A 72,089-nucleotide genomic window follows, 5' to 3' on the forward strand; every position below is an offset into this window, starting at 1 on the left:
AGTTCACCAAAGAGATCTGGTCTGCCTTTATTTCCAACCTTATCAGGAAATGGAAAGTCATAGAATCATAGAATACCCTGAGTTGGAAGAAAGCCATTAGGATCATCCAGTCCGACCCTTAGACCTGCACAGGACATCCCAAGAGTCACACCACGTGTCTGAGAACATTGTGCAAACATTTTAACTCTGTCAGGCTTGGTGCTGTGACCACTTCTCTGGGGAGCCCATTTCAGTGCTCAACCATGCTCTGGGTAAAGAACATTTTCCTAATAGCTAACCTAAATCCCCCCTGACACAGCTTTGTGCCACTCCCAAGTCCATTTATTTCTACTCAATCTGATGTCTCTGACAACAGTGACTCACAAGTAAAGTGGCAGATTCTATGGAATTTCAGATTTGAGGAAGATGTCACAAGTTTCTGGCAGCATTGTTTGTTTGGAGTGACAGCCCTATGAGACTCTGGGGCAACCTATTGTGGCTCACTACCATTTGCAAGTGTTGGGTTTTTGGGGAGCTTTTTTTGGTTTTTTTTTGTTTGGTTGGTTGGGGGTTTTTTCTGCTTATTTATTTGGTTCTGTGTCTAAAGAGGCATAGCACAAGTTTCATGCTTCCAGGACATTAAATCATACCAAAGAGTCTTTGTCTTGCCTTTTATGTCTTTTTATTCACTTTTGTCTTTACTAACCAGGAGTGCAAATTTTTTAAGAGCCCAGAGGTTCTTATTCCAGATTTCTTTTAACCAAAAGCAATAAATGCTATTTTGTAATAAAATCATGCTAACTACAGATTGTGCTCTGACTCTGCGTTCTTTCTACTTAAGATTTCTATTCGTCATTTTCATTCTCTGCTGGCATGTTGCCTACAGATTATAGAAGGTGTGCTCATCCAAGCTATGCATATTTTGCACTGATATTCTAGGACAGAGTTTATCCACTTGGTGAATGCATACCTGGACTTCACCATTAGGGATGAACTAAACAACTCCTTTTCTGAAGAAGCATGACAAAGATGTTACTGCTTCTTAAGGTTCCATCCCTCTCTATTCTGTGTCAGCATCAGAGCTCTCAGGTTTGTATGGACTCCAGTGATTTCACACTTCTCTCCTGTTTAATCCTTTCCACAGATCCTTGCACAAGTTATTTAGTCTTGCTGGGACAGTGCTCAAATTGATATATTCTTGCACTAGGTCTGTACACCTAGCTTTGGTGTAGAAAGATTACTACTGGACTTTGAGGGCATAGCTAACAAGACAGGTACAGGCTGGCTTCGAGGAACCAGCGCATCACACTGGAACAAATTTCAGAAGCTGAAAGTATGAATTCCAGGAAAAAAGCTCTTATTCAGAGGCAGGTGTAAATAACTTCCAGAATCTGAGACATCTTTGAGATGATAATCCTGAAGCATCTGGCTGTCCTTGTCCTTAAAATAAATACCGCATACCTACTCCATCAGTGGCTGTCACAAGTGCCAGAGCACTAAGCACACTTGCCTCCCCCTGGGTTAGGCTGCCTGGACTTAGCATGCATGAAGGTAAAGGTGTCAGTGTCAAGCCTTGAATGCTTGGAGAATGCTCTACCAAGAAGCTTTATGAGACCTTTTTATCCCTGCTTTCACCCCCCAGCCCACTTTGTTCAGGGACTGCTCTTGAGCTATGGTGCAGCCTTCTCTATGGATGTTCTTTTATCTCCCTTGCAAAAACAGTTTAATAGGCAAAGCAAAGCAAGGAATTACTTCACTGCTTCCCATGGGGAGACAGATCTCTGTCACATATAATGGCTACTTGGTAAAACAAAATCTATTACTATAAATCTTCCCCCTATCTTCTTATTCCCCCAGATTTATTTGAGGAGCACAACAGCATCTGCCATGGAATATCCATTTGGTCAGTTGGAGTCAGCTGTCCCAGCTGTGTCTAATAACTACTACAAAGAAAATTAACTATACCCCAGTCCATGCCAGCACAACACCACGATTCACTGATGACTTTTTACTTGTCCTCAGAACTGCCTCATCCCTGCGCACCAGATGGATGATGACTGGACTATTGAATAATCTTGCCTGTCATCCAAGACCTACTCTCTATGCTCAGACACTGTGGGCTTGTTCCTTGATCCCTGCTCCCTCTGGTTATGGGACAGTATCTGCCCTTGCTGCTCCTTGACTAGCAGAAAGAAAAACTGTCCATGTGTACCAGAGGGGATACCTGGGTTTTGAAAGTTCATAAATCATTTATTAGCCTTTGTTGCCTTTAGTATCAACCAGTCATCTCCAGTTAGTGACAGAGACCTGTAAGATCAGGATTGCCCATTCATATAACTGAGGGCTTCATGTAGCATGGGAATGGGGATCTTCACCATTTATATACAGAAGCAGACTGTCTGAAAGTCATGCAGGTGCTACTAAGGAGTAGCATGAAAAGATAGCTTGGTAAAATGGCATCATCTGCATTCTCCATGACAAACCCAACAGAAGGTTTGTAATTCCAGGATTGCTCCATAGTGGTAAGGGATCCAAGCTTCATGCTGCCACTGCTCCTGTCCTGGAGAGTGAAACTGGGGAGGGGGGGTGTGGTGTGAGCTCACACTACAGCACAAATGCCAGTTTCTTACCAGGACCTCTAATGCAGAATTTTATTTTTTTATTATCTTGAAGCTCATTCTTTCTTGCTAAACATCACCTGTCAGGAATGACCTGGAAGGTCCCTCCCAATCCACTTATTCTATGATTCCATGACCACCTTCAGTGACTGATATCCAAACTGGAAGAGACTAATTCTTACTACAGGTTTAACACCTAGTCAGAGGACTATGGTGGAAAACTATGAGATTTTTAAAATCAATATATTACTGTCTACGTTCTAAAAATGTGTGGCTTCTAATTGTCATTCCTTATGCATAAGGAAAGTTGTTGCTTCCTCAATCCTCACACAAAAACAATCAAACACAGTCACCCTGCCACCCTGCCCCAATTCTTCAGGGAAATCTACAATTAAAGTTGTTTCTGTGAGGAGTTGGACTAGGATGAAAAAGAAGAAATGTATTTTGTAAAGATCCCTGTCACAGACTTCTCTAAAAATCTACTATTTTGGATTATAATGCATTTAATTTTTTGGAGTATGAATGTTGGCTCCATTAGCAAATAAAATAAAAATGTTATCAGCATTAAATTTAGTTCTTGGGATGTTGTGGCATCTATCACAAGTCTATTCATCCCACAACATAAAAGCCATTCCAAACTATTTTTTTTTTTTCCTCCTGAGACTGTGTAGATGTAATGAAATACTTTCTGCCATCATCAGAACCTGTTGTTCCTTTCATAGCAGGACCTGTACATTCTAAAATGGAACATCTTTAAGAAAATGTCTGTTATGGTTTGGAAGAATTACTGTGTACTGTAATTTTTTTTTTTTTTTTTTTTTTTTTTTTTTGGTGGTGTCTGCAAATTAGAGGACAATGGCTTAGAGAATGAGGATTGGGGAAACATGTTGTGGGAGCAATTGGCACAATCAGTGAAGTAGGGAGCGAACATCATAGCTGATTGTATCAAGAGCTGATGATAGACCTCAGTTCATCACATATTGTTGAAGTTTTATAATTACACCAAAATAGCATTGACTTAGGTCAGAAAATACTATTTCTTGTTCTCCTTGCACATATGTTGAATTTAATTCAAAGCATTAAAAAAATTTTTTTAAAGACTAGCAAAGACTTTGGAGAAGCCTCATAATGGTTTTAACTAGTTAACTAAGAAAACACAATTAATCAAAGTGCTATCTCAGGTAGACAAGAACTGCAGCCAGCAGGAGGACACAATGTGTTCAGTTTCCATGGAAATTTACTCAAAGGAAAAGGAAATGTAAGCACTTCGTCTATAGATAAGTTCATAAAATATTCTTTAAAACACTGTAAAACGTCTGCTATAAAAAAAACAAAACAATGAAATGCAACATAAATTTTCTATCTCTATACCTGTAAAAATGAGCAGCATAAATTTATAGAGGCAAAAGAAGCAAAGGAAGCGTTCAAAACTGTACCTGTTAATAAGTTTTCTTAGTAACAGGGCAGTCTGCTGAGTGAACCAAAGCTGTCTTTACCAAAGTCCTATTTTTAGAATGATCACTGCATTCTGCAAGCTCATCTATGACTTCAGTGTTTTAATCAAAACATTGGCCTGAAAAGAGTAAAAAATGATGATATTTATGACTATATCTACCAATATAAATGAGGGGTTTATGATGCTTTTTATTGATCATAGTTTTATACTGGTGATTGTTTTGTTTGCTTAAAAAATTCAGGAGTCCTTAGTTTGTGAGTGGAAAGAAGTGATTTTTAGTAAAGGACACAATTGCTGCTTAAACATATTAACAAAAGGGGTTTTTTATTATTTTATTGTACTCGGTGATATATACATAGGCTTGTATACAATATTCAGTGTTGTGTATTTGGATCAGAATTCAGACTGTTTATTTGGGCTTTTTTGTTGCCTGTCTGGAGTCTGAAATACCCTGAAGGAATCAGAATAAAGTCTTTTACAAACAAGGCCAGCATCAGCTCCGCTATTGGTCAGCATCATTCAGAAATATAAATATCTTCTTAGTAAATTAAACAGCATTAATCCAAATGCGAAGGCTAAATTCCATAAGCAAAAACTGTATGAGGTGATTAATAAAATTCAGTTTAATTGCAGTGAATCACAGTCCTTCTGAAGTCACCTCTGCTGCCTGCTGGCTGTACATTAAATTGCACATCTAATAGAAATCAGGCCAGTGTCTTTTCTGACATTGACATATTTTAAAGGTAAATTCTTCTCATCAATATTTTGTTTAATGAAGGACTTGTCATGAATTTTTGACCCTTTGCTCATGCATTTGTAAAGCAAACAGGTAATTCCTGGTGACCTTAAGTCCATGGTACAAGCAGTACTAGTATAAGGCTTCCTTCATTATTTCTTTCATTACTGAAGCAAAGCGATCTTTTATGCCCTATTTTCATTTCAACCTACTGATTTCCAGAAAGACTCACATGTGATAAACATCATAATTTCATCTGTAGATGTTAACTCTTACAACTTTGTCAGCTAGAGGTTTGTTTGCCTCTCATTTTCTATCATATAAAGGGTGAGTCTTTCATATGGGGCAATGCTGACATAAATCCATAGTAAATACTTAAGCCTATAATATTCTTGCAGAGATGTTGCCATTTAAGTTAGCAACACTGGAAGTACAAGGTCCTGAGATTTATGTAGTAATTATCTTTTGTTTTTAGGGTCTGATCCAGATTCCATTGAAGTTAATGCATATTTTATCATGCTAAGAGCAGTTGGCTTAAGCCTTTAGGGGTGAACTTATTAAAAATAATATTAATAATAAAAAAAAAATTAAAGTATCATCTTGTTTTTGTATTAAAGTAGTATCATATTAAGGAGTTAATTAGGCCTGATGAAGCACTATGAGTTTGGCTGTCAAATGCAAGAAGCATTTCAGAATAAGAATTCTGTTTAAAAGATACACAAGATCATTGTGCTAGGTCAAAATAAAAAGTTGAGAATTTGGCTGACTTAATTGTTTTTTACCTTTTGGAAGGCATTGGGGCTTGTGCTCAAACAGATCTCTGTCTACCTGAAAAATACTTTCATACAAACCTAGATACAAATCTATACAAATTACAGACTCACTTTGTGACTGGACCTTTTCTTTTAGTCATACAGCAATCACAATATTAAGTAGATATAATAATGAATATATCACATTGATAGCATGTGTACCACATAGCAGCCTTGTGAATCTGTGAAAGAATGGAGCATCCCTCATGCAATGACAAATAAAGCATTATATTTCATATATTTCCCAATGCTGAAATAAACTGCTGTGCAATTGCATGGCATTTTGGCAAGCAAGAAGCACAGTCCCTACAATGCTGAGGATGTCTTAGTTATGATGCTACTATTTTAGATCATCCAGAATGTGTGTGTCATTTTGTTCCTGAAATGCATCCTCTGAAGAACTAAACTGCTATTTTAATTACCTAATGCAAATTCCCCCCAATCAAAAACAAAAACAAACTAACCTCTCAGATGCAGATAATGAGAACAAATCAATAATACCATTGTAAAACAGTACTAGCTTCGGGAGACAGCTGCACAAGTAAATAGGTCCATTTGTTTTGAAATCCTTCCTGAACATCATGACTCATCTTCTGGTTCTATTTTGGGCTCTGTCGTGTGTGTGTGTGTGTGTGTGTGTGTGTGTGTGTGGCTGAGGTCACACAAGCCAGTAATCCAAGCAACTGAAGCAGTGTGTGTTGTCAGAAAGAATAGTTTATTACGTGGATTTGCTGTAAAGAAATGTCTTTTCATGCTCTGCCTGTTCATAAAAGGATATGAGCAATAATCTACCTTGTCTGCAATGACTTAAATCTTCTTACTCAGAATTGGAACAAGCTTCAAATTCCTTCTCTAGGTAACATCAAATCTAACCCTTTATTTTCAGGGAAATCAGGTAAAACCAGTTATGAGGTTTTTTGATTTCACCTGCAAAGCAGTGTGGGAGGGGGTCAGAGAAATAATATATATTTAAAATAGAAATAGATTTCTAGGTTTAGATAATAACTTTTGCTGGAATAATGCCCTCAGGAGGCTAAAAGGGTCACTTTTTATGCATTCATCCTCTAATTAGGAAAAGTCAGTACATACGCAGTTGATTAAAACATGATCATGAGTGCTTTTTCAGCTTGGGTGTTAAATTTGAGGGCGGCAAAGAGTGCAGAACAGTAATGTTCAGTGGCTGGGACATCTGCACGGAGATGTCAGGCTGGGGCTCGTTCAGGCACACGGTGAGTCATCTGTGGCTGGCACAGAGCGCTGCTCAGCAGGGTGAACAAACCCCTCTGGCCAGAGCCTCACCTGCCTGGAGAGAGCAGATGTGTCCTGTCAGAAAAGGAGGGAGAGGAGACACCCACCATTCACACAGAAAATGCTGTGTTTTCTCCAGTTTTTAAGATTTTCGTTTGCCCTTTTGAGAGCTGAGAATATTGGTGTATTTTAGTACCTCTGGATGAGATGATGATAGGCTCTTAAAGTCAGTGAGAAGAATAAAGATCCACTGGTTTCAGCAGAGTACTGTCACTGTGCACTCACTGCTTCAAAGCAATACTTGGTTTCAGATTTCACAGGTTTGGAATTCTAGGGACAGTATTGTGTTACAAACACAAAGAAAATAAAGCCTGTGAACTGTACTATGCAGTAAAAATTCTGGGGCAGTTTATGTCTGCCTCAGATCCTAACTTTCAAAGAAAACTTGGTTGGCAGTTTGGTTTGGGGGCTTTGCCGCTGCTGCTGCTTGCCTACTTCATTTTTTACTTTTTATTTTAGTATTTTTCCACAGAACTCCAAAGCCTTTCACAGTATGAAGAGCTTTTCTAGCATTTTTTTTCTAAGCATTTTCTAGCTTAACTAGGGTGGGAAATTGGTGTTTTTCAAAACATTAAAATTTCAAGATCCATTAGGGGGCTTCATCGGACTCTGACGAAAAATCATCTCTAGATTTAATTCTTCTCACCAGTGTCCTGGAAATAACATCCAATGGGAAGAAAGTCATCTTATGGCTAGAAACATCAGGCCCAGTAGTCCATCTGCTTTCTGACCTGTTAGGCTTTCTGACCATTTCATCCAGGACTTGCTGTAATGGGCATCCTGATAGTATCACAGCAAAGCTTTGAAAAAACAGAAATGATTGGCAATCAACATTAAAATAACCACTATAAGCTTTATGGTGAGCTTCAAACACAAGGGCATCTGGACACCTTGGAGTCAGCAGACAATATAGACAAAAAGTTATTTTTCAAACAGTAGCATTAAGTTCCTTATGTTTCTTTTTCTCTTACTATATATAACCAGTATACTTTATGGTGGATGGCTTTAAAACCCTGCAAGACCTTTTCAGGCTAACTAATAAAGCAAGTGAAGAAACAGTGGTTATATTTTTTCTATCCAGAGAAGAGGTGTAACCATTTCTTGATGGAAAGCTGATATTTGCAAAAGATTTATGCTCCACATAAACTCCCATCTTTGCCACATTCAAGTGAATGTATCGGTGCTGTCTTCCAATTTCTGTGTAATTTGTCTCATATATAACTGTTACAAGAGACTAATATTTTGAATAGTTCTGGTAAGAAACTTATCAAGGATTCTAAACAGACAGCAAAACCTAGTAAATTCTAATTAGAGCAACATATGTTGTTATCAAACTAGAGGTATTAAACCATGTTCATTCATCTGGAGCAAAATGACCTCAGCAGCATATCCTGCACCATTCTAAGAAGGGCAAAGTGCAAAATACCCAATTGATTATTGTTGTCTTCATTTTGTGTCTGTAGTACTAAGATTACGTGTTAATGGAGCAAGGACATTTGTCTTACATTAAGTCAGCTGGATAACTCATGTAGGAATTCATTGGCTTGTGTGTTAGCTTGCTATGATTCTCCAAATTGTAGTCTTTACAGAAAAATGACTGGCTGGTATCACTAAATCCTGCTTTAAAATAAAAAAATACAAGGAATATACTCCTTCCAAGGTACAAAAAGAAAAAAAAAATAATAAAAATTACTTTGCCTCAATTCCATGTTTACCAGGCCCAAGATGTACAGACCAACTTGTGTCTATGGCACAGATATAAAAAGCTCTAATAAGGCAAGCCAGGAGGAGCTTTTGCATTTAGTGAGGTTTTCTTTGTGTCCAGACCATGGTGCTTGCCTACATCATGGCAAAGCTCTGGCATTTTAATTAATGCAAATCATAGACAAGTTGCAACACATTGCAATGGGAAATGGAAGAATAAACTGCTGTTGGTTGTTGCCCTCTGCTATGGAAATCTGGAAGCTGCAGTACAAAGGAGTCTGCTGAATTCTATAAGAAAGTGAAAAAGTAGAGATTTTTTTCAGAAATATTGGATGTCAGTTAATAGGTTCACTTTTCTCTCAAGGGAAAGTAGCTTTTTCTTCTGTAAAGATTTCTTTTTTTTCCTCACGGTGTTCAGAACTATAAATTTCATACAAGGGACTTGGCTGGAATTTACAAATGACTATAGCCTTTTATTGTGTTTTATGCACTTGTCAAACTGGAATGGCTACTGTAACTGAAGTAATATAGTAGTCATTTTCTGTGCAATTTGATTTAGGAAAATCTAACGTCTGATGTGAACTTATTACAGGATTGAGCATTAATATTATTCCCTTCTCTTGTCTGGTTTAGTATCTCCCTTCAAACACAGGGTTCATTGACATTCTCCCAGTCATGCTCAAGGTTATTAATTATGTGATCATTGCTGCCTACCTTCAACTCACTTTTGGGGAATTTCCAGTCTCAGGCAGTTAGAGTATTTGAAAAATCCTTCAACAATTTTAAAGTTTTTCAAAAATGTATAATACTTCTTCAGCAGTATGCAGAGCTCTGTCCAAGTTTTCCATGGGCCTCCGCACCACTCTTATCCTTTCGATGTGTGACTTTTATTCCAAAACACTTAAAGCTATTTCTTGAGATGGATTTGTGCTAAAAATAAGGACGATTGAGCCCAAATGTGCCAGAACTCTATAGGTTTGATTTGCAGGGAACGTGCCTTTCTGCACTGCCAACCTCGTGATTTTAAGATGAAGTCTCCTGACATTTGCTGTTTAAGTAAATGACCTGTCTCTTGAAGACTGGTGATTGTAAGACTGTCTACTTTCATTTAGGTGAAATCTCTAGGCCTTTAACTGCATGGCAAAGTTTGAAAAGTTATTCTGAGTTCACTTTACATTTTCAGAAACAAAGACAGAAGGCTTCAAACTAAAAAGTAACTTAGGATTCAGGCCTGTTTGTGTTTTTTTCTTAATAAGACTTCTTTTTGTTTGGTGGAGTTGAGGGTTCTTTTGAGGCTCTGGATTTCTTATTTTCATTTTGGATTGTATCACATTTTCTAAACACAGATCTTTTACACTTGGCAAAAGAGAGCGTTGCCTCTACTGTCATTTTTGTCACTGTGGTCAGCGACAAAACAGAGGCAACTGCGGAAAATTTCTTTGAAGATCTCTTAGATCACTACTCCTTATTAAGTCAAGTCTGTAATTATAAGAGTTAGCATAAAATATGGATTAGTCAGCTAACCCAGGGATCTCTTTGTGAAAATCAGTGACATTAGATGTTTCAGAATCTGCATAAAATGAAAATGCATTAGGTTTTTCAGATTAGGTCTTTGCTCTTGACCAAAAATACCTTATCTATAACAATGTAAGTATTTTTATGTATAAAAAGCTAGGGTACAGGTGTCTGACAGAAAAAAAAAAAAAAAGTAAGGTGTTGGAAGGAAAGGAAAACTGAGAAAATCCTATTAGTTCTCTTCAGCAGCATCAATATCAGCTGATTTTCACAGACAAGTCAGAACCCTTGTTGCTGACACAAGGCAAAGAGGGGCTGCCATGTTGCAATAAAAGAAATTTCTGTTCCAAGGGATGTTTTAGCTGGAGATGTTTTACTACTTCACAGAAATAAAGCAGTGGGAAGTGCAAAATACCACGCTATATAAACACTCTCCAGCTATAGTAACTTGTGACAGACTGCCTGTAATAATTTTCTACAACTTCCCTCATCCTAAGCACTAAACTTTGAATGCCACAAGTAGGTGGGAGATGTCACCTGGATGGGCAAAGGGGCAGAAAGGACCCCAAACTGCTCTTAAAAGGTCAAAGAGGGAAAATTCCAAGTTTGGAGGTGAATTCCTGTACCATAGTTATAAACCAGACTGGAATTAGTATTGAAGAATGCCAGCACGTTTGACTCTGCAGGCTGACCCTTAGGGCACTTAATTGATAGAGAAAGGACTTTGTTTAAGATACATCCTCCATTGGGATATATGAATGTATTATGCCATCCCTGAATTTTAAAAATAATTATTATATGTATAAACACCAAAACAGATAAAAGTAGGTCTTCTATGTTCATATCAGTTCCTAACTTCCTTGGTTACAAGGCTGGGATATTTAATTTTTGACATAATTTTAGCCCTCTAACCATGAAGTTTTAGAATACAGCGCAGATTCTTTGGGGTTAAAATCTTACATTTGAGTTAATATTCCTCCTTTTTCAAACCATCACTGAGGCTTTATCTCCTCCAGCTCTTTGTCCCAGCTCCAGGCAGCGTGTCATGGCAAAGCTTACCTTGTATTGGCAACGAGTCCGCACTGCTAAAGGGTAGCAAGGGGATTATTCTGTTTCAACCACTGTCATTCTAAGCTTTCCCCGAATTTCCTTGCCTTCCTGCAGACTCCAGGAACAGCAGGGTTTCCCAACCTCACCAGTAGCTGGCTGCCACTTTATAATACCAAGAGGGTTTTCAAACTGTATATTCAACAAGTACAAACAGTCTCATTTCAGTGTTAAATTACTGCTAGCTGGTAGCTGGACAGTAACCAAGCCATGGCAGTGCAGGAAAGACATAGACTTAACAGTTCATGACTTTCACATTCATCTTGACAGATTTTTTTTTTTTTTTTTTTTTTTTAAACATTCATTAAGGAACTGTAAGATGCAACACAATGTAATCTAAACATTTCTTCCTCATAAAGTTCCAATCTTCACCAACAGCTCAATAACCACTCCTTTGAACTCAGCAGACTGTTTGTTGAAGTAGCAGAAGAAAATGCAGATTTTATAGCCCAACTGTAACAGTGTTTGTCATGTACTAGAAAATCACTTAGAAATGCTGATTTTTCCATAAGCCTCCTGTCTTGGAGTGCAGATGGTTTAGCATTTGCATAATGTGCAAATAAGGTGGGTCAGTAGGCTTTGTAAATCAGACCTATGTTTTTACTCCATTAAAAATCAAAATATGTTGGAGGTTTCCCTTCTTCTCATTTCATAATTATTTTCACCTTTTCATTTTGAAAGTTTTTTCCTCATATTTCCTGTGTGGTTTTCCCCTTCTCTTATCCACTTCTCTCTTTTTCATCCCCCTTTCCTGTGTAACTCCAGTTTTGATTATCTAATCAGACTTGTTCTTACAGTGGACTTAAGCTGTAATTGGAGAAAAATGGTTGCTCATTTCTCATAAATAGAAAATGGCCAGGAAGCATGCATACCACCTGTGACCAGAAAATAACTGAAATAGTAAGAAATGTAAAACTGGAGAAAGGACACTCCAGGGTGTCCTTACAGGTGGGACAAGGAAAGTTTTCTAAGGAAAATGCTCAATGCCCACTGCTAAGAAGAAAATGTTGAAACATCAATATTCAGGAAATATTGGCCATGGGAAAATAATTATTTTATGAATCAATCAATAAATCTAAAGAGCATATTGGTGGAAATGTAAAGAAGGGGGCAAGAGAGAGAATTATGTCACACTTCATGAAAAAATATCACATGTCCCTCTGGAGAGAGTCTGCATCTGGGACAACTCACCAGCACTGCACTTTCATCCTCTTTCCCCAGCCACCTTTTTCTTGCTCAGTCTGGATACAGCATTGTGCAGAAATAAGAAACCAATTGTGCTCACTATGCCAGAACAACCACTTCACCAGAAATTCAAGGGAAAATTATGAGGGAGGAAGAAGCTCAGGATAAAAAAGGAACTGATTTACAAAGGGACAAGTGGAATAGTAATATCAGCATTCCTTACTGTTAATGAACAGTGGCCAGCAGGCTGATTTAAAACAACTACTTTTTTAAAGTCACTTTTACAGCTAGAAAGGGACTGTTGTGTATGAATCTACACCTACCTTTAAAATACACAGCAAATCCTGCAACACGCATACAAAGAAGATTTGTTTCACCATTTGACCAAACAAGAGGGGCCTCTAGCAAATGGATAAAGTCCTAATATCTTTGTCTCAGCTGATCCTTTTGCCCAGCTTTGTCTCAAATGGTCCATGTGCTATAACAAGAAAATAGAATTTTTAGTGTATTATAAATACATTTTTCTTGTTTTCTCCTTTATTTTAAAAAAAAAGATCTTAGTGCACTCTGCATGAATAGATATGAAAGCTACAGAAAAACAAAATGGTTTTCCAACAGATGTCATAAATAGTAAATTCTGCAGGAAGCAGCCACTAATTCTAACACTCGAAAAAGAAAAAAATGCTACTGAAAGGTGCTGTTTTGTTTTTTTTTTTCACAAAGGCAGGTCCTTGTTACTTACAGACCTGATGCTGAATCAGTGTAAAACTTTATGAGGGATATTTTTAAAAGCTCCTGCTGGAACTGAGGAGCAAAGGTGACTAAACTAGAAAGTGTTCATAGGGACTGGAAAAGTGAACAGCATACAGAGGACCCTGCGGCAATACCAGCATTGCCTTTGTAACCCAGGAGAGACAGAGCCACTGGGGAGATCATTATGCAGGGGTTACTATTCAAAAGCTTCACAACACCTTACAAAGAGGTAGCAAAACAAAACTATGGCAGAGACAGATCTCTAGGACCTCAGCACAGTAGGCATTGCCTTAAAAATAGGTAATCCTTGCTTTCCCAATCCCCTAAGAGATCAATTATGGAATTCTTTTGAATAATAAAACATAAGTCAAATTTCAGTCTCAGCTGCTACCTTACCTTATGTTTAAATTCAGTCCTCAGAAAGCCTAGCTTATGGCAGAGGCAGTGGGGCCCAGAGGGTCAGAGAAATATATAGCTTTTAGTTTATAATTTTTATATAGTTTATACTGGCCTAACTTGACATGAATAATGTAGGTACCTTTCACAGAAATACTTTAAAAATCTTCTGGTTACAGTGAGGGTGCTGTTACTGGTTTTGGGCACATAATTTCCATCCCATCATATTTTAGATGATCTAGCTGTGCTGCTGCAGAGACACTAACCCTGGAGGGTGGTTTGGTGTGGTGGGTCCCAGGCTGGCACAGGCTCTCAGGCTACAACTCCTCTGCTCTCACTGAGAGAGCTGGTGCTCCCCACTGCCCACAGTCCCTGCTGCCCAGAGCCACCTGGCACAGGCTACACCAGCACCACATCACCCAGCCTGCAGCTCCCCTCGGAAAGGAGCATTTGCACATGAATTGCTGCTCTAGGACATGCTTTTAACTGGTGATATCTCTTTGTAGTTGATACACTTGGTCATTTTTAACCTCCCACAACAAGAAGTCCTTTTTCTGCAGGACTTCGAGATTTCTGGTTCTACCTCCAGCTTTTCCCAAATGGTTAGTGCTGGAGCATGCTGGTTGTTCATTTAACAGTGAGGCAGCACCTGAGAAATGGGATAGCACTTTCTGCATCCCTTGACACATGGAGCTTTTCCCTCACTGCCATGCCAAAATACTAACATAGCATGCATTCTCTCCTACTATTTCTGCAAGCAATATTTGAAAGCAATGTATGTAGAAAGAGCTCCTGGGCCATGAAGTAAATTTAGAGTGAGAAAGTTGCAATATGAATACACAGCTTGTTTTCCAGCACATGCCTCCTTCTTGCTGTGAAATCCCTTTGCAGAATGTCCAGGCTTGCACATAGTTGCTAGAAGGAAAATATGCACCATTGCACTCTTGGATTTTCTTTTTCTTTTTTTTAAGGGAGGGTTTGTATTAACCTCAAGAGAAGAGAGAGAACACTGTGGGTCACAAGCCCTGTGGCCCTGCAGCAGCTGGGCTGGGAGGCCAGTGTGACAGCACAGCAAGGGCTCCCTGCCCCAGCTCCATAAGCACCTGGACTCCAGCTCATGCCCAGGCACAAATCCTTCAGAGCCAGGCTGTGGGGTTTTTTTGAAACTGAAACTGAAACTTCGGCTACAAAGTTAATCACCATAAATTTCGTAAAGCTTCTCAGAAATTCCCTTGATGAAGTGTAGATGTATGTGGAGGTGTTACATTAAAAAGCAAATTGACTGTTTAGACCACCTTTATTAGTAATGCTTTACCAAAACACTGTTTGGAGATTTTGATAAATAAAACAAGTCAGATCATGCAGAATATCAGGATGGTATTCAATAGGTTAACACTCAGTTGTGAGACTATCAGAAACATCTCAGCCAGAGCTGACAGTTTTATAGCATCCTAGAAAATATACCTTTACTTTGCTCAGCAGTACTTCAGAGCCTTCATATATCAGTTGTCCCAGAAGGAAAATGGGAACATTATTGTTTTGTCTAAACAAAACAAGTCTGTTCCAATAATGTTTCTGTCCAAAATTAACTGGGCTAAAATAACATGACAGTATCAATGTGTCCTTAATATTGGTATGATGTTCATTTGTTTTTATTTGAGTCTATGTACTGACAAACATTTATGGAATGAGGAGTCCATTTGAAGTTCCATGGGTTTGGAGCCCAAAGATAAATTCAGTAATATAAAAAATGTATGTGATTTACGACCAATACTTGAAATAATAATTCAGAAGTATTGGTAAAGGTCAAATCCTTATATGTCCCCATTTCATCTTGTTTCTATGGAAAATGTCAGTATGTGTTGCTGAAGCACCAGTGTGGTATATATGGGTCCACTTGTGTGGATTGCACAGATCTTTCAAACTTATCACTGAGCAAATAATGTTTCTGGAGGTCACTGTGGTTTAAGCTCAACAGAGTGCAAGGCATTTTATTTTGCATTACAGCTAAAATCTCATAACCACCTCCATCCAAAAGAAATATGAGCTTTTAACAGCTTTGAGGCAAAACCTCATAATAATAACTTATTTTATGTAGCATTTTTCATTTCAGAATTGCACACAGCACTTTGATTCATGGAATTACTTGCAAGCAGAGAGAAATCATGATTTTGGCCTCCTGCAAAACACAGACCTGTAGTTCTACAGTGCCTTGTAACTTGGGACCACTGTAGTAACCTTGAGAAACCCCAATCAGACAGGTTATATGACACTAATTTTGAAATGAAGGAAATTGTAGTATTCAGTTAGCTGGCTGATTCTCAGAATACACAGCAAGAAGTGGCAGTACTCAAAATAAATTGAGATTAATCCAGGAATTACTTGTTTTACCAGGTGTGAAATTCTTAGCTATTTTCAGACGTGCATTTCATAGGGGAAAAACAAGCTTTGAGGACAATCTCTTCTTTAAGTCTCAAGGACTTGCGTAAACAGAACTCACTGTCTCTAACTGAAAGGTTAAAAGCAGTGATGGAAACATACTGTTAATAATTTTGGGGTTTAATTATGGTACTTGGAGTCACAAGGTTACATCCAGGAGGTCCAGTTTCTCTTCTTTAAATACCAGTAACAAGCCCAGTGGTGATGCAAACAAGTCATAAGGAGTGCTTTAAGGAGATTTTATTACATTCCTTTACCATGGAAAAAGGATGAAATTGTAATAAAAAAGAGGTAAATCAAAAGGCAGCAAAATAAATTGGAGATTTAACATTGTTCATTTTCCCATTTTCCATGTTAGTAAAGGGCACTTGCTATTGTTTTCATGATGCACACTAATAAGTAGAGCTGTGTGGATAAAGATGGAGCAATTGAAACAGAATAGGTACAAAGGGGCTATTCCTTTAAAAAATTTCTGATGGGAAGTATTAAATTATAAGGTTTCTTTTTATCTACAACAGTGGCTTTCTGACACGCATGGCAAGCTATTCGAAGTTATGATCTATGTAACACTTAACAGATCCAATTTATGGCTAAATTAAAGTTACTGGATTGTTCACTTGCTATAGGAAAAAATAATATTAACATCAACTCAAGTTGCATGTACATCTTTTAGACTTGGTTTTAGATGGTAGGGCTGACAGCTATATAAAATGTTTATTAAACCCATCTCTGCCAAATTCTTATTTTAAGACTTTATTTACAAGTTTCCATACAGTCTTTTTTAAAAGATTTGAATGAATGGGTTTTTTAGAGGATTTTTTTTTTTTGTTTTCACCTTCCTTTTGTTTGTAAAGTTTAATTTATAAAGTTGATTTTATTTATTTCATTTTAGATGTATTTACCTCATCAAATTACAGGACTTTAAATACCTGAAACCAGTGATAAGTCTAGGGCTTGTAGGGAACATCATTTAGTATAGAAAAGTCTTCACTCTTTTGGGAGAACTATTATTTCATTAATATGAACTTTTTTTCTTTAAATCAGTACCAAAATGATCCACTTAATTATGAAAGATAACTTCTCTAGAAGTGCAATATAGTCTTTCATCTATTTAGAAGTGTGAGAAATGTTCTTTATGCTTTGAGTCAGGTCCTGGGTGTTGACTGAGAGAATCCATCCTGTTAAAGGATGTCTTTCATTGTAGCACCATGTAGATAAAAGGGGTGTGCAAACAGAGTCACCTTCTTGTGTAGCTGGTTTCTCATCATTCCAGAAGAGACTTTCCCAGCTTTACTGAAAAAGCCAAGGAAGCAAAACAAAATTACCCATTTCTTCACCTTGCACACTTAGAGCCACTGGAGATCAGTGTCCTCTCTTTTATCACAGCAATATATATTGTTGCACACTCCAGCAGAGGAATTTGTTAGGATTTCACATCTGACTTGTAGAAGTAATTAATGGCTTTCTTTTTATATTAATGACATTTCTTTCATGATTCTATGCTAAGTTCAAGCTAAAGAACTCACATCATTGATTTTTAAGCACAAAGATGCTCCTGATTTCCCACTGATTCAATGATATTAGGATGCTTGGGAAATGTATTTTATTCTGACTTTTTTTTTTTTTTTTCCCCCAGAGTTTAGGTGTTCAAATTTTTCTTAGTTAGTGCTGTATTGATTTTAGCTGCTAAGTGACCTATGATTATGGGCTTATTTTCTAACACTAGAGGGGGGAATGACTTTCTCTGTATCAATTTTCTTTTTTGCTCTAATGGCTGGGAAACCATGAAAATTTGAGATAAGCTGCATCAATGAGATTTCAGGGACAAAATGTTGGCTTCAAAGCATTTGGTTTATTTTCAAGGATGAGATGCAACACAGCAACATTACTTCAAACTACTGAATTCTTTAATCTACAGGCTACATTCTTTGCTAGTACTTTCAGAAAATAACAAACATGCTAAAAACAATGAAGGCTGTACTTTCAGCACTGCAGAAATGTATGCTGGAAAATATTTACTCCAGGTAGCATGGTAAATTTTACCCTGACCACCTGGAAAAAAAAAAGAAAATAATTTGAATCATGCCTTTGTGACTTACTATGGCTATAAAATGACAAATTTAACAAATTAGAACATTGGCGAGAACAACCTCTATGCAGCTGAAGAACTGTCATTAATGTGGTGCAGAGTGCATTAAAATAACACATTGGTTTATGCAGTACCTTTGAAAATCTGACGGAAAAAATTATCTACCATAGACAACAAACCTGAAGAACACAGATGTATTTGGCCTTTTACACAAAAGCACAGGAGAATTATTATCTGGTATGCCCAAGGCTATCACTCGGCCTACAGAATACTGCAAGTGATACAGCTGGGGTTTTCATTAAAAACTCTTATCCAAGCTATTCAGCATCACACAGTGAAGGCAGGGACATCACCCAGACCTGAATCTTGTCAAATGTCTAAATGTTCCCACCTTTACTTCTCCTGCTGCTACTGGCATAATGCTGTTTCTGCCTTATAGAATTACATGACAGTTCTAGAAAATTTACTGATCAGCAGCAGGATGATAGCAAAACCTTCCTAAGGTTTCTCTCCCACTTCTGAAGTACTGGATTGCCAGATCTAATCCAGAGTACCCAGGACTTCAGTTGTAAGGAAACTCAGGCTGCAAGTGAGTCACGAAAGTGTGGAACAGGAAATATGATTCCAATTTCCCGGTCTGAATTATGACACCTCTGGCTTTGAAACCCAAAGTTTCTTCTCACCTGAATGTCCAAAGTACAAGAAAAATAGTACCAGTAGTTTTGACTAAAAAAAGCTTTCTGCAACTTGAGAAATCCTTCCTAATGAAAATTGCTGAGCTTGATACCCGAACTGTTTCATATCAAGTAATATAACTGCAGCTTGTTCTGCAGCTTCATTGTCCCTGCATAAATCTTGAATAATATAGGGTTGGGGTTTGACAGATATTTTTTTCTGTACCTTTTCTAAGGGGGTTGGGGGAGTGGTATTTGGTTTTTTTAGATTCAGGTTTTATTTTATTTTTGGTCTTATTATGCATAGGCGCTCTGGAAAAGACAGAAGGATCCCATAAATCTCTAGCTCTTGCACAAATATACTCTTCAATTCTTGTACAGAGGCCCATCTTATTGTAGAAACAAGCTGGTTTTTGTGGTCCTCAGACCTCAGCTTTGAGCTGTATTCCAGAGATTGCTGCTAGACTGCTCAGACCAGTATGGAGAACAAGTATAAACTGCCAGGAATATGTTCCTGGGGAATGCAATGTAACTTTCTGTACTGATTTCTTATCTGTGTGGGACATCCAAGTGCTAAATTACACATCTATAGCTGAGACTAACTCACCATCTCCCAGTAACATGTAACCAACTAATTGATCAGAAGGGGTAGGTAGCCACATATATCAGAAATCTTACATGAGATCAAAATGTCCATAAGGCATGAAATAGAGCTTTTAAAATTCTTTGTGTGTTCACTCCAGTTCTGGTCACAACCCACCCCATAACTGTACCATGACATGCCAGAATTGCTAAAGGAGATTCTCTGCATAGAGATTATTTGAGCTATAAAAAAGATGTAGCAAGATGTGTAACAAAGCGATCAAAGAAGATACTAAATATGAAAAATAGGCAGAGATTAGAAAACTTGCTTAAAACATGAAAGCTTCACTTAATTATTGCCTGCATTACTGAGGAACTAGTCTTGTATCTTGTGGTTGCTGGTTATGGCATCTAGGAAATCCAGCTGTGAATCCATCAAGGCATATCAGATATATGATATCTATATAAGGAATATATTCTCATGAAAGAGGAACTAAGAATGTGTAGTTGGACATCTAAGAGACAGCAGAGGTATGAGTATAGAGAGAGCAGCCCATGGGAATAATTATGTGTAACCTCTCACTCTTCAAAAATACCAGCCAATGGGCTTGCAAAAAACTCATATTGCAACCCTTGATTCTTTTTTCTTAATGTTACATCTGGAAAATCAGAAGAACAATCTGCTCTAATGTTCTTTTAAAATTATGTTACAGAAACAATTTTTCCTTTTCCCTGCCTAAACTATAGCTTGTCTTTTGAGTGAGCTGGGAAAGTACTTTCAGAAAGTCTTTTCCTAACCACTCAAATTGCCTGCTTATATAACGAGTACAGCTTTGGCAGCAAAAATTTAGTTCTCAGATTAGAGGCAAGTGAATGTTCACCCCAGAGTCTTTTTGCTCATTTTAAATAATCTAACATGCTGGTCAATTAATTTTGCAGATTCATATGTCATGAAATCATAGGATTATGGAAAAACAGGACTGGAAGGCATCTTAAAAGGTCATCAACCCCATTCCCTTGTTTTAGGGCAAGGTCAGCCAGGTGTGTGGCATTTTAAAAGTGGAGGTCTCACACCCTCAGCAGTGGGTTCTATTTCATTGGTAGGTTATTCCTAATAATGAACCCCCATGTTTTCTCCTACAAGACAAGCTCATCGAGGTGTTCTGACTACTCCTGCCTTAGTAACACATTCCAGCACACTGTATTACAATAAAATTGAGCAATGATCAGTAAGAGATGCATCAATTTTAAGATTCTGTTCTTTTTTAATACAGTTCATTTTCTTGCTCGTAGGAACACTGGTGCAAATAGAAAGCACAGAGACTGACATAATCCTTTAAATTAACTTTTTTTTAATAAAAGTACAATTGAAAAATAGATCAGGTAAAAAGTAAAGGTAGCACAATGGTTTTTTCTGGTAATTTTCAGATAATTTAAGTACTCTAATTGTATTTTTTAAGTAATAAAGCAGAATTTCAGTTTTTCAAACTAATTGTTATTGGCAATAGTCATACCTTCCCTAAAAACAGTACCTAAAAACCCAATTAGAATCACATCAAATCAAACTAGACATAATCTTTTTTGTAGTTTTTGACAGCCCCTCCTTAAAATTTTTTGCAGAGTGAAGGCTGAAAAACTAAATGAAACATACTAGTTAGACAACTAATTATTTTTATCAGGCAAAACGGCTTTTATATAATACCTGAATATTTTATCGGTGATTCTTTTTCTGAACCTGTTGTAAATGCTTCTGCAAGGTTGACAGTTTGGTATTAAAAATTAATTTTTGTTAAATAAATTATTAGAAACATGACAATTTAAGGTTGATATACAGTGCTTTATGAATACTTAATTGTCACAAATACAATCTGAGGTTAAAGAGTCAATTTACCAAAGAATTTTAAGTATGAGCACAAAAATGTTTGATTTCAGTGGAAGTTAAGCTGAACTGAATATTCTTAACACACTTGTAATTTGTTTAATACCCGTTTTTTAGTGAGGATAATAAAACATGTCATTTAGCTTGACTCACTTTGTCAAGAGCAAAGGTAAATAATTTTACTTCCTGCACCTTTCTACCATTACTATACTACTTTAGAATAAGAGGAAAAGCTGCTGAAGGGGAAGAAATCCACGATGTGTGAACTGTCAAATGTGTGATATTCAGCCTGTACATCTGGTAACTGAAGAGATAAGGAAACAGACAGTGCTGTCCTCTTGCCAGTACTCCTAGTGCAGAATAGGCAAACAATTACTTTCCCAGGCCTTAGCCTGACAGGGAAATCAAGGAGACAACTTCAAAGCACTCCTCTGATCAGGCTTCCTATCTGGACTTCAGTTTTCCAACTGTAAAATAGAGATGAACACAACTCCCTATTCTTTCAAGTGTTGGTAAAAGATGTATGAATCACATGCTCAAGAAAGTCTATATGGGTTGTCTGAAATGTTCCAAAAATGCTCAGTATGATGCCTTTTAGAAGCTTAATACTAGGTGAATATTTAACCTACCTGAAAACATTATGAAGATTTATTTTTTGGATCTTTTAGGGAAGGAGTATACCAAAAATTGAAGGATCAGAAATTAGATTTGTATTGTAATTCAACCCACTGAAGAACAGTAAATAACTTCATGGCACCAATATGATGTTATCAGAGTGGCCCAAACCACAGATTCTGATCAAGCTTTTAGCAGACTAAACACTTAAGTTGCCAAATTTTAAAAGAATACTTTCTGAAACACAATCCTTTAAAAATGTTTTAAATTTGTGATTCAAAAACAGACAGTTCAAGTCATTAGTGTATCTTGAAAATCTCAGACTTGGCTTAAGAGCAGATCACCACATTTTGATGAATCCATTCAAAGAGTTCCTTATAAACTCTCCTTCCGAAGTGTGGGATGTGATAGTTGATGTAAGCAATTTCTCCAATGTAAGTCATGGGGATAGGTTTCAGCTTAGACACAAGTTCTGGTACAGTTTAAAGATCTGAAAAATGAGTACAGAATAGAAGGGCTGGCTCAGAGTTAACCTTGTGCAATTAAATCAATACTGTAATACAGACCCCCGAGCTGAGGCAGCATCACCCTTCCTGTGCAGCCCTGCCTACTGCATGCTGCAGTGCTTTGTGTGAGTCCTGCCTTTACCATCACAGGAAACGATTTAAAAATAGAATCCAGGTGCAGTGGTTACCTTGGGTCTCGCTTTTGGAAAGGGAGAATGTTACAGACATCAGAGAAAGATCTTTTCCTTTCCTTCTAAATGCACTGGGTGAGAAAGACATCTTGTGTTAGCCATGCCAGCTGTATTTTGACACTGTACTGTAAAACTCTCATCTTTTTCAATTTTTTGGCAAGTTTAGAAGCCCAGAAATAGGGCTGTGTATTTGGTGCAGAATGCAATAGACTGCCTGTCGCCCTGAAAACTCAGCTTCTGAGCTTGCTAACATAGTTTTCTAAAGACTTTCCCAGGACAGTAACTGTAAACATAGATATGTGTACATTCTTTCTGTTACACGTCTTGTGATGGACATCTCTCATGGCCAGTGCAGTGAGAAAGTGTTATCCTGACCATCCAATCTCTGGCCGTGGTCAGAAACCTATAAATCCTGGGAGGAAAAATAAACTTTGCTCTTCTCTTCACCACACCTCGACCTGTGTCCGTGTGATCTGTTCATCTTCAGCGGCAACATCTGGTGAACCCCTACGTGTCTTGCACGTGTGTTACAGGGTACTGTCTAGCCTGTGGCTATGGATGGTTTTGGGCTTCCTCTTACGGAGGGCCTGGTTTTGGAGATATGGCGTGCAGTGCAGGATCAGAGAGGAATTGATGTTTCGTATGCTGACTTTCAGCAATTGTGTGAGTACGGGAAAACTGAGGGGTTTTTCCCTGTGGTTGAAGCGATTTTTTCTCAGTCGGCTTGGGACGCTGTAGGCGATTCCCTGATCGAGGCTCTGCTGGTCGGTTATGAGCCCCGGCTGCTCTGGCTGCTCGGGATCTGGCGAAGGTGCGGCTTTCTGAGGCCGGGTCCCGAGGTCGCCTCCCCCGGGATTGCCGGGGCCCCTGGCGGGTTGAACGGGGCCGCCGCGGGACCGGTGGGCGTGACCCCGCCTCGGCCCGTGCCCCGGCGCTGTAAGCCTGAGCCTTGCCAAAGGGCCATCGGGGACGCCGCGGACCCGGGGGGTGTAACGCCGCCTCGGCCCGTGCCCCGGCGGTGTAGGCCCGGGGCGGGGTTGGATCCCTGCCCGGGGGCTGCTGGGGACGCCGCGGACCCGGGGGGTGTAGCCCCACCTTGGCCCGCGCCCCGGCGGTGTGGGCCCGGGGCGGGGTTGGATCCCTGCCGGCAGGCTGTCCGGGGCGCCGCGGATCCCGGGGGTGTAACCCCTCCTCGACCCGCGCCCCGGCGGTGGAAGCCCGGGGCGGGGTCGCCGCCTCCGCGTGCCCTCCCGGCACAGACCGATGAGGGGGTGCCTGAACGGGGGGCGGCGCAGGCCCTGGGGGATGCCTCGGGGTCCGTCCCATGTCCGTGCTGCGGCGGGGCCGTGCCCTGCCCCGCGGTGGGGGACGGGCCGGGCCCGGGCCCCATGCCGGAGTCGTGCGGCGGGGGCACGGGTGCTGCGGGTGCTGCGGACGCGGGGCTGGGTTCTGCCGGCCCTGTGCTGCCGGATTCCCGTCCTGCGAGCCCGGGTTGTCCCCTGGCAGCGGAGCAGGACGGTGCCGCGGCTTCCCCGGCTGTGCCTTTACCGGCGCCCCGGTTCCCCCCCGCGCCGGGAGCGGGCTGTGCTGAACTGCCTCCAAACCCCCCCGCCTCAGGTTCCCAGGCATCGCCCGAGCCTGCGGCTGGAGCCAGGCCTCCCCCGCCGCCTCCTGCGGCTGTGGCAGACCAAGGTCCTGCGCTGTTTACCACTGGCTCCAGTGGTGCTGCCGCGGGACAGAAGCCGGTGGCCTTGACGGGCCAGGGGCCCCAGGCTGCTGGAGCTTCTTCAGCTGGCCTGTGGACCTTGTCCTCCTGTAAAATGACTGTGCAGCTGAGTGTATCAGGCATTCCATGTGCTTCCAAATGCTTTGGTCCAGTGGGTGAGGCCGTGAGTGCTCTTCTTGTGGAATGGTTGAACACCACTGCTCAGGGCACCATTGTTCACCTAGGGGACGTTGATTCAAATTTCCTGGGGTGCATTTCTGCCATGGGTTCCACACTCCTGCCTCCTGTTCCTATCCCTGCGGGACCTGGATTTGCTCACCTTGTGCCTTTTGAGTCTTGTGTTCGCAGAGCTGAGAACCAGCTGCGGGGAGATGGTGGCTTCGGGTTCCCTGGACCTCCCTGGGTCACTGGACTGCTGTTCTGACAGCCAGGGATCATCCTGAACGGGTCTGCACCCTGTCCATCCTTGGTGAGATGCTGTCAGGGATTAGCTTCTGTGGGTTTTGACACTGGCATGGACATCACGATTGTCTGGTTTGCTGATGGACCCTTGGACCGGATGCTGAGGCACTCAACACAAAGAAGAACTTGAGACTGACTCTTTGTTCAGCAGATTATGTTTTCCTTTCTCATGATAGACTGGTCACCCTCCGTGCACTGATGCAAGAACAGTTGGATCACAGTGATCTGGAGTTTCAACCAGTCCCTGGGACATTCCTGTTTTCTGTATCAAGAAGAAGTCTGGGAAATGGAGGTTGCTACACCTCCAGAAAGTTACTGCTATGATGGAAAGCATGGGGATGTTGCAGGCTAGCATGCCTTCACCTGCCATGCTTCCTGCTGATTGGCTAGTCCTCATTGTGGATCCGAAGGATTGTTCTTTGCAATTCCTTTGCATCCCAATGACAGACCGAAATTTGTCTTTCTGGTGCCAGCTATCAATAATGCTGAGCCCACACAGAGATATCAATGGAGATTTGCCATAAGGCATGCAAAATTTGCCGGCATTTGCCGATGATATGGGGCTCTAGCCCTCTCTGGAGTTTGCAAGCAGTTTCCTGCTGCTCGTCTCTACAACCTCCCTGAAATTATTTGAGGGTAAAAATGATTTTGGGACAAACAGTCCCACATTTGGAGGTGCAATTATTTTTTTTGCATTCAGTGCAGACACTGCATGAATGATGTCCAAATATTAATGGACTTTTACATGGTTGTGTCCTTATATGGACTGACCACGACAGAACTGTCTCCCTTGTTTGGTCTATTAAAGGGGGACTCTGATTTTAAAGTCACCTCTGACACTGACCCCAGAGGCACAGTAGATGCTGGAGGAGGTTCTGCGAGCAGTTTCTGCTCCTCAAGTTTATTACATTAATCTTTCCATTGATGTCGCTGTTTTGTTTTTTAGGTTTTTTTTTTTAGAGAGTAATGAGGCTGGATCAGCCCAATTGATGGAATTACAGGCTGCTGTCATAGCATTTCATACATTTTCCCAGGCACCTTTCAGTTTGGCCATGGATTCTGCCTCTGTGACCAAGTTGAGAGCCATCCACAAGCAGGTGTTGATGTTGGACATTTGTTTAATTTAATTTTTTTTGAGTTTTGTTGTTTTTCTGTTTTTTTTTAAAAAAAAAAAAAAAAAAATAAAAAAGTTGTTTTTTTTTTGTAATAACGAAAGGGTGAGATATCACCCTGAAATTACAGCCTTCTGATTGTATGGAGTATTGTATTTTTCTATTATTTATTATTTTGATTGTTTATAATGTTGCTAGTTTCTTTGTTCATTTTTCTTTTTTCTTTTCTTTTTATTAAACCGAAAAGGGTGAGATGTCGCCCTGAAAACTCAGCTTCTGAGCTTGCTAACATAGTTTTCTAAAGACTTTCCCAGGACAGTAACTGTAAACATAGATATGTGTACATTCTTTCTGTTACACGTCTTGTGATGGACATCTCTCATGGCCAGTGCAGTGAGAAAGTGTTATCCTGACCATCCAATCTCTGGCCGTGGTCAGAAACCTATAAATCCTGGGAGGAAAAATAAACTTTGCTCTTCTCTTCACCACACCTCGACCTGTGTCCGTGTGATCTGTTCATCTTCAGCGGCAACAACTGCCTTTTGGTTCTGGAATCCCAAAATTTTTCCAGCAGTTTTACAAATAATTCTGCAGTTTAGTTTATTGTGGTTCAGTTACTGATCAAAGAAAATTATTAGGTGGACTCAAAAGACTTTTTTGTAGATAAAACTAACAACTTAAAAAGAAAAAGAGAATAAAATGAAAACCCAAAGCCAAAAATGCATTTCCTGTTCCTTATTTTCTATTATTTTCCATTTTTGAAAGTTATTTTTCTTTAATGAATGTCTAAATTAGCTGATTTTTTTTCTGTTTAGAAAATGCAAAAAAATATTCTGATACTTCAGGAGGTTTTTATTACCCCTCATTGTTTTTTTTTCCTGAAGTCCTCCCGATTTTTAATTAATCTTATCCAAAAATTTTGAATAAATTGGAAAGAGGAAGATTTCTCTGTCAAAGAGATTTTGCTAAATAAATCCCCCATCTTAAAGATGTGTCTGTGTGTGTTCAAAGGTCTATGGAAGATGTGTGGGTGTGTATTCAGTCCAGTCTTTAGAATTATAATCAGCTTAACACCACTATTAAGCAAAAAAAATCACTGTCTAAACTGATTCCATTGTTGGCAGTCTTGCTGAGCAGCTCAAAGTCTGAATGGACTGTGGGGCTAATTAGGCATCCGGAATGGGATCAGTTCTTCTCTGTAAAGCTTTGTTCATCAGAACATGACTGGGGAGGATGATGGAAGAGGAGCTTTCTCTTTAGTCACATGAGCTTACTGTGTTATTTTCCATTTCATTTCATTAAAACATAGAGATGTATTGCATGGTAACCTGATAACTTCATTGTCATTATGAAACTATAACAAGATGATCCATGATTTTCAAGATTTGAATCAGAGTTCAGCTCTGATAAGTATGGAAATCATCATACCGATTTCCAATTTTCCCTGTCGGAATTATTTTTCTAAAGGTTACTAAAAACTAAATATAATGTATTCAAATATTTTAAATATCATTACAGAAATTTGGAGAGCTAATAAACATTTTCAATAAATATTAAGGAATCATATATTAAATCACTGCAAGTTATCACTTTTTTAAATTCCACCAATAGGTACCTTTAATATGGATTTTGAACTCTAAAATTAAGTTTCTATTTTTTCCCAGAGAGTCTCTCTTCTGTCTTTAATCTTATTAAAGAAAATTTGCCTGTTATTATAAAGATTAGTTTATTAAAACTCTTCATCTCTCTGCTTACACGTTCACTTCTGCTGCTTGAACTGCTACACTCCAGTAAGTCAATGCTGAAGTAAAATCTATTTTTCTTTATGACTGCCAAAGTGACTGGTTTTTTGTTAGAAACAAATTGCTCATTTGCAATTATATTCTAATTTATCAGAGACCATTGGTGCAACTTTTTTTTTTTATTTCTTGTGGGGATTAATACTCTGCTTGAGAAATTAATTTCAAGGGCTTCTAGGCAAATCTCATCTATTCTAAAAATGCAGCTGAAAGTTCACCAAAATTATTTAACAATTATGTGGCTTCTTCATAATCTTTTCTCAGTATGCAGCAGAAATATAAGATATTTAAGAGGATATCAGGAATGCCAAATGTTTTCTATAAAAACACTTGTCTATCACAAGAGTTCAGGAGTTTCATAATCGTAAGACAAACCCTAGAAAAGATGAAGTTGAAAAATACATTTTGTAAACTTTATACTTACCCTATGGCTTTATTTTAAGATTTGCTCTTCAGATATATTTTGCACCCTTTCCTTTGCAACCATTTGGTTCCTAAAAGAAAAAGCAAACAGATTTTCTGAACAATAAGCTTCTAGAAGCTGGGGGTTTAAAGAAGATTTAGACTGTAAGAGTTGATTACTGTGCCTTAGGGTCTCACCAGTTAATATGGAAAATTACCCTTACTACTAAGATCTGCCTGCAACCCTTTAGACTGGAGATTTAAGAGGTGAGATTTAGGTGTTTTTGATTTTTGTTAATTAAGTAACACACCACCAAGAAACTACCAGTTCTCTAAACTACTGTTTGTCTAAAAAACCACAACTACAAGTATTAAGTCACCATTGCAGGGCTACGGAAAACCCTTTCAAATCACACATATATTCTTTTCCTTTCTCCATTTACTATTATTAAGAGCTTACAGCACTTTGTATTGCTCAATTAACACTCTCTAAATGGTAAATCAGTACTCTAAGAGGTGGAATCTGGCTCAGTCATCTGACTTAGATTACTTGTGGTTTTCATTAAAAGATGAGAAAAAGATACTTGTCCAGGAGAGTAGATTTTATTGCAGATATGAGCAGTGAAAACTGTAGTGAGGCCACTTGGCTTAGTTAAAACATAAAATAATGTAATCTCCAGTTCTTAGAAAATATCTGATCTGTGTCTAAACAACTTTACAAGCCTATTTAGAATAATATACAAACAATATGTTGTCCCTTGCTTTCCATTTGAATTAGGCTGGGAAATCTTGCAGGGATCAAATAGCATGTGCAGAGTTAGGCATCCCTCAGCTGATTGTAACAGTATTTTATGATATAAAACTAAACCACTACTCAAAATCCTTAAACAAGGATATTAAAATTATGCACAACTGGACATTTCTGAAAATTGTTCTTTTTTTTCATAGTTTTTTCTCTCCATAAAAGCATGTGTTTGAAGAGAGATAGAAGTATTTTTCCCTCTCATTCAGTATTTGGCAAATGCCATCACAGAGAGTGAATTAAACACCTAAAGATGGTCAGCATCCAAGGTACAAGAAAACTCTGAAAAAGACCCAGTCTGAGGCCCAGGTGTCAAAAGCAAAAGTGGAGTCATTATTTTCTGCTCAGTCTCCACAGTGGACTTTGTTTTATCTTTCATAGGAACCATAATCTATATACTTCAGGCAGCTAAATAAACATTATATTTTTTCATTCCCATTTAAAACATATTTTTTAGCTAATTTTATAATATAGATGTAAGCGAAGTGAAAAGGATGCCAGCACTTGAAATTTATTATCTGTGAGTATTTTCAAAAGAAAGAGCTTCCAGTCAAGCAAATAGTGCCACTGAAAAATAATTAGAGTGCTTTTAGACCTTATCCAGTTTACCCTGCTCTTGGCATCCTGCTGCTGACATCAAATGGACAAATTTTACGGTTAGTTACCTACCTTGTCTCACGGATGTATTTGTCCCAGGAGAAGGTAACCATATAAAAACAGCTTGGCAAAATCATCAAGCCATTTAAAAAGTGTCTCCAGACACTTGCTGGGTTTTGAAGTAAAGTCAGAAGCCAGTTGCCACAGCACTCAAAGGGCTTCAGAGCCTGCTTCTCATTTGGATGGCAAAGAGGCTGCCTAGCTTGTTTTTGTCACTGTTGTAATTGAAGCACACTTCCAACAAGACTTTAAAAATTCTTTTAGAAGTTTATGTGTGTGTTTGTGTACGTATTATGTTACATAATTTGTATATATTTATTGCCACTTTAAAAGCTTTGGATCCAAGCCTCATTTAGTGTACTCTTCCATTAGTGATAGTGGATTAATATATACAGAAGCTGTACATCTGACCAGTCATATGAGTTTTATAGCTGTTTTATAGGCTGAAAGTTTAAGTGGAAAATTTTGAAGGTAGCCTCTGATAATTAATGAATCATCCACAGATATATGGTGCAATTCTCGAGGGGTTGTAACTCCTTCCTTACCCTTCTCACTTTGGTGCAATCACTTTCTTACCTCTGATGCAGACATGCCTGGTGAAATATTTCTTCTCTTCTACTGTCTGGACAACTGCTACCTCAAACCCTGAAATGGTGGCAGGGTGCTTACCTACAGGCAGCTCAGCTGAGGTTTTCCATTGCCATTTTCTCCAAATGACACCATGCTTATTTTAATTCAGAACGGAAAGACATCTCCAGGTCAACAATTTCTAGGTGGGACTTGGAAAGACAGACAAATCATGCTCTGGCAATGAAGGTAACCAGTCCAACTCACTGAATGAGTGGAAAACTAATTCAGGAAAACAAGGGATTGTTTTTCTTTTGGATGTAAATTTGTCAGAGAATGGCAAAGGAGGGGGAAGGTATTTATCCCTTTAAGAAGAAATTACTAATTTAGCTGGCCAGCTGGAAATCTCCTCCTTGAGTTTTAAAAAGATAAACCTATTCAAATCCCTTCAAAAGGCATTGAAGAGGAGACTGACTGTAAAAGTCAGCATCCCACACTGACAGTGTGCTCTCTGGAGATCTGTCTAATCATTGACTCTAACAGCGGGAATTTGGGGTACACAGCACCTTGGAAGGATATGACAACAGGCCATATTTATAAGAGGTACAGAAAGAGTGATATTTCTAATTTCTTAAGTGTTGTTAAGCACACTGGGTTTGCTTATAATTTCTTTTTATTTTTTCCAAATTTGCAGCTGTCTTACTATACTTATAAGTAAGTATAACTACATTGTCTAGTTTGGAGTTACATGAATGTCTGCTTTCGTTTGAATTTGACCTTGAATTGCCTTGAAACTTCATGGTAATAAAATAGCAGGAGGACATTCCTTACATAACAGTGCTGGAGCACCCTGGGTTCCTCCAGAGGATCTGTAAAGTGAGAGCACAATTCCAGCTGCATGGGCCAGTTAAAGATCTGGCACCAGACCTGTCCTAAAGAAGTTTCTTTCAGGAGAAGGTGGTGACCATGAAAACAATTCATGTTGCAGCAAGATAGTGAGATGCATGTTTGAACTCCAGATTTTCTTCAGCAGAAACTCAGAGAAGCCAGTGAAATAGACAGCTCTGGAAGCTGACCTAGTCAGATGACTGAGCCAGATTGTTATTCCTGATCATTTCTACTGCCAGTTCTGTGAGTTCGGACAAGTGAATAATGAGAGCAGACACACTGATAGTGATCAAACCAAGGAATTTGGGTCAGTCTGAATTTTCAACTGACTGCTGTCTATTAAACATCACAGCAGGAGCCAATGCAAGAAATGGCTGGTACCATGGCTAGAACATGTGATTTTCAGTTCTGTGTTCCATGTCAATCACCTTCACTTGTCCTGTACAGTCAATCATGAATATTCATGTGTAAAGTCCTTGTTTGCAAGAGAACTACGTCCATGGTTCCCATAATGCTGTTGCAGAATCAGATGGCTAATGGTATTAGCCAGTCGTGACAAAGGGACTATGGCATTATAAATTATTGGACACCTGTGACCTTTCAGAATAGATTAAAAGCATCTCTGTGCCCTTTACAGTAATTCTGTGGTTGCTTCAATGAGGTCTTGACAACTGCTTTTTGATCTGACTTTATGCAGTGCTTAGCATAACAGTACTGATTCTGCCTGTTTCTGGATCAGTTGCTACAAATAGCACAGTAATAAAATCTTTTAAATCCATTGGTCTAAATTATCTCCTGACCTTCAGCTGTGTCCTATCAGCATCAGACTACAATTCTCCACAGGCTCTTTCAATGTTTACATCAATAGCTAAGATGTGTCAGAGGCTGAAAGAGGTTTAGCTAAAACGGAAGAGTAATGAAACACAAAAATAGTGTTATAGTATTATACGTTGCCTTCAAATTAATCTTAATGAGTCTTGATGTTAATATGGCAGTGAAGTGGGGGGAATTAAAGCAGTCTGTAAACAATACAGAACCAAACAAATCAACCAAAAGCCAAAAAGAAGAACCTAATGATCAGAATAAGGGAAAAAAAGGACAGAATTCTGAAGACTGACTTTGAATGCCGTTAATTTAATTTCAGTAAGTATTTAATACTTAAAATTTTGAAACTTTCCTATGATCCTCTCCTTTATTAATTAAGCTAATTACAAATACGAGCACAGGCAAAATAATGCAAGCTAGAGTATGATTACTCTATTTTGTATTGTGCTCAAAAGTGATTGGGTTTTTTTTGAGGAGAGTACCAGCTACAGGGGAATATTTTCCAGAACTGTATATGAACCAAACAAGACTAGAAAAAGGAATCCACATTTTTCTATTATTACATTCATGCATGGAAACTATGAGGCTTTTCCACTAAATGAAACACAGGAAAGAGAAAAAGCTCCAGAATGACAAAGAATCACTCTGGTTTTCATTAGTCTGTGACTTGAGACAATGGCTGACATCAGTATTCATTTTGTTTTGACAAGCTGTTTTGCAAAATTTAGGTGGGCCATAACTAACAACAACATACAGGAACTCTCTAACTAACCTCAACATTTTTCTGCCTATTACTCTGTACTGTTTTGGCTTCCTCTTAGCCTTTGTGTAAGCACTTTTGAGCTTGTTATAACCTTAGTCATGTGCTGACAGCATTTCAGTAAGTACCTCCCACAAAAATGTTTCTTTGCACTGTGTACCAAGTGCTGCATCCTTGTGCTCAGAAAAGGGGGGAGAATGGGGGGAGAGAAAATTTAGATTTTTAAGTACTTTTTCTAAAAAAGAGGAGAAAAGTCCCTGATAATTTGTGCTATAGGGCATTTAATATAGATATATACAAAGAAATAGTGTGGAATTTGGCAGGGTAATTTGTCAGCATTTGCAAGACTACAGTCCTAAAATTGTAATGTTTGGTGACATAAAGCCATCAGAACACAAGCCACTGATTTTATACAGGTATTTTCATAGTACAGTGAAAACTATTATTGTTGCGCATAATGAAGCCATCCAAATCATCTTTAGTTTGTAAACACCTTTTACTGGGTCCCTTCTGCGTTAATTAAAAAAAAGAGAGACCTAGCAGCACTATTCTAAGCTAATGGGTATTTTTGAGGATAAAAATAATTAGATTTGAGTGGAAAAAAATGATGCAAAGCCAGTACATTATTTGGAGACTTACTTGTAGGTAGGTCCAGATTCTCATTTAGATTAAGTAGCCTGGGAGGTTATTTTCCTATAATCAATAATTGTTTGAAAGAGGTAGTCTGCTAGAAAAAGCTCATCTGAAATAACAAGTTACAAGAAAACTGTTCAATTTGGGAATGGTGAAATATGAAATAATATTTCAGTTGATAAAAAGTGGTCACAAATCTCACTGCTGCCCATTCTAGAGATGTACCTGACATTATGTAGAAAAGTTGTCTGGATTATTTAAGCATTGTCGTTTCTCAAGATACACTTCCTGATTTGGTGTCACACAGTTTCTGGTGTTACTTGCAGCTGACTATTACACAGAAACAGGGGGACTCCACTATGAGTGTCTTTGTCTGCTAGAGATACTTCCCAGCTTTTATTTTTACCAGCCAAAATAGAAGGCTGAAATAAAAGATGCACAGCAATCAGGCTTTCTACAAAAACATTCTGTCTTAGATGTCCATTAGTATATGAATAAAATCATCTCTTACACAGCTAATCGTACAGCTCATCACAGGTTTTGGCCTACAGCTGCACTGCAGGCCAGCTCCTCTCTCCTAAGGCTTCATCGCACATCTGCATGTGGTGAGGTATCAGTGACCCCTCCATGGAGTGCCCACCAGTCAGGTGGAGGGCACTTTCTCCAGCGCAGTGTGTTGCATAGATCTCACGTGCAAAGGATGGCAAAGTTTGGCTAACTGAAGAATATGTGTCGGTTTGGATGACAAAATCATGCACACTCCGAAGAGCCTACAAATGCTTCTGGAATAACTCGTGAACCTTGTGCAAAACCACAGCTATCCCTCAATATGCAGCTTCATGATAATGTACATAGCAATTTAGATAGCAATGCTTAATGCATAAAGCCTGAGCAAGAGTTTAGAAAGGTCCTGGACATATCCTTTGTGTGACCTTGTAAAAAGGCTTTCCTAGCTTCACTTTGCTTCTTGTGCTTTGTCTCACTTTCCATTATTGGAGATCACTGCACAGTACATCTTCAGCTTCAAACCAGCCATTGATGTAGTACAAATAGCTAACAATCATAATCATTTAAGTAACAATGATCTCTCTTTTTCCTCTCTCTCTCTTCTTTTACCTTCCTCTTCTCTCCAGACATATTTTAAAGTAGGCAAAAATAAACTGAAGAGGACTTGAAATGTGTGGGGCTTGAAGTGTGTTGATTGGCTGTTAATGTACTGATTTTAATTATTGTGTCTTCCATATCCTGTATTTTGTTATATTTTCCTTCTCTGGTGAAGTAACCTGACACAAATTTCTGTAGAAATGCAATAGTCCATCAACATTGTTCTTAGATTAACATACTGAGTTCATGTGCCAGCACTGCTTACCTTTATGCAACCCAATCTCCAAAGTAAAATCCTGCTTTTTTTCAAAGTCGTTTAAAAGGACAAAAGCCGTCTGAGGTTAAAGTCCTTGTCTTAAACAGATACTGGCCTTAACTACTGTGTTTCTCCTAAATGTCTTTGTTAATTCATTAGAAATGTATAAAATAGCAAGAAACCAGAAAACTGTGAGAAACTGTCTTTAGCCTAGGGGTCAAAATTCAGATTTTACCTTCAGTTTCTGTCTATTAAAGGACACGACTACCAAGTTTCTGTATTTTCTTTGGATTTTTGTCTGGATATATTCAGGTCTCCTGCCTTCAAAGTCATCTGTGGGTAGATGGTAGATTTTTATGGTAGATTTTTTTGGCTGAGGCAGCCTGTATCCATGTTGTTTTCAGTCTCATGAGGGGCTGGATCCTGAAGTCTATTCCTGAGCTCAGAGCCAAACAAAAGGCTGTGCTCAGCCACTGTGGTGCTAACAGAAGAGCAGAGCATTGACTGACCAGGGATTGAGCAACAGGTAACACAGATCTTGTGAAAACCCTGCAACGACCTGCAAGGCTGGGATGGGGCGGGCAAGGGGCAGGTGAGAGCTGGAGAGAAGCTCACAGAGGTGTGTTACAGATGTTAGAAAGCTTAGGGAAGTGGTTGTCCAGCTTAGGAGAAGCTTTGGAGAAAGAGGAAAGTATAGAGGATTGGGGATCAGAGGAGATGGGTATCTCATTTCCCAGGACCCAGAGCAGTGGGTGAGAAAGAGATGGAGTGGGAGTCAACAATGAATGACTGCCAGCTAGGCTGAGGAGAGGACACCTCTGGGGAGAGATGTGGGAGTTGGGCAATGGGGGCCGGGAGCGGATTGGCCCTGGTCAACACCAAAGTGGCATCAATCAAAGGCCATGGGAGATGGGATGCTAGGAAGGAAAACATCTGGTTGGGTTATGGAGACTAGGACGGGATTTATGGGAACAGTTATGTTAATGTAGTTGATCCATATAAGGTAATGTTTTTAGTTCTTGTTAATGATTGGTCAGTAATGTTCTGCATATATAGTAATGTAGCTGTTCATTGGTTCACAGTTCTGTTACTATGGATGCTAAATATGAGCAAAAGCAGGAAGCACAGTGCCTGTGGAATAGCAGGCCGCATAACTTTCTCAGTCTTGCCTGAGAAAGTGACCTGGGAAATCATAAGGAGGAATTAAAACAATCCTCAGAGATAGAAAACAGCCTTGCAGGTGCTGTTTGTCTGTTCCTTGTTTCCTTGCAAGAGAAGGTTGAGGGGTGGTGAAACCCACTGACCAATGATGGTGATGTGTTAGTTTACTAACCAATAGGAGTTTTACTTTTCTGTACTTTCACGTATTGGTCTATAAAAGAAGATCTGAGGTAATAAACCTTTCTCTCCTGTTCAACTCACAAGAGAGTCTGTGTCGTGCTTCTTGCCGTTCCCAATAGTGTGACATGTTACAAAGAAAATTTGTTATATATTGTCATGTTTCCCCCATTGATGGGTCTTCTGAAGTTGTCCTATACTGTGCACAGCTTTTTTTTTGTTGGTGCTTTATTAAATTGTTTTCCAGGCACGCTCAGTCATTCCCATCTCTGTTGTATTGCCATTCCATCTGGTCCGAGGTAAGTCACACTGCTGGTGACAGAGAGGGGCAAGAGGGTTTGGGGGGATGAGAAAGGCTGGGAAGGCAGGCTTGTAGCATGGGGTGCAAAGAGGTCTGTGCCTCTGTGGGACTGATGTGAGAACTTCCAGCCAGGACCTGTGGTGGAAAATTGTACCAGACAGCTTCCACATGGATCTGCACTGATCACTCTCATTCTCCTCATCTCAGCCACAGCATCACTTTTGCTTTATGGAGCAATATAGAACTTTTATAAGGAAATAAAAATTGAGGAAAGGATAAGGTCCCTTTAGTTTTTCTACAGTAGTTTATTATGTTTGATACCCTGACATGGAGGGTAAATGGCTTGCCACTAAAGTCATCCTGCTGGCTAAAGATCCCCAGGTGAAAAGTCTTGTTGTGTGTATGAAAATGAAGCTTCTGACCTAAAACTTTTAAAGAAGCTCACAGGCATATGGGATCAATTCAAATTTCTGTTTCTATGAGATAATTGCCTGGTTCTAATGACTGAGATCTATAATTTATTCAGCAAAATGTCCCAAATCCTTCTTCCTGGGGCTTCAGGGCTTTGGGAGTTTTTTATCTTTTTTATTCTTTTAGATTTGATAATCCTATTTAACCCTCCTGCAAATTGGACCCCAGGGAGAGCTTTTCAGTTACACACAATTAGTTTTATAAGCAGCATTATTAAATCATCCATTGGCTGTTTGGTATTTTTAAATTCCTTTATTAATAGCAATAGAGCCTTTTGTATGAAGAATAGAGGGTGGCATTCTATGAAACCATTTCACACTCTAATAATAACTTTTCCTGCTTGTGAGTAAAGCTAAGAAATGAGCTTTCTTGTCTAAAATTTTGTTCAAAATCTGCTACTCCTTTCCTCCACTCATCTTTTCTCCTCTTCATGATTTTCTTTCAGATGCATAAAATAAGGCTATGTTGGATCCTGAGAGAAAAGCAAGTTCATGGAGCAGGGCCAGTCCTGAGGATTCTTGCTAGGTTGATGTGTCCCTGCCTAAAGTTGAGAACTGTGCTCCCCTATTAGTGACCCCATTGCCAGAGGCAGCATGTCAGAGGATCACAGCTCAGCCCAGCTGTTCCTGGGCTCAAGGCCACAGAGATAAAGAAGGGCCATGGCTGTTGCTAAATAAATTGAGGAACTGTTGCCTGAAGTGGGGCAGAAGGGAGGCAGGTGCTGGAAAGGAGCCTGTTGGGACACACCATGTGAGCCTCATGGTTATGAGTGCAGGAAGGGTTGGCTGAGAGCAGGCATCTGCCCACTCCAGACCCACAGTCTCCAGATGAAATTGTGAGAAACGGGATAGGTGGAGGATAGTATTTCTCCCTGCTGCATCTTCAGTATCCAATTCTGTGTTATATGAAGTTGGTGGCTGTAGACAAACCACATCCACTAGGCACTTTTTTTTTCTCTCTAAATTTGACTGGTTTTCTTTTGCACCCGTGTATGATTTTGCCTTCAGCAATATCCCATAACAACATATTCCCCAATTCCTCATTGTATGAAAGGGTACTTTTGCTTATTTTTAAACTCCTTGCCTGATAACTTCATTCTTATGAGACAAACTGAGCAGTCATTGCATATTCCCTTCCCCCTTGTCACTCCGGATTCCCATTGTTCTCAGGGTATTGTATTTGACAAGGCTGCCTTTTAGATCTTGTACTGAATTTGACACAAACATAATGTTAAAGGCTCTGAAGTTGTGGAGTGGAGCTGAACACACTTCTTCTTTGTCTGCTCTCCTGGGACTATTGTGCTGCCATCCCTATTCCTGCCAGGCCATTTCATTTACATTTTAAAACCTGAGATTTTGAACAGATATGTAAATTGACCTTTCAGTTCATACAGTAACTCCTGATGCATAGATTTAAATTTAAATCCTAACTATAAATTTAGGATTTAAGATATATTCCTGTCCTTAAGACTGTGTTCTGGTCCAACTTATACTGAAAGGATCATAAGAATTTGATTTGAGAAAACCGAAATAAAAATTCAATTTAAAAACTAATCAGCACTATTATTTCTTTCTATGGAACATTCAGATGCCTGTGTTAGTTTTGCATGTCCTTTTCAAATGAGGATTTATCTTTTTGAGCTTGCATTCAAGATTCTCCAACAAAAAAAAGAAAAATAAATTGAAAGCGTATTCTTGTGAGAAGGTCTGGTTTCCACTGCAACGTCCACAGACTGCCCTCTTCTCAAGAGTGAGATAATTCTGTTTCTGGAAGCAATATCAGCAAATTACTTTTGCTTATGAACACAGTCAAAGGAGTGTGCATTCATCTTTTTAACACACAGGATTTAAAAATGAAGAGAAATGTGTATAAAGACATTGCTCATTTCCTGGTATTTACAGAACCATTATCTCTCACCTCATGTCCTCGTCCTCTGTTCTTCTTAGTCTTACAAAACCAAAATAAAATTCACAAGGTTTTCCAGTGGACAATATAATTTTGTTTATTTTGTTTAAAAATATATACTGTAAGCTAAAAAAATAGATTATATACATATATATATACATTGGCAAGAAACAGAAAATGGTGCTTTTTGTACTAAGAGTAATCACAAGTTATTTGAACATCCCATAGTGTCTGCAGATATTTATTGGCAACAAAACTATTAAGTGCAGTGGTTATCACTCACGCTAGACTAACATTTTCTTTACATATCTACAATTGTTCTAGGGCATTGCCAGAGAATTTAATGGTTGGTGTCCCACACTAATGTGAAGAATATAATTTGCTACATTCTGTTCCTGGGAATGGTGGGAAATACAACCCTTTGCTCTCTATTTTATTCCCATCTTTTCACAGGAAATCTTCGTATCTATGACACAAACACAACAAAACAGCATAGCTTTATATTCCTGTTTGGTACAGCTGTCCATAGCTGAACAAGCTGCTAGATAATGAAAAATCAGGATCCCTGGATTTAGATGGGAATACTGCATTGCTATCTGAAGTTCTACACAATTGCCTTTGTTATTTAGTAGGTCATTGTCAGCTGGATCACTTACTGAGCCCAGAGATCCTTTAGGAGTAGGTCTTTAGAGTCAGCTCAACACAACAAAGTTGAGTTGCTCCTTTGGAACTGCTTAGTGTTGGTTTTCCCCACAGCTTAGGTTTACAGAAAGGATTTGTGAAAAACAGTCTTTTTCATGAAAAAATCACGTGATAACTACTTGCCCGCTTCTCCACATTTTTTGTTCTCAGTAGGAAGAAAGATGGCTGGTGCCTTCTCCAATTTCCTTCGCTAGACTATTCCATAAGAACACTTCATAACGTGTAGCTTGGTCCTGGCATTCAGCCTGCTGCCCAGAGCCTGACTTGGGGAGTAGCCTTCTACTTACATTTTAAAAGAAACTTCCTTTTCCTTCTCTAAACCTCTGCTATCCAAAAAAAGCAAAAGAAACCTAAGAAACTGAGCCCTTCCCCAAACCGAACTGGAGGGCTGGAACTTCCGGGGGTGAATAATTAGCCTTTTCTCTCCAGCCTTGACTGTTATTAATTCAGAAATATGTCACTGCACTGTCATTGAACGGCATGAAGCCTCTGCACTGCAAGATGAGTGGCTTCCAACTTCACCAAAAAACCAGCATTTTTAGTATGAGTGACAGGTTTTCTTTGCCACTAACCATGGTGGAAGGTGTCTGCCCCACTCAGGTGCTGGCTCAACCAAGGGGAACCATGATTCCAGCTTTCATGGGTAGGTGAAATCGTAAAGCAACAGATGCACTCAGAAATTTCATTTGCTCATTTGCTTAAGAAACACCTATTCAGAGGTCAGAAGGATGGAGGAAGGTGGGGGGGTTTTCTGCTTACAGCTTCAAAGGGAAATGGAACTGGCTGACATAGCTGTTTTCTACACAAAGAAAATTAGGAAACCTGGAAACAGAGGGTCATTTAAGGCAAGGACCAGCGGCTGGTATTTTTCCTTGTCTCCTCCCAAGGAGTTGTTAATTGCATCTCACTTTGAAGAAACCCAAGAAAGTATGTGTACAAGCTCATGGGAAAGCTGCTCTCTCTTGACAGGGTGGGAGGAAAAGAGAAAAGGTCAAGAACAGAGTGTGTTTACCTAAGCCATGTGCTCCAAGCTGTGTGTTGCTGTTGAGTGCAGCTGCTTTCACTCCGCGCTGGCATTTTGTGGTTTTGAATACTAGACCACAAAATAAAATATGAGGTTTTAATACCTTTTTTTTTTAAAATATATCCAGTGTGGGCTGCTAAAGTAAACAGAATTTTGCACGAGTGCACATTTCATTCATATGAGCAGAAGCTTAAAGGGAAAACGGGAGTGCAATTAGCAACCAAAACCAGCAGTCAAAGGCCCTGGAATACAGCACAGCTACAGGCAGATATAAATTTCCTTTTAAAGAAATATGCTTGGAGGACCAGTTGCATAATTCTGCAAGCTAAGGAGAACACTGACTCACTGAGTCAATATTTGCTAAATTTGCTGCGCCAAATTCAACTCTTGTTCAAGACAGAAAAGACTTTCAGAGCAAAGAAAGGGCTTGGCCATGAGAGAGGCAGCAGCCTCTGGTCCCTGAGTTCTCTTCCTGAGACCATGACCACTGACTTCCTTCTCAGGATGGATTTTCCTTCAGCTTCAAAGACTCTGGGCAGCTTGTCCTTTATATTTGATATTTGGTAGACTTTTGCCACTTTGGTAGACTTTTGCCATTTTGCTTCTGGTAGCTTTTCCCACTCTTTTGACTAACATTCATAATAGAGAAATTAAGGACTGCACAACGAAATGTCCTGTTGAAAAAGAGAGTAAACACACATTTACTAAAGAAATTAAGATGTGCAAAAAAGGGATGGAAGCACATCTTCAGAAACAGATGTAAGCTGAGTTGTTTAGCTGTTGCAGCCAGGTTAACAAAAGAGGGGAAAAAATGAAAGAAAAAAGTTTAAAAAATTTACTTAACAGGACTTTAAGCAAAGGAACATAGCCTGCTGTATGCATGAAAAGCAGATATTAGGACAACCTAGTGAAGCTGAAAGATTTGCTTTGTGATATCTTCTGGTATTTCATCCCTGACAGAGCAAAAACTATATTTCCCTGAGGTTTTAATTTGATCTGGTGTATGGCCCCTTGCACTACTACAAAATCATGTTCAAGTTTCACAGTCTGCTATGAACAGGGTGTAAGGTGAAAGCAGAAGCAATCTGGGAAACCTAAAAAAAATTCTCAGGGAGTATGTAGTAGTTTTCAATATTTTATATTTTAATATTTGCGCGTGTCTTTTTACCTATAAAGATGTCTATTAATGTATTTTATACACTTTTGTTACCTAGCAGCATCAAAGAGTAGGACAACCTACTTTCTCATCTTTTGGGGGGCTTCACTACCTCCAGGAGGAAGCACAAGCTGGCTCTGCACTGAAGTGCAGACCAAAAGACAAATTTATATTTTCTCTAGATGTCTTCTTAAAATTGTGTGGGAAAAGATATAAAATTGGTGCTGGCACCTGACACAACAGGGAGCTTTGATAATCTGACTCCTTTCTCTCCACCTTTCCTTGATCAGCAATAGCAGATAGTGCTCTGTGGTCTGAATTCCTCACTGTCTTGCAAACCAAGGGCAAGTCCTCTGAAGCCAGATAAATTGCATGCTAATTCAGTCAATGCCCTAATGCTGGAAGATCTTCTGGTGAATGAATTTACCTATTACTTGGTAAATTCATTGGGCAAGTACTCCTTCCTCAGACTCCTTCTGGATAGGTACTTTGGGAAAACTTAATAAAAGTAGAAAAGGAAAAGGTTAGGGGAAAGGAGAGGGGAAAAAAATGTCTAAATGTAGTTTTATTTTAGAATCACAAATCCTCCCTTAATAAAAATGAACTAAGACAACAGAGGAAGAGCAGTTTCTGGACTAAAGTGCTGTTTTGTGATATTCCTGAAGGAATTTGGCTTTGTCTTGTCAACCACAAATGATGGCAGAATGCCAATTTTCTTTTCAAGTGGTTGTCATGAGTATTTGCTGATGTTTCTGAATTTCAAAGGACCTCAAAATGGATTTAACCTTTTAGATCTACCACTTTACTAAAAATATATTTAATATGTTAAAAAAAAAGGTTAAAAAATTTGGTCAGCCTGTAAATATTATTCAGGCTGTATTTTCTATACTTGCAATATATACTACTCAATAATTGAGAGATTTTTACTGATAGCATCTAAGCAGGGTTCTTTTTAGAACATATGACTAGTTATAATTAATTGCTCCATAAATAAATTAAATTAATCTTAAAAGCACCCCACTGTTAACATTTTTTGAGAAAATAATAGTCATCTCCCATATCCAGTGAGGTAGAAGATAGCAATCAACAGATGCAGGTATGAATTGTTTCCAGCCTTTGTACCTACAAAGTCTCCTTTCCCTGTCTACTTATTTAAAAGCAATGGAGAAGGACTACTCAAATGATCAGAGGAATGGACAGTGTACATAAAGAAGGCTTCCAGAATTTTCTGGAATTTCCATTCAGCAGAATGTAGAAAAAAATTGCAGAAATATAAACTAACAAAAATGCAAAAAGAGACAGAAACTTGTTGAGTTACATCAACAAATAAATCAAAACCAAACATTTTTGAGATTTTATCTTCTCTCTTCCAGTCTTTAAAATAGATACCAGAAGTTGTTTTGGAAAAGTGCACTATACACCTATTTTTTGAGTATTTGCGGCACACACCTATTTTTCCAGGAATCTTTGAATTCCTGTGTTGTGAGACAATAAGATTAGTTTTGTCCCAGTTGAGGATGAAAGAATCTTAAAGTTTTTTTTGTAGGCTAACCTGCACCCACTGACTTAGAGTTGAGGGGTTTGAGCACCAAATATTAAATGTATTAAATATTTAGATTTTAATACTTCACTGAAAACAATGTAAACCTAGGCCCCACATGCTGAACTCATCCATGAGCAGTTCTGTTTTTAAAACTGAGCTCTGCATAGAAGTCAGTGCAATCAGAAACAGCTCCCTTTAGAAAGTACCCCATAGAATACAAGTCATTTTTGTTGACCTCATTAGTTTAATCCCCCATTCTTGTCTTACTTACTCAGAAGCCACTAGCATGCTCTGGAAATCTGTAGTTGTGAACCACAGGGCTAGGCCAAACATCAACTCAGTTAAAGCAAACTTCATTCTGTCATGCTCTACAAGTATCACTGAGACATAAATGTACACAAACTCTAAACAGGGGTATAGTTTCCAAACAGATTTTCCAAAAACATACTTTGGCCATCTACTCTTCCTCCATTTTGGAGAAGGCACTTGCTCTTAACACCTCCATGCAGTTCACAAGAATCAGAGCTCCAGTTAACTCTCGCCACTGTTTTGTTACTGGGTTTTTCATTTTATCCAAGGCTGATTGCAGGTCTTGTAAGACGTCCCTGTAACCATCTCCATAATGGGCAGCCCAAGTGTAGAGAAAGTCATATGCAGGTTTCCACATCATCTGGAAATAAAGGGGACAAAAAAGATTTAGTGGCAGAAATTTAATTATTGAAAAAAAAAAAAGCTAAATAGTTGAAAAGTCATAAAAAAGAGAAGAGAAAATAAGTTTTTAATCACTAGACATGCTGAAATGCTTTATAAAAAGAGGCATGTTGATATAAAAACTCCAGTAATCTCATTTACATTATGTCCCTGAAAGTCTCAAATTCTCAGAGAGGTAAATAATAGATAAATTCTTCATCCAGATGATTATCACCAAGTCAAAATAGATCCTTGTCTGAAACTATAAGTCAAAGAACAAGAGTGGAAGGAAAATACTTTTGATCTTTTGCAATGCATATACCCAGCAACAGTTTCCCTATTTGGTTGTGCTTTTGATGGTTACTGCTCCATTAATCAACATCCTACTGTCCCTCTACTTAGCCTGGAAATTTTAAGCACGCTTTTTACCTTTCAGAAATGTTCCCTGACAACAGCAGCAGGAACTTAATCTGGCTACTGCCATAAAAGACAACAAAAAATGCTTCTTGAAAGACATCAGCATCACCAGGAAGGCTAAGGAGAATCTCCAACCTTTATTGGATACAGAGAGGAACATTATGACAAAGGATGAGGGAAAGGTTGAGGTACTTAATGCCTTCCTTGCCTCTCCAGCCCAGTTGCTCTCTGGGTATCCATTCTATTGAGCTGGAAAACAAGGATGGGGAGCAGAATGAAGTCCCCTTAATTAATTTAGAAGGGATATTAGGAAAAAATTCCTCACTGAAAGGTAGGTCAGGCATTGGAACAGGCTGCCCAGGGAAGTGGTTGAGTCACCATCCCTGGAGGTATTTAAAGGACACGTTGGTACTTAGGGACATGGTTCAGTGGTGGATTTGGCAGTGCTGGGTTAACAGTTGATCTAGATAATCTGATATTATCAGATAGCTGATCTTAGACGTCTTTTGCAACCTTAATGATACTATGAGTTTAACATGATTTATCTGTAAAATCTATTTTCAAAACAGGGAGAAAGCACCCAAACACTCTAAAACAGGCAAGTCAAAAGCTTTTATCATTATCATTATTTATGATTTTTTAATCAGGACATAAAATTTTAAGAATTTCCTTCAAGAAACAAAGGAAATAGAAGGATTAGTTACCAGTTGTTTTTTGTTTTTCAAACTACAATTTATTTGGTTTATGCCAAACAAATGGAGCAGATCCTTAACAGGTGTAATTTTTCATTGGTCTAATGACATTAGTTAAGTTATAGCAGCATGAATCAGATACTAAGCTGGACTTTTATCTTTCAAAGTGCTGAGTAAATTTGCTCAGTTAAAAAACAAAATAATTATTTTCCCAGCTACTGCTTTTCCAAATGTTACTTGGGCCATCAAAATTCTGGTTCCCTCTCCTCATTGGCAATAAAGGTTTTGCAAACAGCAGTTGAGTTAATGGTTGCAGGGATGATGCACAAATGTACGAAGAAACCCATGACTCTCCTTAGAGGTTCTGTCATTCACTGTTTTAACAGGAACATACTTATGCATAGTTATAAATGTATATGGACTGATGACTGTGCATTGATACATATATATATATATATATGTATGTATATGTTTATGTGTATATTTATATACACACAAAAGTGATCAGGAAGTTGAGATTTTTTAAGCATATTTTCCTCTTTCATCAAAAAGCCAGTTTTTATTTTATGACTGTGAAGGATAATTCTGAAGGAAATTGGTTATTTCCTCAATATTATCTTATTAATTTATAAACAGTACACAACATAAAGCTTTGCTTCATTGCTTTAAGCTTTATTTATTTGATCCCTGGAGGAACTGAGTAGGAGAAGAATTTCTTTGCTCATAGTTCTGAACTTTTCTCCATATTTTTGGGCTAAGATCTTTCAGCTTGCCCAAGACTGATTCTGTCATTGTTTCTGTAAACATTTCTCTCAACTTCTGCTGCCATACCCAAATGGAAAAAAAAAAACCTACAGCCCCACAGTCTAATTAGTCTAATCTAGTCTAAACTTACTGTCTCACAGTCTGATTATTCTACTTTGTGCCTTGAATTTAAGTAATAAAAAAGTGCCTATGCTTTCAGTGAATTTTTTCATTTTAGGTCTACAAGAGAGAAAGGTATCATCATTAACCCAAACGAATGGTGCCTACTTTTTCCTTTAAGCAAGTCTATCTTAAGTCATAACCATGAGGTTGCAGAAGGAGAAAAGTACATTGGTGGTAGGTGGGAAGAAGGAGATTGATGAATTCTTTCAGGCTTTTTTAGAGAGGCTAAGTTGAAAGTGATTTTTTAATGTCCTCCTGTAAATATTAGATATTCTAACATATTTTAATGAACTAAAGCAAGTCACCATTGTTGTATTTATGCTGGGACCAGAAAGTTTTTGTATTCTTATTTTTAGCTTGATAGCCAAAGTAGACAACAAGAGAAGCTGGTATCTCTTACAAGAGAATCTGGTATCTCCTGAAATTCTGTTACTGGCTATGTATTTTCTGGGTGTCTTTCTTCCTTTTCTTACATTCCTGTTAGACCAGGATATTAAAAGAATGAGGGTACAGTCTTCTGTCTTCACTAGAATGTGAATAGATGAACATGAAAATGTGTTAGGTTTGACTTATGCTGAAGGTCAGTCTGACATTTTAATAAGACAATTGGCTAAAATATCTTAAATACAAACGTTGGTTTTTGTCTAATCTCTCACAACTGTCTTGTTTAGTTTTGTTTTTTTTTAACCTAAGACAAAAGAGGAGAAGAAAAAGGGGAACGTAGAGACCAAAAGCTTTACAAACTGGTCACTATTGATGCACAATTAACTCAGCAATAATGTACACACTCATCACATTAAACTAATCCTGCAAACATAGCAGTGGTTCTAATGCAGATTCCTCTACACATCCACATACTCTAGTGCAATGTGTGAACTGACTCAGCATTCCTGAATTTTATCAAAGCAGCATCTCAGGAAAAATATTAAATCACTGCAGCATCCTGGCCAAGTCTCATCTCAGCTGTGTGCATGAGTTTTCCGTCTTTTCCACTCCCTCTGCTGAGTATGCAATAATGATACCTACATCCACTGCAAACTGATTTGGAATTTACTGATGCAAAACACTTCATAATCTACACACCAATTGTATGTACCTCAAGTTACCTCTGGGATCATCTGCAAGATTTCTCCCACCAAGAAAAATAGGAAGTTTAAAAGCAGAAGCATTTTTCAACCAATCAGTCCTCCTGATGATGGAACAATCCTTGATGGGGAATGAACTAATCCTCATAATTCATACAATCCTTAATAATTAGTCAAAACTTATTAACCTCCCCCAACTTGGTTGGGTTTCAGGTTTTAAGGCCAACTACTACTATCAACAGAAAAGTCTAGAGGCCAGAAGAAAGCAGTGATGTTTGCTAGAAAGTACTGAGATGTAGATTAGATTCAGAGGACAGTGGGGGACACATTGTGATCACACAAGACACGAGTGCTAGAAGCCTTGTGCTTTGAACTCACACCCACATGAACAAACCAATAAACCTTTCATAGGCCAAATATAATCCTCGAGAAATGACACAGAAATACAGCAAAATTCTGATCTTTGCTTGTTGAATTTTCTCTGAAAATATAGTGTACTGTATTATGGGCTTTTAATTATGATGAATTTGACTGCACTGTGTTTTGTCAGCAGACATTGTCACTGAAAGGCAGAGAATTCTCTTGGTGGTTTGCCATAAGTATAATGCAAAAAATTCTTGAAAACAAATGGGTAGGGTGTCTGAGGTAGAAGATAGGCTTAATGGAAAATCAAAACCTATTTAAAGTGAAGTAAATGTTTATTTATAAATTTTCTTAATATATAAAAATAAATAGCTATGATGCTGGAAAAACAGTTTTAAGATTGTTTTATTTCTACTGTCTGTTATCTAAGGGGAAACACTCCCAAATAAAGTGGAGACCAGCAGAGTTGTATGTTGTTCATGTCAATAATTCCTTCTGTAGAAAGCTGGGGGGTTGTTAGCCAAACACAGAAAGCTGAGTAACTAGAACAAAAGTGTAGGAAATCAGGCAAGCCAGTGCCTAACAGTAAAAAACAAAAAAACAAGAGAATAAATATGGGATTGAAAAGGCTGATAATTTTATGAGAAACAATTGGAGAAAGGTGCATCCAGACTTAAGTACCCAGAACAGAAAAAAAATATGCAAAATAGCTCAAAGAGAAAAACTGGATCTGAGAAGGAGGCAGTGATTGCAAACAACAATTATGGAGACAATTTTGTTGAAAAGTGCAGAAGCACATGAGTAAACACATAGAATTTTGATCAAATATTGATTGGGGAGGGAGGGCAGAGCATTCAAAAGGAGTAATAGGTAGTAGTTCATGATTAGAGCAGAAATATCTTGATAGTTATCACCAAGCAGATGAAAACAAGATGACAGATTCACTGGATTCAGACAGTGGAAATGAGAATATGTTTGACAGGGAATAAGAAGAATCAGATACAGGGAAATAAGAAAAGGAAGAAAAAAATTATCTTGAGTAGTTGTGAACCTGTGAATGGGAAATAGCAATTCCTCTCACACAAAGAGGTGAAAAATAGGGAATGCAGTCTGGATCATGTACATTACCTGCAATAATCAGGAGATGATGATATAGGCAGAGTCAAGCCTGAATGTAAACTCTCAAGTCAGAAAGATCATTCAGCAATGCTCATAAAAAAGGTGTTTTCAGAGTAAAAACCAGTCTGGAACCTAGAAGTCATTGGCCCATAACTGTGGGAAAGAAAAGGAATTGCTGCATGCTTTGGTGTTAGAGAAGGGTGGGAAGTAACTTGGTTGCCCAGGCAAAGGTGTGCCAGGGGCAGAGGCTGACCCTCAGCTCAGCCCGATGGACAAGGATCCATCCACCCCAAGTCTTGTGGCATATCTGACATTACATGGATGCCATGAGTATTTCTGGTCACCTTGAATGGCACTAGAGAGCTAATTAGACACCTAAATTGTTCCTTAGATGTGTATCCACTAAATTAGATCTGAGAGGATAAATTGACTTTTATACAGAGCTCAAACCTGTATAAGAAAAATGCTTTACAAAGGGGAAAAAAAAAGTCATGATCTACCTGAAAAACTATAAACATAAAGCGTAGATTTGCCACATTCATACATCAGAAGTAAAATTGGTGTCAGGGCTTCCAACCTCTTCTCATGCTACGTAAGCTAATTGATAACAACTGTTACAGTGGCACAGAAAAGTACTAATGATAGAAGTCAGCTTCCTTTTTGTGGAAGTACAGAGTGTGATTAGAAGTGGCTCTTGCAAGGACTGGCTGGTCTTCCTCACTGTGTCTGAAATGACAGTAGAGGTGCGAGTAAGGTTAACAAGTGGACAGGACAATAAAAAAGGATTGAACCCAGCCCTGAAGCTCAAGGCAGGAACTGAGACCTTCACTGGAAAGCGCAAAAGGAAAGAAGGCTGCAAAACAAGGAAGAAGGAAGGCCCCTGGCTGTGTTTGTGCAGAGGAGGAAATGTTCATGAGCTGCTACACCAGACCCTTACCTCCAGAGCCACTGCTCCATTTTTCCCCTGGTGGGGCACTTCATAAGCCTCTATTTGCTGCTTTGTGAGTCGGGCTAGCTTCTCCGCAAGCTCCCGCCAGCCTTTGCCAAGCTTGACAGCTGAAGTCAAGATGATGGTGTCCTGGGTAAGACGTGCCACTAATCCCTGGCAATCTATTTTCAAAAGCGCCTGCAACAATGATTTTCATTAGTGATTCTTCACCAGTAATTACAAACAGAACATTCTAATTTAATTTTATAGCACTATTCTGCATTTCTACGCAAACGGGACTTTTTTTTACTTTTGTGTTCTCACAAATGTGTGGGGTTTTTTTCTACAAAATGGTGTTGCCAACACTTTCAGAGGAAAACTGTCCACAAGCTTTAGAAAAAAATCAAGCTGGCATTCAGCTGCTTCAGCATTCCAGTATCAAATGGGTCCTGCCAAGCTTACAGATCCTGAAAGAAAAACATACTTCTCCAACAAAAATATTTTGGACAAAAAAAAGCAAAAAGCTTCTTAGAAGTATGAAATTAGCTTTAAAATTAAGTTAAAGCACTGTTATACTAAGGTGTGGTCCTTCACCTAGGGCTTTATATGGAAAATCACTGATCACTTTGGCCAGCACCTTTTGATTTACTCCTCCCACAGAACTAATAATTTTTTGGTCACTGAGGAGAAATGCAAACATGAAAATTTCCCCTCCTCCTTGCCAAATAAGCATTTAATAACACTCAAATTAAAATGGTTGAAGGAGCAAAATCTTGAAATATGTTGCATTCTCCTTTGTTTGGATAAGAGCTAATGGGAAAAATAAATGTTGGGTATTTTTCTTCTCAAATTAACACCAAAATATTCCACTGAAACTGTTGAGGTTTTCAGGGAAAGATCAAGAGCAAAATTTTCCTTGTTTTTAGGATACAAATTTCTACTGAAATATCAAGCATTTCTGCAGAAATCAGATATACGTGTGATTTAATTTTAAAGTATTAACCAATAAAATCCTCACAGCAAACAATAATACTTCGGTAGACAGAGTAGTGAGAAGCTGACTACAGTGTATTGTACAAAATTCCATTAAACTGGAGACAAACTCATTCAGTTTGTGTTTGCTCTGATAAGCAAGAATGGTATAAAACACAAAACCCTGAGATTTCTTAAAAGAATTAAAAAATTACATGGATGTCATCTAGATTTATATCTAGCTCTACAAATACAAGGACCTGCATTGGTACTTCCTAGCAAAAATACATAAATCTCACAAAACAGGACACTGAGCAACCTGGTCTAGTTGGTGTCCTGCCCACGACAGGATGGTTGGATCGAAATGATCTTTAGGGTGCCTTCTGACCAAAGCTGTCCTATGATTCTATAAGCTTAATCTAATTATGCCCCACTTTTCCCCTGTTTTGTAATGAACTCTGTTTCACTGTATTCAGCTAAAAGTTTGGACAGTTTCACCTTTAGGTCCCCCTCCCCTTTTTGTAATGAGACATGACAGACTTTGCTGTACTTCACACAGGATCAGTTTTATTCCACAAACTTTGATGTGCTCTTAAGAATTTTAAGTGGCCTCTGCTATCAAAACTTTCTGAATCCTGCTGAAATTTCTGTCAGCACTTCAAAGGGGATAGACTAGTTATGAGAAGTAAACTCAGTTGAGGTTTACAGTTCAGGCTTTAAGTGAATAGCTACAATGTGAATTTTTAAGCATCCATTTCTGCAATACTTTATTTTCATATGAGAAATTTAGTTACCTTCTGTCCCTTAATACGTTGGACCATTTTTCTTTCAAAGCCAAGGAGAGTATTAAGTGACCATTAATTAATTCCAAATTAATTTGCACACAGATCAGTAAGTGAATTAGGATTGTTGATAGTGCAACTTATTACCTGGTAGTAATTAGAATAATCTTTTGACTCCCATTTGGCAGTATGTAGTCACACAGAAGTTGTCCAATGTCTTACAAAGGAGGTCCATGAAAATACATTCTGAAATACTTGCAATATCCTTCTTAGGCCACTACAACATTGACTACGAAGTTGTAAAGTGTGGATAGAAAAACTTGCCCTCAACATTTGGATCAATATGTCCCTTTTAAATATATGAAGATAAGCTAGACATTCAACTTAGCATAGACAAAAATCTATGCATATATAGATATAGACAGATATATAGATATAGATTATATCTATTTATAACTATGTATAGTGGAATTCCCACAGTATATTAATGTTACTTAATAAACAGGAATGTGAATTTCTCAGGAAAGCAATTTACCAAGAGAAAAGACAAAACAATTTCAATCGTGACTATTTAAAAATCAAAAAAAGTCATCTTAGTCAACCTACTGAAGGAATACAGCTCCTGGAGCATTAACAGAAGACTTTTCAGGATTAATTGATCAAAGTATTATTCTTTATGAGAGTTTGTGTGTGTTTTCCACCTATTGGTGTCTACAACTTTTAGTGATATATTCAAGTTATAAAGATCCTACAAGGTTACAGAATAATCTTGTCTTGTTCCCACATTACTACTGAGTAGTTTCTTGGCAATTCATTCCCAATAAGCCAGTTAGTGTTGCAATACTTACAACAATGAGTTCATAATACTTACAACAATGAGTTCATAAAGAAATAGTCTTTTTTTTTTGTTCGCATGGCAGTCTTGCTTCATCTTCTTCACAACATGCGCAACTCTTTCTGATTCTTTATCAATATGTGCCTCATTAAAGTCATCCAAAGACATGTGTGAGTATCCCAACACCTCAGCTAAAGCTCTCCAGTCATAAACACTCTCTGATACTGTAGACAGAACTACTGAGTAGATATAAGTCAATTTTTTGAAAGGCAGTGCAATTTGTTCAACAAGATTCCTGGTTGTTAGCTCACTATCAGCAGTGTCCATAGCTTGTTCTTTGGAAATCACTTTTACATTTTTGCAATGTACAAGACCAATCTTTTTTCTGAGAACTCCCACATACCACTCTTTCATTTTAGTTTGTCCAATGGCTTTAACTTTATCTTCACCAAGCAGTGCTATTGTGTCTCCTTTAAAATATTCCAGCAAATAGTCAATCTTATTTTGGCGTAACACAGTTTTCAAAGCCACTCCATAAGTATTGACACTCAAAGTTTTGTCTTGAAACTTTGGATATTTTATTGTTGGTATCAAAAGCCATGGTGCAGACTTGATTTCTTTGCGGTTTTGTAGGCGTTTTGGCCTATTAATAATTCCACTTAATTTTGGAGCAGGATCAGGAGTTGTAACATGGAACTGTGTTACTTGGCTGCTTTTCAAGATTTTAATCTGAACAAGGAAAACAAAGAAATGCATCTCCCTGCATCCAAGCATGGAAAACAGGAATTGTTGGCGCACCATTTCACCAGTTTTCAACTCCTCCTTTTTAATATTTTTGCTTTGATCTTCCATTTTTACTTGAAAGTCTGGATCACAGGATATCAAAGAAATGTTTAGATCTTGCAGTTTTTCAAGTAGGAATGTATGCTTTCCCCACAGCTGAAACACCACAGGAGGCATACTTTTCCCCCCTTTTTTTATATCACAAATCGTGAGTTTTCCTGGAATGTAGTTATGACCAAAGACTGTAAAAACTGCTGTAAAAGATGGATGAATATATTTGGGACCATAAATTCCAACTGAGACTGTTCTATGGACATAGTCCCACACATTAGTTGCTGGAGGCTGGATTTTGCTTGCTTGTACAGCAATTACTGCATACATCACATGACTTAGGTCTGTTAGCTTCACTTGTATGGTATCTTGATAAATATAGCAATTCTCTAGCTTCTTAAAAGGTCCTTCTTTGTTGAGACTAAAAAAACACACAATATCACTCATAACTTGGCTGAGTGGGTCGCTCTTCACTTTAGCCGCAACTTTCACTTCTAGGAAAATGGCTTCGCTTGTGTTGAGGTTGCTCAATGTAAGTTCTATCAGGGGACTTACTGTGCTGGACAGCTCATTGTTGCACGACAATGGAGGGTTAAGGATAGCCTTTAAACCAACTTCTTGGAATTCTCCTGGTGATACATGACCCACAGGGACATGAATGTTGATATCTGAGTCAGGTAGCTGTACTGAACCCCCTTCGTGGTTCAGTTTACAAACTACGTGAATGTCTGTAGCTTGTGTTTGTGCCCATCCAGGGCTGTGGCTCATGGCTTCTAAATCCAGGCAGGACCTGGTGAGCTGTCGGTGACTCAGCCAAGCCATCCTGTAGGCTTCGCGGTCATTTTGAAGCCATGTCATATCAGAAACTATAGTTTTTTGAGGCGCTGTCTTGTGAGGATTAAATCTTTGGTTATCAACTATATCCAGGAAGTCGGAGACACTCTTGGATCGTCCAGATCTTCTTACTGAAGTCTTTCTAAGGAGACAATCAATATTCAGCTCATCACCTGAGGAATCCAAAGAGTCCCTATTGCTAGAAATTTTAGAGAACAAGTAAGGTTTTTCCTTTAAGACAGAAAGACGTTTATTATTTTCATTTCTATTGGAAGCAGCTATGTCATGTACAAAAGGGTTGGATCCCGACAGTTCATTCCAGAAAGGATTAGTCTTGGAAACAGCTTGGGCATGTTTGAATACACCAGGCCAGTCAATATCCAAATCCAGTTTACTTTCATTGGTATCTGTTTAAAAGAAAAAAAGAAGCATTTCCTAAAGCACAGAGACTTGAGAAATTCCATTCATGTCAAACCAATAGTCTGTTAAACTAAGAGGTGACTAAATTTTCCTCCTCAAATACACAGAGATAATTTCTATGTATATGTTCCTTCTTCAGGTTTTTAAATGGTATCAATGTTGATTTAATTAAGAATCTTTCTAAATAGAAAGAGTGCTAACAAATTAGCGCTAAATAACAAATTAGTATTGAAGGATGTAAAGCATCTTCTTTGAGGTGTTGATCATTATGAACTTGTATGATTATTAATTGACATTGAGTATGATAAAGTTCCATAAGGTTCAAACTATTATATTCCATTAATCTTTGGCCTCTTACAAAATGCTCTGGATTTCTTTCCTTTGTGTCTATCTCTTTGCAAAGATTAAACTACAGTTTCATTTTTCAAACACCGTAGACTATACAGATAAATGCAGATAAATGCACTATTCAAGATTCCTTTCATGCTAGTGCGTGTGCAATAAATTGATAACAGCACTCTTACAATTTATCTCCATGTGTGTAGAATTAGTTATAATATCTTTCCGCTAGAAAACAATCATTGATATAATTTATGAGACCTTGTACAACTTGACGTTTGGAGAGACATATTTGTGTAACTATTAATTTTCTGAGATTGCATTTAAATAGACAAATACGGGTGTATAACTGATATATACATATGTTTTCTAGTAAAAATACTCATTATTAGTAGTAATATTTATTTTTTCTGAAGAAAAGACATTCTTGCATTTTATAATAACAATTCTTCAGAGAAGCTGGTTTACAGTTGATTGTGACTCACCCTTGTTGCAACGGAATACCTGCAACTTTTTATGCTAAGGGTTTCTATTACTTCATTTTGCCATTTTTCCTCTCTATATAGAGGTTATACCATCCCTTCTTTATACATTCTTGCAAAGAGTTTTAATTTTAGAGGGAAAAGTCACTATTCCTATTTTTTCACCATATCTATAGCTTACATTATTACACTTTCCATAATACTTTCCATTCCGAAGGTTACTTTATATTGCACAAATGCAAGCATGACAGTGCATACAGCCACAAAAAAAAAATTAAAAAAAAATAAAAATTAAATGTTAATACTTCTCTTTTTGTTTCCTTTTTCAAATTCTAATAAAAAGCCAAAGCCATGAAGTCTTTCCATGGTTCCAGAAAATTCCCAGTTTGGAAGACCCAAGGTGGAATTTACCTGTTTGCCAGCTGCCTACCTACAAAGCTTTAACACTGTCTTGACAAGAGCCTTCCAGGTGAGCTGCCAGGGGGATTGAGCCCAGGGGCAGCCTCCTTTTCCTCCAGCACCCTGTCTTGACCAGGGTCACCAGAGGAGGATGTACTGTTCAAGCACCCACTGAAAAGTTCTTTTGTCTCTGCTCATAGGCCAAAATCTTTCCTTGTGCTGTGATGTAATTACAGTCAAATCAGTACTGAATATTAAAAATATAGATTAATTAAACCCAAAATAAACATAAGGTTTTTGTTTGGGGTTTTTCCCTATCCTAGAGGGCATGTTTCTACAAGAAAAAATATGAATAGAAATCTCTGTCAGAGCCTGAGTCACTAGGACAGACACTTTCTCACGCCAAGGCAACAGCACAATTACTGGGGTGCAGCATGTCTGAAAAGAAATAATTCCGGCTCCACAACTTACACACCAAGTGTCAGGCTTGCTGTTATATCTGCTACTGGACAAGAAGCTAAGAGAATGCCTGCCTTGTGGAGGGCAAAGTTTTCTCATCTTTGGGGTTAAAATAGCAAGGAGATTAAATCGACTTTTCCAAGACTCCAGGTTTTAAGTTGAGCTAACTTCAAAATTACCCTGCCTTCATGTTCTCAAAACCCTAAATTTGTCTAGTTTGGCTAAGAACTTCCTCTTCTCTTCCCCACCTTGACCCCCAGTAAACTTAATCTAAGTAGCCTTTGTTAATGTAAGGTTAAAGATTTCAACTCTTCCTGCCAACCTGCCTGACACAGAGTTTTGCAGAAATAAGGAATTTAGCTGGAGAGCCTTAGCAGAAAATAGCAGAAGAGCCATACTGTAGCTGTCTGAAGGTGTCCGGTCATCCACATCAATCAAAGTCCCCTCTGACCGGCTTCGTGGAATCTCTCCACTGCTTAGGGAATCTGTTCCACTACTGGAAGAGCTTTCCTCCTAGAAGACAGTTAAGCATATAAAATATCAGCAAGTATGCAGCTTGAAAAAGGGGAAACTGTTGAAGAGTAATTGAGCTTTGCTCCTGTAGTGTGACATGAAAAAAAAAAAGTTACAGAAGTTTCAAGCAAGCATTTAGTATCCTACATGCTGAAATTATTGCATCCCAGAAAGAAGAAGGCTAGAGGAACTATGAGAGATTTTTTTGTGGAAACACTCTTCAAGTTAGTGCTAAAAAGCAAGACATCACCTAGTGAATTTCCCAGAATCCTCTCACACATACCATATGATTAACAGATACATTAAAATATCTGGGGAAAAAATGAGACAAACAAAGAAACAAGGAAGGGGGAGGAAGAGGGAAGAAAAAATCCAGAAGGTTTTGGGTCCATAGATGGGATACCATAGTCAGATTTTTCAGGAGTCTGATATATTGCAGCCTGTTACTCCTGCAGCAAACATTTCAGATCTCATTTTATCATGTTTAAAATTAGGAAAAAAAAAAAATAATTGGGCCTGGTTTTGCTGTTGTGGCTGTTAGAAAAAGGAATTTTCAGTTCCAGTTCTAGTAGGTGAGTTATGGGAAGAGGAAGCATACTTTATATCCAAGCTTACTGCACAGAATGCAGAAACCAGCTGGGTTTTTTTCATTGTACAATGCCATGGTTTAAGATAGCTCTTTCTTTCACTGCAAATGTAAATTGGTACTTTTTTTCTCATGCCACAAGAGGTGCCTTCAGATAATGGTGCTGTTTTTACACAAGCAGCATGCAAGGTCAGGCAAAGCTCAACAGTCACCCAGCACCTCTGAGGGCTGTATGGATTTTCAGGTTCCTTTGTTACCAGAAATCTCTTTCATTTGGCCTTTGGAGCCCTGATTTTAGCTAGTAGGTAAAGCTAGCATCCAATGCCAATACATTCTGGCTTCTTCTGCTGCTACCCCGTCAGAACAAAACTAGAAATTAAGATGCCTTCTTAATCCCAACACCATTGATTCCAAGATCTGGCATTCCATATTTGTATAAAGATATCACTGTTTCTTCTGTCTCTGATTAGTGAGTATATTTGATAAACATACAAACTCCTTCAAAGGTAATAAATTTTGCTTTGCTGCTACATCTCAAAATGCTGAAAACACTGAACACATTGTATAAACATGCACGATTTTTATCTCTGGCTTCTACATACACACTGTGGAGTTTTAATGATGCCAGCATAAGGTATCCATAGTCTAAAATCTCAATAAATGTACAAAAAGTAAGTCTTCATTTTACAGTACCAGTCACTTAATGCTTGTTGCCAGCACTAATCTCTAACTGACAATTTACTGGTAATTCACAGGAGAATTTAAGAACAGTTCTTTAAATAGTCAAAACACCTACAATTATTTCAGTAGCTGCATAAAGTGGGAGGCAGTAAATAAGGTTGAAGAAAGAGCACAAGAGTGCAAATGTACAGGGTCTAAAATAGGAAACCCAAGGAGAAGGGAGAAGAAGAGAGGAAGAGAGAAAGGAAAACAATCTCTTTACACAGGGGGATTATATTGAAAGAGACATGACAACAAGACTGCATGTGGAAGTTTTTTAAACAATAAGGACTTCTGCAAATAGAATAAACCATTTCCTAAATGTTCCCTCTGGGAATTCCTCAAAATGTTCATCACTAGCCTGGCATAGAGATAGAAAAGGCAGATACTGAAAAGGAAAACCACTTTCAAAAATAATCCTCCACCCCCATGAAAGCATTTCTTGGTGTGACAGGATGATGAGGGATCCCTTGTGATTGAGACACGTCTTCAGGACAGCCAAGCAGAGGATGAGAGAAAAGGGGATATATAAACATTCCTGGGCAAAAGATGACCACATTTGGCCAGAATGTCAAGGGATGTGGGAAATGCTGGGGACAAGCTGTACACACACCCCTGGGTACTGGGCAATGTGCCTCCTGCACAGGGTTACATAAGCTGACATCAGGGTTGGCTCTGACCTCTTCTCTGTTCCAGCCTGAGTGCTGGGAATGGCTAAAGCCCCGGGTTCTTTCTATGAGACTAAAAATATAAGAAAATCAAATCCTTACCAAATGCTTTTCCGTGGCTACATTATGTGATAAAACAGCATCCCAAATTAAACTTTTGATAGCACAAACCTATTAACTAGCAACTTACCTGAACAAATTCTAAAGAACAATCATTCACAGAAGAAGTGAGATTGATGCATGTGGGATATACAGCCATACTGATCAACATTGAAAGGGAAAGGTATGAAAAGCTTTTTCCGCATAAAGAGGGAACTATGTATAGGAATAACCAGAGACCAAGCTTTTCATTTGCTGTAGCAACTGAATAGGAAAGATGTAAACTGACAAATGCTTAATGGTGCAAGGAATTATTTGACTGATGGCATGTCAGCTCACAGTGGGAAGTCAGGAGGGAATGAAGAAGTGAAGAGGTTGGAAAGAGATCAGCTGTGGAGGTGACCAGTGAGTGAACCTGAATGACTACTGAGAGATGTGGCACTTTTTGTATGAGGGCAAGCCACAGTTAGCCAGGTGCATTCTGCTGGGGTTTACTTGACCCATAAGAGCATGTAACTCAGCACCCAGAGCACTGCTGGCAGCACTGTTACAGAAGAAGAAAAATGTGCTCGATGCCCTAGAGGAAGAAGAAAGTGTTGGGTAGAAAGTTCAGTTTCACAGAAGTCAGGAGACAGATTTGCTACAGACAGCATTTTTACTGCATAAAATGCCTCCAGAAATTTCTTCCAGGTCTTTCAAAATTCAAGTGCACTTTTTTCTTTTTCCCAGTCTCACTACCAAAACACCACCATATCCTGCTGTGTCTAAAACACTAGTAATGAAGAAAGTAAAAAAAGCCCAAAAGTGAACACCTTCCCACTGCCTTTGCCTTCAAAAATAAGAACATAGTCTGTTGTGTTTTTAAGTATCAGCATCCCAGAGCAAAAGGCTAGAAATTTATATTCCATTTTACCTTAATGCTTCTGCTAAGGCAGGTTTGGTTAAGAACAGAGCTCTCCTGTGGCCATGTCTCCCCATAGACTTCTACATGTTCCCCACATGTAGACAGTGCTACCTTATTCAGAAAGATTCATGGTCTTTGTATTAGCAGTGGTAGAGCAAGAAACAGACACAGGTGATGGTGATGTGTCTCATTCATCAGGCTCATTTTTGGGTTACATGGGGAAAAATGACTTCCTACTTATATAGGTTGGGTTGTTAGGCTTTCAAGTTTCTTTCTAAGAAAGGAGAAATGTAAATGCAGCAGAATGTTAAGTAAAATTCTCCTCATCTAACCAAATACTGAGTATACTGAAATATTGAAATTCTATTACATAGAGAGAAGAGCAGGAATTCTAAAGTGACAGGAATACACAGAAGAGGGATTGTTTCAAAAGGACTGCACTTCACCAACAAACTTAAAACACTGCCCATTCTCAGCAGACTAACATATATTTGAGTAAACATTAGCTACAGTAATAAGCCATATTTTAGCTGTCCCTTGGCTCTTGAGGCCTAGGACAGCTTTATGCAGTTCAGGGTTCAATGAGAGGCTCTTGGATGCAAGCTACTAACCTTTGATTACAGTGTACTGGGGTACTGTAGGCAGTGGCAGTACAGCACAGCAAATGGAACATTCAGCTGAAGTGAGGAAGCCTTTGACTTATTTTAGTCTGGTGCGTGTGAGGCAGTCAAGGAAATGCATCTGTCTCTCACTTCTAACAGAGACAAAATTGGCTTTTAATGTTCAACATTGAAACCCCTCAACCCCTAAAGTGCTAATATCCAGCTGCAATGATTTAGTATCACCCAATGTCTTGCCATTTTGACTGTAATCAAAGAAAGGAATTTTCAACAGATATATCTACAAGTTTACTCTGCTGTTAAATAGTTGCCAAGTTTGGTACCTACTTTTTTGATGTTCTGAAAATTTATCACCCTGTGGGATCTGCAGAGCCATTCACACTGAACCCAGGGCTTGGATTTTCTGCAGACCCAACATATGTCTGCATGGCTGCTTGGAACTGACACAATCACAGCTCGTAATACTTCACCCGAGCTGGAGCTAAAGGGTAGAGCTGGTACTCTCAGCACAACAAAAATGGAAATTGAAGTGGGTCATCCTCTCAGTAGATTTCCACTATTTTGCAGGTGGGTTTTTATAGCCTCTGCTCAGGTCTGCACAACCCAGAACTGACTGCTTTTCCACCTGTTTGGGGAACACTGTGCAAATAAAAATAGCTGTACCATAGACACTCCTTCCACAAAGCAAGTATCCTTCCTTCCCTTACACACATCTACGCTTCTAAAACTGCTTGTTACAAGCATAAGTGGTAGAGTGTTTACTTTCAGTTATAAACTTCACATTTGGGAATATTGCTCTCCAAAAGCCTCAGGAATGTGTATTCAAGTTTTGATGTTGCCTTTTAGGTTTTAGCTACTGCTCTGAAATACTGCACTGTTTCACTTAGGCCTTAGGAAAAAAGAAACTTGTTGCCTTCTACTTACTTCACTAAAAACTTTTTCAAGAACAAGAAACAGAAAGTAAAGATCTCACTAACAAAATAATTAAAGGATCCAACTTTAACTGTGGAATTACAATATTTCTTCTTTTTCATGAACAGAGAAAACATTGCAAGTTTATCAGCCTAATTCTTCTAGGGATGGCCTTACACCTGTAAAAACAAATGTTAGAAACCACTGGATTCTCACTTAGTGTGTATATTTGTGAATGCTTTAGAAGCACAGTTAGTTTCTTCTCTTTTGGTGGTTCTGTGAAACAGCTTTTGGTTCACAGAGCTTACAGTACTACAAGTATTGTAATATTGTACTGCTGACTGAAGCCAACAGCTGTTCCTTCAAAGTGGATATTGAAAGTACTCTGTGAGGAACACTTTTAATTTAGAAGTTTCACTACAATATAAAATTTCCATTTCTAGGTGCCACAAGTGTTTCAGTGTCACCATAACTAATGCATTAAGCATTTCAGGACAAGGCAAAGCTTGTATCTACCATGTTCTGCATGTGAACTAGAGCCCTGCTGCTTTTCTTTAAGTACTTTTAAGTACTTTTGCTAGGATGACACAGAAACCTCAGCTATCAACATTTTTAATCAACCTAGAGAAGTGGGAGCTACCAGGATTCTCAAAATCTCTGCTAGCTATTTATATCCCTGTGAACTATAGCTGTGATCACAGGTTTTTAAGTACATGATACCTCCAAAGTACTATATTTCATTACCCTGATTTCTTCTTCTCTTTCCACTAAGACTTTTTCTCACATCTAGGCTGCTTGCAGGAATTACTCTCTTTAACTGAGCAGGTTTCCTGTCAGTGGCAAGTGGAGATAAAGGCTGAAACATCTGCCCACTAGCATGGCTTAGAGAGTGCTCCCAACCCTGCAGAGTATTTATTATGTCCTTCCCTGGGAAAGGCTCATGTCTCAATCTGTTAATGCCACAAGTCATCTTTGAGCAGGATAGATATGAGCTGAGGTCTTTGAGGGCAGGAAGCAGTGGTGGGGGACAGAAGTAGTGGTAGCACAAACTGAAATTTTTGTATGCCTCAGAGTCACTGGGGCATAACCAGAAAGGAAAAAAAAAAAGCTTCCTCTGTCCCAAAGACTTGATTCTGGCAACACTCTTCCAGCTTTTCCAGTTATATATAGAAAATAGCACATCTACTATCCAGCCAGAAAGTAAGCAAAGCATCTATTTTCCAGACAATCAAACCCCAGTCAAGTAGTGAAGTAGTTCTTCAGTTCTTACATAGAAATTGGCAATCAGGCACTTGTGAGTTACATGTTTCATAGAAATAATTATTTTTAAATTCAAGGGATGAGCACAGGCAGGGAAAAAATCCCTCTTGACTTTCAACTTTTAAATGTCTCATCTGGCCCAATGATGAGATAAAAAAAATCCTGCAAGAGCTGTGCTCTCTTCACAGCATCAGGGTAAAGCAGAATACATCAAGGAAACCACCCACAGAGAAAGATCAGTGTTTTAGTCACTCACAGCTCTTAAAGCCCTTGAAATTATTATTGTAATTAATATTAACAACAGACTTTGAGCACCCAAATCATCTGGATAGGTTGCAAATATGTAGGGCGGTTTTTCTGCTATTTCAGTCTAAGAATGATATGACAGAGTGATGTGGCTGACACTATGTCAGGATCCAGTCTTGAAGATCCAACTGTGGAACTAAATTGCCTGTCAGTGCTGCCTGGATAGCGACACTTTATTTTGGACAGGTGTAGATTAAAGATGCATGAGCAAAATATGCAATGAGAGCCTTGCAAATAAATGAACCTGATATCCAGGCATGTAAAAGGTGCCTTGGGCTCCTGGTGCCCTGCTTTCAGCAAACTGAGGTGAGTGCCCAGAGAAGGATACAGGGGACACCACAATGTGCTGTGCCTTTCATGAGATGAGGTACTGGAAAAGCTTCTTTCCATGAGCACGACAGAATTCTGCCTTAACACAATGGAAAAACATGTCAGAAAGTCTGTACTGTCAGGTGAACCTTTTTACATGGAACCACTTTGGTTTGATGTTGGTTAATTTGGAGTGGGGACAAAAAAAAGCCCAACACACATACCAACCAAAAAAATGAATTAACACAGTAACACACATGAAGAATTTGATTTACAAGGTTTAAATTAACTCAGGCAAGCTTTCAAAAAGTATAAAGTAGCAAAAAAGGTACTCCAGTTGTGTAGGGCAGGAATGGCATGGTGAGGAGGGGGGAGACATGAAAATCACTTGTTCCATTTCCCTTGGAAAATATAGAGGAAGATAAATACTGAGATAGCAGCAACAATGAAAAACGTGTGGCACATGACCAGCTCAACAGGGAAAAAAATTCATAAAACAGGCAACAACCCATTTGGGAAAAATAATTATATTAAATATATTAGAAGAATGTAAATCCATTTGGTAGGGATTCCTCTGGTTATAATTAGAGGTCAGTTCAGAAAGTTAATAACCGCAAGTATGATCATTTTTCAGTACATCCACAAGTTACATTTTGTTCTACTTGACTGACCACATAAGACACAAGGAGCAGGTACCAGCACAAGTAGTATGTTTGATAGATTGCAATAATATTCACAGGGAAAGACTGTTACCTATTTCTTGTGTATTGATCTGTTTTGACTGAAGGACGTGTTTAATAATCCTTTACACTTTAGGAACATGGCAAAAAGAGCATCAGAGAGGGAGTCTTAATCACAGAGACAACTTCCAAGATATACTGCAGAAAGTGAACTTCTCCTTTGTTGCTTTTTATGGCAATTACAGTTCCCAGAGTTTGGTTGGATCTTTTCTCCAGAAATGAGACATCATTGCATTTAAAACATTTGTGCCTGTGTTGTTAATAATAGTCTGAGCTGTCCGTTAAGTTACACCTGCCAATATTATAAAGTTATTTTTGACAATGTAATTTTGAAGGGAAGAAGGGAGGGGAGTTCATAAAAATGCATTTTGTTCTCTAAAAGCCAAAAACAGCACCTCTCATTATACAGAAGACTCTCCCTTTACATAACAATCACACATGCTCTTGACAAGAAAAGGCCCAATTATTTCTATCAAAAAGGATACGTGTTTAAATGGATAGTTTCTCTACTAATGAAGGACATTTGAGCCTCTGAACTGTACTCTCAACTACTACTATTTAACTTTTTAACTACTATTCTTTACTGTTAACTGAATACTTTCACTGAAATAATATGGCAGCCATATTGACACTAAAATGGTAAAGATCCAGCAACAAAAATTAAGTCAGAGAAAGATAAACCACCTGCAATATCAGGTCCCATTTAATGATCGACCTCTAATTACAGAAGACTGCACATTTCAGATGAAAAAGGAAGAAGTCCTAACTATGAAAATGAGGAACTGCTACTTCCAGTATAGCTGGTAGTTTTAGAACTAAAATGACAGCGATTCTGTAAAAAAAAAAAAAAAAATTAAAAAAAATAAAAATAAAAATAGTTAATACACTGTTCATTGTCACTGGGGATCTTCTTTTGAAGGACTTGATGGAGCAATCAAGTTCGGGAAGATTTGAAGCAGCAAGTTTCCAATAAATTGCATGCCTTTATGAGTCTAAATTCAGTTTTTAAATCTAGATGCTTGATGTTCAATTATCGAACTGTCTGTTCCTACCTGTTTAGAGGAGGGCATCTACACTTTTGGTCATTAATGTTTGGTACAATAAGCAGAATAACATGTTCAGTCTCATCCACTTTTATGCACTCCACTTTTATGGTCAGTCTTCAAGAAATTTCCCTTTAAAGAAGTGTAAGAGATAATTGTTCCAGGTCTCTTCTTCCTCCCATCCCTATATTCTTTATCCACCTTCATTCTCTTCACTGCACCCCAGTATCCAGCTGTGTTTTCAGCAGCAGTTCTCCTTCTGGTGACGCACACCATTAGCCTAGATGAAGTATCTCATGGAAAGCCAATCTTCTCATCCAGGAAAACCACACTATTATATTGTGATTAATAGTATTACCCACTGGAAGCATCTTAAGGCTGTGTATTCTCTTGTCCTGGCTCCCTGAACAACTCAGAAGCCATTCCTGAGGTTCTCACCAGACAGTTGGCTGATCTCCAAAATCAATCAGTGATTGATGCCACATTAGCCCAGGCATTCCTTGCTGACTTTTATCTCACATTGTCTCTATTTCCCCCAAAAGCAACAGCAGAGCTCCAATTTAGTTTTCCTGGCATCCCTGTCCATCAGGTTGCTACAGGCGCCCTACCTTCCCACTGGTACCTGCTCTTCCTTCTGAGCCAACATCACTGAGGGCAAAATTTGATAAAGAGCTGAGGGAGTTATAATTGCTCAGGAGCAGTATGGTCTGGACTATACAATGATGAGTGCCTAATGATGCAATAAATCTATCCCACACAGCTCTACAACATCTTTCCATATCATTTGCCATGAAGAAACCTTAATGTTAATAATAACATTATTTCTTCTCTGCATTTAATGTGGCAGCGGTGCAAAGAGAAAGAAGGCATAAAGCTGCTGCTTCCTTCTTTCTTATTTCTTTCCCTATCTCCACACAGGTTCACTGGCTATGACACTGTGTTAGAGATTTTGAGGGAATGAGCACAGGACGGAAAATGAGGATGTCAGTGGCTCAAGCTCCATAATAGAAAAGACTCTCCACTCCACTCACATGCCAAAGGGCAAAAAAGCCCCAAAACCCAAACCAACCCCTAAATTATCATAAATTTCATCCTTTTACATACAAAAAATAGTCAGTTTAGTTGCAATAAAATTTTAATTTGTCCCAAAATATCTGGCTGACATCCTGAAATAAAAGTAATGGCTGAAGAGATGGAGTCATAAATTGCTTAGAAAGCAAACTTATCAAATTCCCAAAGAGAGCCTCTCAGACACCCCTGCAGAAAATCTCCAGGACAATGATTCAGAAATGCTGTTGATTATACTCCAGCAATTCAAAATATCTGCCCAGACTTTTATTTCAATTTTCCTGTCTCAGCAAGTTTTTAGTATTTTTCACCACAGTTGAAGACACTGCCTTTCCAGCAGAAGTGAAAGACTGTAGATCAGTAACTCTAGATAGAATCACAGCATTTATACTGTATGTTATGTCCAGCTTCTCCCTTGGTCTGTCCCTGTCCCCTTCCTTGCTTCCAGTGAAAAACAAAACAAAACAAAACAAAAACCAAACCAACCAACCAAAAACAAACAAACAAAACAAACAAAAATAAAACTCTAAACACTAAACCAAATCAAATCCACAACTCCAACCACTCTTGCATTTTTCCAAGAACTTTTAGAAGCTGAAAATTAATTTTCACCAAGAAAACTGGTGAAAGAGCTGGCAACTCTTAAGCCTTGTGACAATCCTAGTGTCAATCCTTTGTTTTTCCTCACCATTCACAGACACTGAGCATGCTTGCCTTTCAATTTTATACATACTAAGCAAGTTCAGTACTTTATATTATTATGTCCTTGGAAAAAGCTGAAGCTGTTTGATTTTACTCCCTTCCTTCACAAAAAAAACCCGTGCAGCATTTATCATCTAAACCCACCTCTATAGCCATGTGATGCTCCACTCACTAGAAAGAATAATTGTCTGGTATGCAAAGTGAAACTTCTCTATAGACTATTGTCTACAATAGACAACAGAAAATTGATTTGCGACCACTAGGATATTTAAACATTGTGCAAAACCACATTAATTTCACAACGACTACCTGGAAATGAAATTTTCATGTGACCTCTGGAGCTGTTTTTTCTGACAGCCTGGCTTGCAGGAGGGGACGATAATCTCTCGCTGCTAGAGGAAACTACCAACACTGCCCCATACATTGGCTACAGCAGATTGAAAGAAACAGACATTAATCTCAAATATCACAGGACACAAAGTCCCTACAAGTACCAGCACAAGCCATTTCTTTTGAGATCTATGTTTCTGGGAAGCTAGAGTTCATAGTCTAGCCTGTTTCCGTCTGATCAGTAACAGCACAGCAGCCTTTGCTATAGACAGAAATGAAACAAATACAAGGTTACAAGTGAAATAAGCTAAAATCCAGACTTCACTTACAATAGATTTTTAGTGCTTTGATTTTCCTAGTTAGGAACCTGAAGGCACCTGCCATGTGTTAGCTCAGAGAATTCAGCCTATTCAGGAACACCTTCCAAATGCCAGCCCTAAAGAAAAACTTTTTTGGTCTCACCTTCATAAGTTTACTGTCCTTGCTCCATTTGTACCACAATGTGGGAGGAAGAATTCACAGCCCTTCCATAAGGTCACTGACTTTGATGATCAAAGCATTCCCTTACTCATCTCACCTCCTTGGCAGCAAGTCTTGAGTTTTACACTTTTAACTAGCTCCTACACTTCAAGATAGTAAGGTTCAAAATGTGTGTTTTGTTATGTGAAATATGCAGAACCATATATGCAAAATTCCACTGTTTAGTTTTTCCTAACCAAATTTGTTATTTTGTGTTGGTTTTTTTTTTTCCTGCATACATCAACATACACAATACATTTACAGTGCAGTTGAAAGACTGTTTAGGTCAATCAGCTCACTCCTACCTTTGCACACATATCTTTGCCATCACTGTCAGTGGTTCCTTGATTAAAGTATACAAGTGTCAGGTTGTCCTAAATCTCATAAACATCCTTTTAACATTTAGGTTACAAATAGTAAATCAAGCACACACCTTGATGAGCACCTTGACACATGACACCAAGTAACTTTGCTTAAGGCATTTTTCCTTAGCTGTAATGAGACAGGAGGCTCCTGTTATTTGTTTTATCTCTGTCCTACAGACACATGTAATCCTGATTATGCAATTTATTGAATGTGTTTTTCAGCCTCCCTCTTATGGAAATTATTCATCTATATTTCAGGTCACTGATGATGACTAGCAGATATTTGCAGAACACAAGATTCTCCAACAAAGTGTTGTCTAATACAGAAAGAGAAAGAAAAGCATAATGTATGTCAATAGATACTCAAATTAAATATATTCTGCTTCCAAAACTTCATCTAAACTTTAATTGGGCAAATATTCTTGGAAGTGCATGGTCCAAAGGCTGACCAGCATGAAGCTGGTTTCGGCTGGCTCCTGACAGATCACCACTCAGGGTTGTATTTGTATAGGTTCCTTCATCAGTAAAAAATAGAAATATGTACAACTTTGCTCAAAACTTGAATCATTATGATCTAAACACTTTCTATAATGTAATGCTTTTCTGTTAGCTATTATACAGCTATGTCACATCCACCAAAAGTGAAAAGTATCACACAGAAGGTCATCAATGAGAACATAAGATACTTTTCTAACATGGTGCAAGTTCTAATTTTCAGAACTTCAGGAGATTTCATTCCACACCAAGAAGAAATGATGTTATGCCCCAGCAGTCTTGGTAAATGTAACTAAAGTTTGCTCTGTTGTGAAAACTGGTTCAGATAATTTTATTTTACAGTGCAGATTCATCTCAAATTGCTGATTTTAGCAATATTTTAAAATGGTAACTCACTGTCTATCATCATCATTCCGTATGTTGAATCACTAGCATCCACAAAAGTAATTTCATTCTGGAGCTCTTTAGAGATTAGCATTTAAAAAAAATCCCTGACTTATAACCCATAGTCTATAAGTGAACTTTTTGCCTATAGGAAAACAGAGTGAGCTTTCGTTGCACTTTCTGCATATTAGGAGAGACGTGATTTGTCACCTAGGAAACATTTAGGTTTTTCAGCCTCACAGACATATCTGTGCCAAGACACAGTTTTTGGCACCACAGGCATAAGAATCCAGTAAATCCTATATTGATAGTTTCAGAATCACTAAATTTTATTTATTCATATATTTCAGAGGAAATAAAACACAACAAAGCAATCATCTTTTCTCTTCCTATGAAGAATCAAGGCCATAGAATTTTACCTAGCTGTTATTGTGGACAAATTGTGTGACTGTAACACTTTTTATTGAGCTGAAAATGTTAAAAAAAAAAAAAAAATCCAATTCTGAGCCTCGGAGATGGTGTTTAAATTGTGTTGGGGCCCAAATCAGGGTTTTCTTTTACTTTTTCATTGATATTCTGGTAGAACTTACTGGAATAGCATCCCTCTGCTAAGCTTTGTAAATATAAATAAAAAGCAGAGCATCATACAAACTAACTGATTGTTTAATGCACAAGATAAGGAGGGGTAGAGATGGGGGACAATGGAGATAGACAAGTTTATATATCATAAAATCATAGAATAGCTTGGGTTGGAAGGTCACCTTCAAAGGTAACCTTTGAAGGTTAACTAGTCCAAACTCCAAACCAAGATGGGAAGACTAAACCACAAAGAAACTGATAACCATATTCCAATGTCTTCCACAGCTACTGTAAGAATTGTGTAAACATGTGCTAAGTCCTTAAAAATCCATCTCCAAACAACTTGTCCCAGACCACTCAGAAAACCAGTGAATGGGAACAGGACTTGAAAGTGCCATGGGGAGAGACCTGTCACTAAGACCAAAGGGATGAAAATAATTGCATAAATATCACCAGAGCTCTTCTCTCAAGTGCTCACAGCCTGAAAAGTCAATTAACTGGAGCAAGGCAGGTATTTATACACCTCCTGGCAGGCTTTGACACTGCTATGTTTGTCTTCCCTTTCCAGCTATGAGCAGAAATCAGATAGAAGTAAACTGTAGCTATGTATAACATATAACAGAAAATTACTGATACACACATCTTACAGTGTTTCTCTCTCTCATGTCTTCATTTATCTGGTAAAATGCTATAATAGCAGACAAACTTAGAAGTCGGATACTATATTATTGAAAAAAAAAAAAAATGCAGTGGTGGAAAATTCAACTTCCATTAAGTTCAGACTTCCAAAATATCATCCTTCTGGTTCTGCTACCATTTATTACATGTGATGAGGAAAAGTCTAGGGGAGTTCTTACTTATCAGGGGAACACGTGAGTAGTGCACACAATGCCTTTTGCTGTGTGACTACAGAACAATCATTACTGGTTAAAATATACCAGGGACTTCCGAGGTGCAAAAAGGCTCTCCTACATATTTTTCTGATTAGTAGCAGTTCTCTGCTCTGCTGTATTAGTATCCACTGCAAGGGGGAGGGTGAAAAAGAAGAAAAAGAAAAAGAAAAAGAAAAAGAAAAAGAAAAAGAAAAAGAAAAAGAAAAAGAAAAAGAAAAAGAAAAAGAAAAAGAAAAAGAAAAAGAAAAAGAAAAAGAAAAAGAAAAAGAAAAAGAAAAAGAAAAAGAAAAAGAAAAAGAAAAAGAAAAAGAGAAAAAAAGAAAAAGAAAAAGTCCCTGAGCAGAACAATCTGTCATCACTCATGTTTGAGACACTATAATTTCACGCAGAGCAACAGGTAACAATTAGTGCTACAGGAATTAGGACAGTCCTATGAATAAATTGATATTTCTTGTCTCTCTGCAGTGCCCCACCCCTCCCACCTTTACAGAATGCTAAAGCTAGAGGATCAGAATGAACCCAAGAAGGTTATCATTGCATCACAGCCGATTCTCCAGGGCTCAGAGGTCTTGCATGAGATCATGTATGAATATAAACAAACCACTTCAAAGTCTTTTCAGTTGTCCCTCCCCCAAGTTATTTCCTTTTAATTACACAGCTTAGTGTATGTAGAAAAACAGTTGATTCTCAATGTAAATACATATCCAAACTTTGGTCCCATTTAGGATCATAGGACAGAAATTAGACTTTAGGGTTTGCTACTGATTGGTCACAAGTTTTTTCATTGACTCATGAAACTTTTGGGATTTTTTAACAGATGTAGGCTCAGGTGAGAGCTTGAACAACTCCTTGTCAAGTTGTTACATTAATGTTTTGTGATACAGCTTATTCAGCCAGGGAAAAGGAGATGCTTCCTTTGGCATGATCAGAGGATGACTGGCACAATGGACAAGCAAGGCTGTTGGCAGTTATTAATTAGTAGGTAAAGATGAGACCTGAAATAATATCATTATACCTAACTAGAGGTCAGTGCAGATTAAAGTATAAACCCATATGCTTTAGAAACATTTAAATCAATTTAAATACTTATGAACCCCCATTTAATGCAGGGAAATATTATATGCCTTCATGGATAGAGAGAGAGAGAGAGAGAGAGAGAGAGAGAGAGAGAGAGAGAGAGAGAGATTGATTAAAGAATTAATTCAGAGCTACCAAAAATTCTAATTGGAACAGAAGAAGGGTCAAGTCTGCCAGATCTTCAAAGTATTAGAAAAGAAATGAGATGGCATTGTGCTTGAGGCTAAGCTTGGTCTTGGGGATGCCATCAGACTGGTGGCTGGCTGTCTGGCTGCTCCAGAAAACAGCAGTCCAACATCTCCTTTGCATCAACACTGGTGCTTGTCTGGTCTCACCAGGAGCTGGTCCAGGCACAATGACTCAGTGTTCTCCTGTGCTGGCCTGCAGGAAGCAATGGCTGGGTATGAGAAAGGGGACTACCCCATTCTGCAGCATGCAGCCATTACCAAGCTTAAATGGAGTTCAAGGAGTTACCCAAATTAAAGTGGCATCTTTCCATCTCACTGGTGTGCAGCAAAGAAGAACACAAAGATTTGTAAGAAGTTTGAGTCTCCAGTGAAGGCAGACTTCCTCTAATAATTCAAAAAGATCCTTTCTCCATCGAGAGAGCTGAAGAAAATGGCAACATAGTCTACTTTTTACATTTTGGACTCAAATAATTGTCATCTAAAGTATTTTTTAAATACATATCCCAAACTTATAGCCTCAGCTATTCTCTTCTGGGCAGTGGGATTCCAGAGCATTTCAGCCTGCAGTCACCCACAGAGAAAGGAAGAGGCAGCATATAACACAGTTTTCAGCTAAATAGTCAGCCATCTTCTTCTTGATCAGGCTGGCTTACAAGGTGAAGTTCCGCTGCACAAGAAAAGGATCCCTACTTTTACAGTAATTAATCACCATATGCTTCTTATAAAATTTCATTTACCTCCAAACCTAAAAACTTTTTCTCATCACCAAAAGGATACCAAACCGGAGCCCAAAACCTCCCTTGCCACAAGCTATACAATTGTTTCAGTTTTCTGATGCTTTCAGTGTTTCAAAGCTCTTATTCAGCTTCATCACTGCTCCTTGGTAGGGATGTACTGCAGTGACTCCACATATTGAAGTAAACCTTAGGCACTTTGAGGAAATTCTGGAGGGTGGAAAGTGAAAGTCATTGGAGAGTAATTTGACTGTTTGCTCCCAAACCAAAATGACTGAGATTATTAACACTAGAGCAGACTATGAAGAACTATGGGAAAGCCTAATAAATCAGACAGCGTGAGATTAGGTTTGTTGTAGATAAGAGGTGGTCTCAAAGGAACAATTTGAAATTACTCATAAACATTGATTTCTAATCTAGTTGAAATTTCTTAGAAAAGCTTAAGTATGACCTTCAGCAGTTTAAAAAAGATGTGTAGAAATGCAAATGAGATACTAATCTGTACTGAAAAGCAGATGTAA

At 38.5% G+C, this 72,089-nt stretch overlaps 1 protein-coding gene across 1 annotated transcript; it reads right to left on the reverse strand.

The window, feature by feature from the left end:
- Positions 1 to 38,638: 38,638 nt before the first annotated feature.
- MACC1 (MET transcriptional regulator MACC1) lies at positions 38,639 to 58,300 on the reverse strand. The gene is made up of 6 exons (XM_058831055.1): positions 58,232 to 58,300; positions 55,953 to 56,067; positions 51,824 to 53,862; positions 49,208 to 49,396; positions 43,426 to 43,647; positions 38,639 to 40,952 (listed from the first exon to the last, which is right to left on the reverse strand). The coding sequence occupies exons 1-5, from the start codon at positions 58,298 to 58,300 to the stop codon at positions 43,435 to 43,437; spliced, it is 2,625 nt and encodes an 874-aa protein (XP_058687038.1). The 3' UTR covers positions 38,639 to 40,952; positions 43,426 to 43,434.
- Between the last annotated feature and the right edge of the window lie 13,789 nt (positions 58,301 to 72,089).

This window comes from Poecile atricapillus, chromosome 2 (assembly GCF_030490865.1).
Source record: "Poecile atricapillus isolate bPoeAtr1 chromosome 2, bPoeAtr1.hap1, whole genome shotgun sequence".
In the NCBI taxonomy this organism is placed as follows: domain Eukaryota; kingdom Metazoa; phylum Chordata; class Aves; order Passeriformes; family Paridae; genus Poecile; species Poecile atricapillus.

Excerpts from the sequence above, each read along its gene's own strand:
- MACC1 (XM_058831055.1), bottom strand. The coding sequence starts at position 58,300 with ATGGCTGTATATCCCACATGCATCAATCTCACTTCTTCTGTGAATGAT. Across the intron at positions 56,068-58,231 it reads GTTCTTTAGAATTTGTTCAG|GAGGAAAGCTCTTCCAGTAG; the intron begins GTAAGTTGCTAG and ends ACTGTCTTCTAG. Across the intron at positions 49,397-51,823 it reads TTCTTTATGAACTCATTGTT|GCGCTTTTGAAAATAGATTG; the intron begins GTAAGTATTATG and ends TCATTGTTGCAG.